Source organism: Dipteris shenzhenensis, chromosome 16, assembly GCF_047967505.1.
Source record: "Dipteris shenzhenensis isolate YYH24624 ecotype China chromosome 16, Dip_SZ_1.0, whole genome shotgun sequence".
Lineage (NCBI taxonomy): Eukaryota > Viridiplantae > Streptophyta > Polypodiopsida > Gleicheniales > Dipteridaceae > Dipteris > Dipteris shenzhenensis.
The window spans coordinates 704,705-776,793 of NC_141611.1; the positions used below are offsets into that span (position 1 = coordinate 704,705).

At 41.4% G+C, this 72,089-nt stretch overlaps 2 protein-coding genes and 1 pseudogene across 3 annotated transcripts; 2 read left to right on the top strand and 1 right to left on the bottom strand.

Annotated features, from left to right (window-relative positions):
* The first annotated feature begins 30,499 nt into the window (after positions 1 to 30,499).
* On the top strand, positions 30,500 to 31,283 carry LOC147892365 (uncharacterized; annotated as a pseudogene).
* Positions 31,284 to 43,685: 12,402 nt separating this feature from the next.
* LOC147892366 (pentatricopeptide repeat-containing protein At5g27110-like) lies at positions 43,686 to 49,017 on the bottom strand. Its single transcript, XM_087387261.1, has 3 exons — positions 48,911 to 49,017; positions 48,648 to 48,831; positions 43,686 to 48,468 (listed from the first exon to the last, which is right to left on the bottom strand). Exons 2-3 carry the CDS (start codon positions 48,779 to 48,781, stop codon positions 45,315 to 45,317), a joined length of 3,288 nt encoding a protein of 1,095 aa, XP_087243387.1. The 5' UTR covers positions 48,782 to 48,831; positions 48,911 to 49,017; the 3' UTR covers positions 43,686 to 45,314.
* A 16,308-nt stretch (positions 49,018 to 65,325) lies between these two features.
* Positions 65,326 to 71,167, top strand: LOC147892367 (inactive protein kinase SELMODRAFT_444075-like). Of its 2 annotated transcripts, XM_087386962.1 has the most exons (10): positions 65,326 to 66,527; positions 66,608 to 66,765; positions 66,858 to 66,952; positions 67,044 to 67,660; positions 67,768 to 68,619; positions 68,724 to 68,884; positions 69,067 to 69,143; positions 69,236 to 69,383; positions 69,644 to 69,793; positions 69,892 to 71,167. In XM_087386962.1, the coding sequence occupies exons 1-10, from the start codon at positions 66,269 to 66,271 to the stop codon at positions 70,228 to 70,230; spliced, it is 2,856 nt and encodes a 951-aa protein (XP_087243088.1). In that variant the 5' UTR covers positions 65,326 to 66,268; the 3' UTR covers positions 70,231 to 71,167. The 2 variants fall into 2 exon arrangements, with proteins under 2 accessions (XP_087243088.1, XP_087243089.1); XM_087386963.1 differs by lacking the exon at positions 69,892 to 71,167 and having other exon boundaries at positions 69,236 to 69,360; positions 69,644 to 69,788.
* The last annotated feature ends 922 nt before the right edge of the window (positions 71,168 to 72,089 follow it).

The following is a 72,089-nucleotide window of genomic DNA, read 5'->3' on the forward strand; positions in this document are numbered from 1 at the left end:
CCAACATTCTTTACAATTTTGAATTGTTTCTTTTGCACTTGCTTGCTATATGGCTCATAAACATGTCGAAGGTCATTTCATTTCATAATACATAGCATCAACCTAATAGTGTGACCTTTGGCCTATTTGTCTTTTGAAGCATTTTAGGCCACATTGCACTTGTTTGGGATATCCAATTATGTTGACGCGTATCATCGAAGGGGGAAAAGTAACGACTGAAAATTTTGCTACTCTCACAAATTTTAAAATTTCACACCTCCTACCCATTGAATCTTTACATATTAAGTACTTGCAACGTGCCCTTGCACTACAAATGCCTTGCAACTTGCACACACCTCAATGTGACCTAGTGTAGAATTTGGTTTGGCCTTGTCTTCTTTCCAGTAAGTTGTCTTCTATTATTTGGTCGCCTTACAAGATAGCTTCTCTAGATCTATTCTGGACTGTCGTGGCCATGGCATTAATGGCAACATCCAACTTGCCATGGCTTGCAAGAGAAGAAGATAGAGGCTATGAGACAGAAAAGCTGAAAAGCCTGGTCAAGACATAAGGAGAAGATTGTGGGTTGAGGAAAGAAATGGAACGATATCAAAATGGCAATGGAAGACACTTTTGCAACATTTTGCTGAAGGGAGAAATAACAAGAAGAAAGGAGACTATTCGAGTAGGAGCAAGAAGCAATTGTAGATGCACGCATTTGATCATTGCCATCGGAGTGAAGAACATGAGTTGTGGTGTCATGATTGGTGGGAGCATTCGAGGCACCAATATCAGGCCATTCAAGTGAATACCAGTCTTGAGTCTTCAAAAGCTTTAGTCTGCACCCTAAAGTTCGTAGAGGAACAATCCTACCAACACCTCAGGATATGCATGCCCAAAAGGCGACGCTCTCTAATTTGAGAAATGGCCTACACAAAGTGAAACAAATGCACACCTTAGATCAACTAGTTACAAAGAGGGTGATATTAGCTGTGTTGGTGTCCCCTAAAACAAAGGAGAAATGGCTTCAACACATAATGTCGAAGATGCTGTCAATCAAAAAGACAAATGTGGCTCTAGCGGTTGAACATAGAGCAGGAGCAATGCATGATCATCTTGATTCGAGAAGTCTATGGGCTTCAAAAGAACACAAGAAAAGGAGAGACAGCCTAAGTGCGGAAGTCAGAGGGAAGTCATTGCTAGAGTGAGCATTTTGACATGAAAATACGAGAGTTTCTCCAAATAGAAAGGACATCTATTAAAAGTAGACGGGATGCAAGGTGTTTGAGGAGCACATCATACACATGCTTGACATAACATAGGTCAGTGTTTCCTAAACCAGCTCGATGGTTGTTTGTGATTGAAATTTGGGATAGTTTACTTGTTTCATTTCTTTAACCAGGCTTAGACTAAATGTAATTTTTCTAAACCATCTCGGTGGTTGGAACATCATGCACCCATAGGGTGGTTCAACTCAAATACCAGTTATGTGATTATCTTGAACCAGTGTGATTGAATCGACATTAGTTGTCGACTTGCCTGGTGGTGTGGTCGAGCAAAAATTAACGACAATATATTTCACAAGAAAAAAGCAATATATTATTATTTTACTAAACCAGCTCAATGGTTGGAACATCATGAAACCATGGCTGCTTTAGCTCAATCACCAGTTATGTGATTGTCATGAACCAACATGGTTGAATAGACTTTGTTGTTGACCAGCCCAATGGAGTGGTTGAGTAGAAATTAACATCAATATATTTCACAACAGAAAAGCAATATATTGTTATTTTACTAAACTAGCCTGGTGGTTGGAACATCATGCAGTCATGGCTGCTACAACTCAATCACAAATTATGTGATTGTCACAGGCTGTTTAGGACAGTCAACCAACGGGCTAGCTTAGGAAACATTTAGGACAGTCACAATTTCAACTACCGAGCTAGTTTAGGATAGTCACAGTTTCAACCATTAGGATGGTTTAGGACACAGTCATAATTTTAACCACAGAGTTGGTTTAGCGTGACGGTCTTAACTTCACATATTAGACAATAACAAGTATATTGCTTTTCATTTCTAAATTTCATAGCTAGAAAATAACATTTCACAATTAGAAAACAATAATATATTGCTTTTCAATTACTAAACTACTGTTTGTCTTGAACCAGCACCGGGCTAGTTTAGTACAATCACATTAATTCCAAGCCATCTCGGTCTAGAAATTAAGTGGTATATGACCCGAATAGTATGAAATAAAATTTAACTAAATTAAGTACTAAGAAACGTAGTAATTTCAACCATCGAGACCATCAACAACTAATGTATGTTCAAGTGAAAGTGGATGAATTGCAAAGGAGAAGCCGGCATGATTGTGAAAAATTTAAAGGAGTTCGTGGTTTGCACAAAATATGGGGCTTTTCAAACAACTACTTAATTAAAACAAGAAAACTTTCTTGTTTCTGCAATGCGTGCATTATAGGGGATCATGACAATTGTGAAAACATTGCAACTCTGAAGACATGGGAGGGAGTACAAGTTTTCCCTAGACATTCAGATGGAGTGACAAACAATGGAGAGATAAACAATAACTTGCCATAGTTTGGGGAGAGTTTTAATGACCTCACTAGCTGTCTGGAAGAGGGGCATAACTTTGTAGTTGTGGTTGCCTCTGGGGAGAAGGAGCAAGATGACCCACACTTTGTGTTGCAATGCACAAAACCTAAGCACAAGGTTAAGGAAGCATTTAAGGATAATTGGGCAACAACTTGTGAGAAGTGGGATGTATTAGTTTGAGCTTTTTGGTATAAAAAGACATCCAAGAGAGGCCATAATTATGAACTGCTTTATAAGAGTCCACAAACATTTGTATACTTGTTTTTGTAAATCCCAAATGATAAATCCCACACTTATTTTTAGTGTATCCCAAACAACACCGCGATGATTTTATTAAATCCCTTAACAAATCCACAAATCCATAAGGGCCTAAATGAATGAATTGTATGCCATTCATCTTGTAATAATAGAATAAAACCACCACACTGGTGGCACTTAATATCCTAGTGCACTATGATGACAAGCACTTATCCTACACTAGTGCCATGCTATCCTAAAATTCATTGCAAAGTGCTATACTAAAACAATCTCCTTTAGGCTAGTTATGTTTAACTATCAAATTTTAGCAAAGTGCTAGGATACTTAAGACATTAGAGTAGTCCTATTTCATCGCTTCATCCACCTCATGTATTAAGTAGTCATGTATAAAATTGAGATCCATCCGACTTTACTTTGGTCAACTAAAATAAGATTGGTTAATAGTTTTCTCGAGCAGACCTGACTCAGAGATAACTCATATATGCTCATAAAATATTATGCTCACATATTATTGACACTAAGAATAAACCAACTATCTTTCCATAGATTTAAGTATTAAGATGGAAGTAGGTCAATGCAAATCAGGTATTTCGACCACCATAGATGATGGATGATGGCAGTCTGAGAAAGTCCACAAGTCCAAGAAATGCCTACAAGGTTTTTATTGTTTCAAAAATACGATGACATTTTGTGGCTCAAGGAAATTCCAACTCCCGATTATCTGGTCAGCCTCTTTATAGCAAGCATCTCCCAGATCTTTAGGCCAATCTGATGCACTATTGCAAACCTCAACACACACTCTTCTCACCAACTTCTTGCTACTCTCTACCTACTTGTATGCCCACAGTAACTCCTCCTTTCACTGGGGGTCCTCTTCATCCTACTCTCAATGCTCTATACATCACCGAGCCTCCGCCATGTCTTACCAAAAGAAACCTACATCATGAGTTTAACAAGTACCTTAAAGGAATATGAATATTCATCGTATCTGCCACCTCCATATAAAATAGCCAATTACAAAGCATGTCCTCCTTATAGCTATTTTCCTCCCTCGTCTCCGGATCTGTTTTTGCGAGGAGGTCATCCAACATTGTTCTCAAATAGAACATGAGCATTCCAAACTATTTTGGGTATGGCATAGATTTGCAGTAGGTGGATCAGTGTATAGAGTTTTGGGGCTGAACTTCATAATGGGCTCTTAGTTGTGTCTGTACTACACTTAAATAGGGAGAGGGTTCATTGAGCCGGGCCTTCTCATTCTTCTTTTATACAACTTGACATGTCCACCTTTCATCATTCGGCTGAGGTGGGTAGTCTTCTCTACCCCAGTGTGTTGGAAGTCTAGCAAAGATATGCAAAGATAATGTGCAAGTAATGACTTCCATACATGGAAGTCACAAAAGAACCACAAATACATGGGGTGATGTGACAAGAATCTATGTGAGGACTTGCAATTGCTCACCTTCCAATTACCATGACTAGGCTTGCATGATCAGTAGAGTGCAGCTAATTACCAATCACCGAGCTTGCATGATTAATAGAGTGCAGTCAATTACCAGTCTCATCAGGCTTGCATGCCCACTAGAGTGTAGGTAATTACCATAATTAATTACCAGTTAATTACCAAGATGGTGTCACAAGAATCTATGTGAGCTCCTAAGTGAGTGAATTGTAAACAAATCCTAAATCCTAAATGAATGAATTGTATGACATTCATGAAGTGTGCAGGAGAGTTCATTAAGCCTGGCCTTCTCATTCTTCTATCATATGACCTGACATGTCCACCTCTCATCATAAGGCTGAGGTGGATAGTCTTCTCTCTGTCAGTGTGTTGGAACTCTAGCAAAAATATGTAAAGATAATGTGAGTAGAATAATACTAGTAATAATAGAAGCAAACTACCAAGCTGATGGTAGTTAAGATCCTAGAGTGCAGTGAACCACCACATTGGTGACCACTTATCCTATTTTAGAGGGGTGGTTAGCCCATAAAAATACCCTAGTAATATATACCCAAGATTTAATCTTATACATTTTGAATTGGTTTCACTCAGAATGAAAAAGTGGTTCTGAGGTTGAAGTCCAAACAAAAAAAAAGACAGGTGAAAATAAAAAAATAGAGTAGCGAAAGCTTTAAGAGATCAAGTATGCCATATCTGAAGAACTTTATTTCATGCAAGGCTTTCAAGATAGTGGCACAACATAGAGCACAGTGGGAGCCTTTAGCAACATACTTCGCAAACTGTGGGTCCTTATAATATTGAAGGCCTTCCTGCAGTTACTCTTGTAATTGATCCATCTTCTGAATGACAGTCGATGTTGTGGAACACTAAGTACCTCCTCCAATCGATCAATCTCTTATACAATAACTCTGGGTGGCTGAGGGACCCATTGTGAAATGGCTTCATCTTTCGTTGGACAAAGGCTGAAGAAATGTCATTGTTGCTACCATGGCTTTCCATCTATGTTCCTTCAGTGGTTTGTATGGAAGAGCATGCAAATTTCAACGATCTTTCTATAGCATCGCTTTGATCACTTTGGAAATATTTATAATATTGGATATATATAGACATATCGATGTATATGGATATTCATTGCCCAAGTAAACTTTGTTAAGAGTTCACGCTCAACATCATGTGATCATATGTGCATAGCACCATCATGTGATCATATGTGCATAGCACTAACCCAATAGAGTGCTATAAAGGAAAGGGTTAGATGCCCTAACCCTAACCCTAAATGGGTTTGTATAAATTCTGCATTTTCAACTAAAACTAGTGTACAGTTAGTCATTTGTGGTGTGCTCTCTAGGTGTGCCCTCTCTCCTTATCTCCACTCTTCTCCTCTCCCCTCTTCATATTTTGTCATGGTATCAAAGCTCCCTTGCCTTCCACTGAGGCATTGAGATCCTTGAGAGTGTGAGAGAGTGATTGAGAGTTCTCGAGCGTTCTCTTCTGCTTAGAGAAATTCTGTTTTCTTTCAAAGAAATTTCCGTTCATGTGAGATTTTCGTCCATTTGAGAGTTTATGTTCATTTCTTTGTGTTCATTCTCTTCATTCATTCATCTCCGCTAAGAGATTCTTGTGAGAGAGAGAGTCCATTGAGTGTTCACTCAGTTCATTCAGAGAGATTTTGAGTGTGTTCCATTCTCTGTGTGAAAAAGAAAGGTTGTATGAAAGCGAGATAGGTCTTATTTCCTTCGAGAGATACTGCATATTCTGAGAGAGAGATGATCTGGGTTCTCTGGATTAAGAGAGAGAGAGACAAAAAGCTTCTAGAAGCCTCCGTGCATGCTCCTTGGCTCATAGCTATCAACGGGGGACTCCTACAATAGGCAAAGCTCCTCTGCAACAATTATCAACGGACCCTGCGAGCAGTTCACAGAGCTCACAGACTCTCCAACAGACGACTCACTTCATCGACTCCAGCCCTTTAGAGCTCCCTCGCTTCGTCAACAGCCCATGCAAAACGGCTCCCCCGATTCATACGACAGCTTCCAAGCGCAACGCCACGCTCCAAACGCCATCCACGAGCAACCTCTTCAACCGCGCTCCAAACGCCAATCACGGGCAATGCACAATAAGCTCCATCGACGAGCAGTCCAATACTGCAGCCTCATACAACGCCTGGCATAATGGCTCTTCTAAGGGGCGCAGTCAACCGGCTCACCCGCATCTCCACCAAACAGCCGGCACAGCGCTAACCAGCAACCACGAAGCTGACCTCTCCACCGACAGTGCCCTAAGTCACCATAGCTCTCAGCGCTATCCTCGACTCCTTCCAACCGGCCTCCCAAGGCTCCTTCCATCTACCGACAACAGCCAGCTTCCGCCTGGGACTCCTTCAGAGCGGACGACTCGTCCCAGCAGCAGCGACCAAGCCAACTCGCCCGCCTCTCGGTACCTATGCGAAAGGCGCCATCGACCTCTCGAATCTGACAGAACGCCTCTAGCGCTCTTCCTACACGGGACTGCAGCACAACGGGCTACAAGACTCCTTCAACTAAGACTCTATCGAACAACGACAGCCCACCGGACGCGTTTCAGCGAACAACCGACGGCGAAACAATCTCGTTCAACGTAGTTTCTTAGTCACCCTTGAACAGAATCTTGAAGATTCTGGAACTCACGATAGGGTAGACCTTATCTTCCTAGTGACACATGGCACAACGACAAGAAGACATGTCAGCACCTTTTGAGATTCTAGCCTCCAATCTTCTTACACGTGAGTCAAGTTAAAATAACCCCGGTTAGATTGACCATAGGTTAGAGAGCTTGGTCAACATTATGACATGTGGCAACCTTATCATGCCACATCAGCCTTTGGCACACTGGTGCCACATCATCACCTCATCTTGACACGTGTACATGCCATGTCATCACTGACACCACTTGACACGCCATTCTACCAGCTCATCAACCACATCATCAGCTAACATCACCATTTGCCATGTCATCACTTGACCTTGGTCAACTTGACCCTAGGTTAATCAACCTGACTTGGGTTAGTCACTATGACCATGGTTAGGTCAGCATGACCTTGGGTTAGGTCAGCCAGTGCCACATCAGCAGTTCTAGCATTGGCCTCTGCAGCCACAGTTATCACTCTCCAGGCACACACAGCACCTTGCATGTGCACACAACTGCCACATCACCATAGTGCTCCACAGGCACACCTCTTGCTAAGCACAATGCCACATCATCACTGCATGTGACTCACAGTGCCACATCATCATTGAGCACATTTGTACTCCTTTTGCCCCTCCACCTAGATGTCTTGATCCAAGAAGAATTTTAGGGCGCTCCAAAAAGGAAAATTGATCGATTTTTCATGCTCTACACCTTCGTCACATCACATGCACATTTCAACACAAGTTACACTCACTTTTGAGATTCGCCCGCCAAATCCACTTCCTACACACACATCCGCCTCTACATCGACGCATCTGACCCAACACTTAAAAAGAACAAAAGGAAAGAAATTATTTGCTGTTCTTTCATCGATTGTCTCACACACACAGACACTTATTTCTTTACACACACACACACACACACACATACGAATACTTCCCTAACTATGAATTATTCTTTTATGTATCCCGGTGAAATCTTCCCTTTATACATTCTTTTTAATTATCCCACATACCAAGCCCATTAATCGTCCCATACCTCCTCTAATCCCTTCCTAACCCATGCACTCATTCGCTCCTTACTCCACTTGAGACTTAAACTTCACTTGTGGCTAAATTATTTTTTTATTTATCTAAGAATCCATATGGTAGTCTATATTTCTAAGTAAAGCGATGACAAGTCGAGGAAAACAGGCATTACCTGTCTACCCAAACGTAACTATGATGTTCTAACACCTAGTTTCTTTGGATGGTGGTAGGTAAGTGGACCCAGACCTCGGAAGTTGGACTGCCTGAGGATTCGACATCTTATTTCAATATTATGTTTGTCAAACTCAATATTATTAAAAATTCATAATTTTGATCGAAATTTTTGCATTTTTCAACTTAGATGTCTCAAATATTTTTTCCTTATATGTTTCTCTTTTTTAACTTTTTATCCAATTGATGGAATTAATTGTATGGCTCAAATATTCATGAGACTTTTTAATCTAAACACACACTTTGATTTCCCAATTGGCCTTTGGTCGAGCTAGTGCCACACAAATTAATTCACATCATTCTTTAGCATGGATAATCCCTAGTCATGTTGTGATCCACCTTATTTTTTACTAACTTTTACATCTATTTTGTAGAAGTGGTTTATGCATTTACTATTGGCATTATTTTTTCATTTTGACACTTATCATTCAGATCCACTTTTATTAATAGGTGGGGAGTAAGTTTCACATAGTGGGCTTACTCCCCACCATGGGGTCTTACCCTCTAGGTTGGGGGTGGGCCACACACACACACACACACATACAAAATAAATTTGATTAGTAAATGACACACACAGACACTTATTTCTTTACACACGAACACACACACACACACACCCACACACACACACACACACATGAATACTTCCCTAACTATGAATGCTTCTTTTATGTATACCTGTGAAATCTTCCCTTTACACTTTTTTTTAAACCACCCCACATACCAAGCCCACTAATCGTCCCATACCTCCTCTAATCCCTTCTTAACCCAGGCACTTATTCACTCCTTACTCCAATTGTGACTTAAACTTCATTTCTGGCTAAATTATTTTTTTAATTATCTAAGAATCCATATGGTTGTCTATATTCCAAAGTAAAGCAATAGCGAGCCGAGGAAAACAGGCATTACCTGTTTACCTAAACATAACTATGATGTTCTAATGTTTGGATGGTAGGTAAGTGGACCCCGACCTCGAAACCTAGACTGCCTGAGGATTCAACATCTTTTTTCAATATTATGTTTGTCAAACTCAATATCATAAAAAATTCATAATTTTGATCAAAAATTTTGCATTTTTCAACTTAGATGTCTCAAACATTTTACCTTATATGTTTCTCTTTTTTAACTTTTTATCCAATTGATGGAATTAATTGTATGGCTCAATTATTGATGGGATTTTTCAATCTAAACACACTTTTTTTTTGTGAGAATATGAACAAATACATTATATTGAGAACATGTGGAACTTTACAATGTAATATTCATTGATTCTTACTTCAGAGGGAAAAAATTATAGGTTACATTTAGAGAACAATCATGTTTTTTGTCATGCAATGTTGCATGTGTAGGTTGCATCAAGATGATGTCAAGACATTACATAGCTCTATGTTAGAACTCAACATATGAAGCTCTACAATTTTTAAAATTATTCTACTATAGTGATAATTTTTCCTTTTCAGATGCAATTCATGTTTTTAATTAGCAACGAACATTCCTTAAATGGGATCAAAATAATGTGGAAAAGCTCATTTTAATAAATCCATATTGATGAAATATTTCTTGATTGTTTTATCAACAATACCTATGTGATTTTTTGCTTTTATTTTGATATTTTTTGTGTTTTATTTTAATAATTAGTAGTGTTTGTAATATTTGCACTCATCGTATGCATATTTGGAAGTTCATTCTAATACATTTTGATTAATGAAAAATTGCTTGATTGATTTATCAACAATATCCTTAATTAATGATCAATTGTGTAGTTTTGGTTTTTATTTTGCTAATTGTTATTGTTATTGTTGTGTAATTTTTATTTTTATTATACTACTTATTTGTCTTTATGCTAATTGCACTCATTATATGCGTAACTTTCCAAACTAGTGTACATAATAGTATAGAGGAGGTACAAATTGAGGGAAATGACCTAAATCTGATTGTGACAATCCCATTTAGGATTGTATCTGTTTGAAGTTTTAAAAAAGATAATATAATTATTACTAGATGTATAAGGCTCTTACTTGAACGTTTTATTGCTTGTGTGTTGTCCATATTTTAATTTCCTTTCCTTATTTGATGCCATATCCATGGATAATTATAGTGTAAAGTTTCCTAGAATAAGTTTCATTTTTTAATTGACTATAAGAGTTACAAAAGCTTGAATTAATTTCCTAAAGTCGACTATCCTTGCATGCCTTGAGACAAGTGCAAATTTGAGAAGGCTAAAAGAGTTATGAGAGCTTGAGTTAATTCACCTTAAGTCAACTATCCTTACATACCTTGGGACAAGTGAAAATTTGAGAAGGTATCAAGTCCTTGCATAGATCAAAGTGTGAAAGTATGTAGGTAACTATGAGTGGATGAAGGTGGGATGCGAGTTGTTTTTAATTAATAGTTGTCCTCAATATTACTCAACAATCAATGATCACAATATTACTCATTAATAGTCGTCCTCAATATTACTCAATAATCAATCATCACAATATTACTCATTAATAGTTGTCCTCAATATTACTCAACAATCAGTCAGCACACACTTTAAAAGGATCTTGGAGACCTATTTATGGTGAATTCTTACACATGTGTACTCCAAGAATTGACTTTGACGGAGCTCTTACTTGGTTCTCATCTTTCACATTTGTGCCATCAATACATAGTCTATCTTGATCCTGATCCTTGATTCATAGGTGGATTTCTATGTGAAAATGCCTTATATTAAATCAAGAGGCCATTTAATCATAATGCAGCCTTTTACTTTGATTGTCTTATTTTTCACAAAAAAATCATGATAACACTTATGAGTGTAAAATAGATGTGCAAAGCTAAACCAAAAAGAGTATTTCTATCAAAAACTCAAAGCATTTTTACATACATCTATGTGGTCCTCAAAGATCCTTGTGTTCAAATTTGTTACTTTTGCCAAATAGAGGGAACGTTTCACACCTCTTTGTGTAATTGGAAATGATTAAAACTAAAATGATGAATTTAACCTTTAGTAATGAGATTATAAATTCATGGAGATTTTCTTGATTTAATAGAGTACACTTTTAGGTACTCATGCATTTTTCTATCATCTTTTTACCAAGAATATATTTCTATCTTCCTCATGCCTTTATGCATGAAGAAAGAGAGGGAATTTGCTAAGAAGTAGGCTACTTTTATGGCACAAGCATGCTTACTAATTGCAACCTTTGAAGAGAAGGAGATGGACCTCGTCGACACAAAACATTTAGAGTCTTGGACCAAATAACTAATCAACTTCACTCATCGGCCGAAAGCTTCGTTCAGCAACAAAATTGCCCATGCATCCCCTCCCCCTCTTCAAAAGGACCATGACCTTCCTGAGCCACTCTTGACCTTGGCATCCCAGCCTCTAGTAGAGAAACCAAAAGTCTAATTAAAATCACCTGTCTCCTGGAACAACTTGGAAAGTGCAAGCTACAAAGTCCGGTACAAAAAAACTACTCTGAATTTTCATTCTATTCCTGTTGGTGATAGGCTTACTAGTTTTGCTACTTTGATTACCCCTACTGCTAAATACTGCTATTGATCCTCGCCTGACTCAAAATGCATTTTACCAACAAAGAATCCGAACTGGCCAAGGACATTTACTCCCTCCTACTTTCCCAAGTACAATCATTCTTGGAGTGGTCTGTGTAGAACTATTTTGGGGCCATGATGCGATGCACTCTTGGTCAGATTTTGAATTTTGTGTGGAGCTATGCTCTTGTCGAGAATTTTCCCAACATTATGATGTCACAGTGGTGTAATAATGAGACACAATCTATTTCTTCTAAACATTGCAGAGCTTGACACATGGTAGCTCAGCACTACATCATGCATCTCTGCACTACTTCACATAGCACAATCTTTGGCTTGACCGCCTATCATCAAATAGCCTTTCACCACAACTTTGCCACCTGACACTAGGCAGTGTGCCCATGCAGATCATGAAAATTCAAGGTTGGCTTGGAGAGACCATCGCGCTAGTTCTTAGCATAATAATGAGATGCAATCTATCATTTTGAAATCTGCCATAGTGTAATCTCTGGCCTAGCCACCTGTCATTGTGGAGCATTTCGCCGTAGCTTTGCCACTTGTTACTAGGCAGTGTGCCCATGAAAATCATGAAAATTCTAGGTTGGCTTGGAGAGATCACAGCCCGGGTTCTTGGCATAATAATGAGATGCAATCTATCATTTTGAACATCATTGCAGTGTAGTCTCTAGCCTATTGACCACCTATCATTGCCCAACCTTTTGCAACAGCTTTGCCAGTTGTCATCACCGAGTAGCATGCCCATGCAAATCAAGAAAATTCAAGGTTGTCTTGGAGCGACCACCGTGCTGGTTCTTGGAGTTATGGCTCCGTTATCTATTTTTACATATTACAGGAGGAGATCTATGATGACCACCACATTGGCAAATAGGAGGAGATATATGACAACCAATGCGCTGGTTCTTAGAGTTATATATTAGTGCACCAAGGAAAATATATTTCCTTGTGCAACCAAGGAAATTGCAATTGATGACATGGCCCTTGAGGAGTCCCCTTTAGGGGCAAAGGCCATATCGACATGCCATATCTGTCGAGTGGCATCTTGGATGTTGTACAATGCATGTCGATATGGCCCTTGACCCTAGAGGATGGGACCCCTAAATGGCCATATCATCAATTGCAATTTCTAAAAGTTTAATTGTTTTGTTCTAGATGTATCTCATGGAACCACAGCAGTGGGTTGTTGGAGCTGTTTTAGCTCTATTTTAGTCCTAAACCAAGAAATTGTAGTCCTACTTTACTGGTATTTTAGTCCTTATTGCAATAAATCCTAAATGAGGGCAAAAGTGTTCTGAGCCATCGCGGTTATTGGAGGATCGGTGGTGCCATCCAGATAATCAACTAAAATTCATCGAGAAAAAATTGAGCAAAAGAGATTACATCTACATTCAATAACACGTTATATAAAAATTAACAACAACTTATACTGAGCAAAGTTTGAACAAAAGATCTTACATTTATAAAAACTCAGCAATTGCTGTGACCCTTAAAGCCCAAAAGATTACATCTAGCGACCATAACCACTCAACAACAGCCATTGCTGAGTGGTTTATATAAAAATTAATAGCAATGTATACTGAGAGCCTCAAATTGAACAAAAGGGATTACATAAATGTAAAATCTCGGCAATTTCTAAGAGCCTTAAAGACCAAAATATTACATCGTATTAGCTATCAATGCTCCACTCTCGTGTAACTATGCGAGAACTACCTAACTCTACTTGTAAGCCCCCCATATGAGGAGAACGCATTTGAGTAGCTCGATTATCCGGTAGGTCCTGGTTTGGACACCAAATGGGGGCCATGTGTGTCCTGATGGATGGACGGCTTCAGATAGAGTTGGCACACCACCAACTAGGCTCATGCAAGTGCAGGAAGGCATTCCATGACTGACCGCACTGAGAGTAGATGGAGCATTTCCTGAGGCAGCCCACTCTCAAGTTGCGGGGCCCATTTGGAGCCCCAGATGATCCCAGATGGCTCTGGGCCGAATGGCAACCATAGGTTAGTTGCTCTATTTTATGTCATGGTTCTATCGTGTGGTCGATGGCCTATTTCGGGACCGACCCCTAGTCGACTGTTTTGGGCGGACTAGGTCAGTCACCTAATTGGGTCTAACGACTACGACTAGTGGCTATATAAGAGCAAGCCCGTGAAGCCCATTTCATCACTGGCTACAGCAACCCTGATTCCTTAGCATACAACCTTTCTCCTCTATTGTTTCCAGCACACCATCGAAGCTCCTTACACAGGAGTGCACGGCTGGGAGGTAATGCCATCTATTGTATCAGTTTTACAATAATCAAATTTTTGATTCTCCATACTATCTACTTTTCTCTCTTGCATACGAATCCTATTATCTATTGAGCACAGATGTTGTATTTTTTTCTTACATGGTATTAGAGCTTGGACTCTAGCATGAAGATTTAGTAGTGTGTTTTTGTTTGCGAGCAAATTGTGAGAGATGGCCCAGCCCACAAGACTGCGAATCCCACTGTTCGGCGAAAGCAAAAAGTTGGACGGCACTAACTATCCACTCTCGAAGTCCAAGATGAAGACCATCCTAAGCGCATACGAGCTTTGGGATACTGCTACTGTGGTGGACGTGAAGACGATTGCGGGACCAGATCCAGCCAATGCAGGACAACAAATAGTACCAACTACGAATGAGATTCTCACATGGACAAGAAGAAATACAGATGCGCTATGTTCTATTGTCTCCAGTGTAAGTGACTCCGTCATGGCATTAATTCAACATGTCACCATAGCGGAGGAGGCATGGATGGTCTTGAAAATCAGTATGAGACCACGAATCAGATGCGAATTCAGAATCTGGAGACAACTCATGAAGGAGAAATTGTCTGAGTCTGAAGCGGCAGAGAAGTTCATCACCAGGGTGAAGAATCTGCACGATCAGATGACTGCGATTGGCATCACCATCACCAGCGAGAATCTAGCATGAAGGTGCATACGGATTCTCCCACCAAAGTACGATGGTCTTGAAAAGACGAGGACTAGAGAAGATTCGGCTTTCTATGCTAGATCAAAGAAAGGTAAGGGTAAGGACTCTGGTAACCCATTTTCTTCTGATGATAAAAAGAGAAAGAAGAAGATCAAGTGCTTCTATTGCAACAAGGCAGGGCACAAGCAGAATGAGTGCCGAAAGAAGATTGCAGATGAGAAGAATGGAGTAAAGAAAGAGTCCAGCAACAGTGCACATGCAGTACTAGTAGAGCTATTTGTAGCAATTGAGGAGATTTGCAGGGAGGCAGTTCATGTACCTGCAGATGAACCTTGGATTATTCATCACGCCACATGACCAGTCGGAAGGATTGGTATATCTCTCTACAGCTGGTAGGGAATGACATCCTGGTAGCAATCGGCAATGATGCAAAATTGTAACAAAATAATACATCGTCTGTGCTCAACGGATAATAAGATCTCGTACGCAAGAGAGAAAACAAGATAGTAGGGAGAATCAAAAATTTGATTACTGTAGAACTGATACAATAGATGGCACTGCCTCCCAACCGTGCACTCCTATGAAAGAAGCTTCATCAAGGAGAGAGGCTACGCAAAAGGTGTCACAGTAGAATTTTAGTGGCAAAATTTCAACATCTCATCTCTTTTCTTAGAAATGGGTGCTTATCTTCTTTGACTTTTGGGGTGGAAGAAATGCATACTTGATACTCTATCAACTGTACTGACACCAGATTACACACTAGCTTGCAATTGCGGATTCACCCAGCACCTTGACTTGGCAAGTTCTTTAAAAGGTGATGGCCTGTGGAATATTCGGTCCAATAAGCTGGAAATAGTAGAAGACAGAGGCTGGATGCTAAGGAATCAGGGTTGCTATAGCCAATGATGAAATGGGCTTCACGGGCTTGCTCTTATATAGCCACCAGTCGTAGTCAGTTAGGCTCAATTGGGTGACCGACCCAGTTCGCCCAAAAAGGTCAACTAGGGGTCGGTCCCAAAATAGGCCACCGACCATACGATAGAACCAGTGCGCAAAACAGAGCAACTAACCTACGGTCTCCGTTCGGCCCAGAGCCATCCGAGATCATCTGAGGCTCCAAACGGGTGTGCCCCGCAACTCGAGAGTGGGTTGCCTCGGGAAATGCTCCATCTACCCTCAGTGCACTCAGTCAAGGGATGCCTTCCCGCACTTGCATGTAGCCTAGTTGGTAGTGTGCCAAGTCTATCTAAAGCTGTCCAGCCATTAGGCCACACATGGCCCCCATCTGGTGTCCAAACCAGGACCTACTAGATAACCGAGCTACTTAAATGCCTTCTCCTCATATGGGGGGCTTACAAGTAAAGTTAGCTGGTTCCCACGTAGTTACACGAGAGTGGAGCATTGATATCTAACACCCCCCTTCAATGTCCACCCGCAAGTGAACTTACTTTTTTGGCCCAATGCCAAGTCGATGAAGATGCCTCTCTAGCAAGTCTCTTCCAAGAGCCTTTGTGAAGATGTCTGCAGCATTGTCTGTAGTCAAACGGTACACCAAGTCGACCTCTCCATCCATGATGAGCTCACGTACAAAGTGATATTGAATCTCAATGTGTTTTGTGCGAGCGTGGAACACCGGGTTCTTTGCAATCACCATGCAACTCTAATTGTCACACGATAACTGCGTAGGCTTGCTCTGCACTGCACCCATGTCCCCCAAAATCCTCCTCAACCACACTGCCTTGCAAGAAGCAGAGCATGCAGATTTGTACTCGGCCTCGGTAGAAGAAAGAGCAACCGTGGGTTGCTTCTTGCTAACCCATGACACAACTCCAGATCCAAGTGAGAAATAGTACCCTGTCACTGATCTCCTGCTGTCCACGTTTCCTACCCAATCCGAGTCACAAAATTCGGTCAAGATGTTTCCCTTGGTATAGGTGATGCCATAATCAAGTGTGCCTTTGATATATTTCAGCACCTACATCCCTACCCTCTAATGGTTCTCCCGGGGCTTATTGGAAATCCTGCTTAGTACACCAGTCGCAAAACTGATGTCCGACCGTGTGTTGCACAGGTAAATCAAGCTGCCCATAAGCCTTCTGTACTTCGCTTCGTCCACCAGTGGTGATGAATCCTCATTTGAGAGCTTCGCGTCAACCTCCATAGGGGTACCAACTGTCTTGCACTCAGCCATGCCAAATGCCTTCAGTATCTCTCCAGCATACTTCAGCTATGAAATGAAGATCTGTTTCAGCTCGTGCCAAACTTCAATTCCCAAATAGAAATGCATCAGTCCGAGGTCTGTCATTTCAAACTCTCTTCCTAGCAAATCCTTCGTCTGCGAGATCTTCTCTTCATGGTTCCCTGTTATGACAAGGTCGTCCACATAAAGGACCACGATCATACAGCTGCCTCCTTCTCTAAAGATATACAAATTTGCATTAGATGGGCTCCTGCTAAACCCGTTTTGCAGAAAGTAGGCATCAATTCATTAGTACCATGCTCGTGGGGCCTAATTTAGCCTCTGTAAAGTGCCTTCTTAAGTTTGCAGACTTTACCTTTTGAACCGGGGATCTCAAAACCTAGTGGTTGTTCCACATATACCTCCTCCTTGAGATCTCCATTCAAAAAGGCGGATTTCACATCCATCTGAAACACGGGCCAACTACCCTGGTTGCTCCCAATAATCTCTTGGACCGGCGGTGTTCGGATGGTTCCTCCTCAATGGTTGGAGGTTCTCTACTGTCCAAAAGCTGCTTTACCCACTTCGGGAATGGCCGTTGCCATTGTGGTTCTGCAGGCTCTTCTTCATCTTCTTTGTCTTGAATCCTCCCAAGCACTGTTGGGGGAGTTCCGTCTGCTATTGGTGGCAGTACTGGATGGATATCCTGGTCCTGGTTGTCTAGGAAGGAAGCATCCTCCTCCAATTGATGCGGCTATTCTGAGAAGACCACATCGTGACTTACAATTACCTTCTTGGTAACACGGTTATAGAGATGGTAACCCTTCGCCTCTTCACTGTAGCCCAAGAAAATACACTTCTGGCTCTTCGATTCCCATTTGGTCCTAGGAGCATCAGGACATGCACAAAATAGTCACATCCAAAAACTCTGAAATGTGCAGCTGAAGGTTTCTTACCAGAAAAGGCTTGCAGTGAAGTAATCCGGTTCACAGCCTTCGTGTAGCTATGATTCAGGATGTAAACTGCACTGTTACATGCTTCAGCCCAGAAAGTCTTTGGCAAATCTTTCCCTTTCATCATACTCCAGCCCATTTCGTAGATGATGCACATCTTGCATTCTGCTACTCCATTTTGCTGTGATGTATGTGGCAGGGGTTTTTGCCTCTTGATTCCGTGACTTTTGCAGTAACTTTCAAATTTAGTTGATGTGAACTCCACCTCTGTCTGATCTCAACTTCTTCACCTTCCTCCTCGTTTCTTTCTCGACCATTACATGCCATTCCTTGAACCTACTAAAAGCCTCATCTTTAGTCTTCAGGAAGTATATCCATATCCTTCTACTATAGTCATCGATCAGCATCATGAAGTAGTAGGAACCACCCAAAGCTTCCGTCTCCATCTTTCCACAGAGGTCCGTGTGTACGAGCTCTAGAGGAGCCTTTGCCCTGCTGGCCTCTTTAGGAAAGGGATGCCGATGCTGCTTACCCATCATGCAAGCTTCACATACATCAGGCAGATCTGAAATTTCTGGTAGGTCTGCAATCATTCCACTTTTATGCATCTTCTTCAAAGAACTAAGGTTTAGATGACCAAACCTCTCATGCCACAGCTTAGTGTTCTTCACATCCGCTCGAGCACTAAAAGCTGAGAGTTCATAAATGTTGTTGTGCCGTGTACCTTTATCAATGACCTTCCCTTGAAGATCCAGGATCTATGCACCATTCTTATTGAATTGAACTTTGAGGTCCCGATCCGTGATCGCAAAATGAACAACATATTAAGAGGAACTTCTTGTCCGTTTCTGCGATCAAGTATCGGGACCTCAAAGTTCAATTTGATAAGAATGGTGCATAGATTTTAGATCTTCAAGGGAAGGTCGTTGGTAAAGTTACATAGCATAACAACATCTACGAACTCTCAGCTTTCAGTGCTCGAGCTGATGTGAGCAACACTAAGCTGTGGCATGAGAGGTTTGGTCATCTAAACCTTAGTTCTTTGAAGGGGATGCATAAAAGTGGAATGATTGCAGACCTACTAGAAATTATAGATCTGCTCGATGTATGTGAAGCGTGCATGATGGGCAAGCAGCATCGGTAGCCCTTTCCTAAAGAGGCCAGCATGGCAAAGGCTCGTGTAGAGCTCGTTCACATGGACCTCTATGAAAAGATGGAGATGGAAGCTTTGGGTGATTCCTACGACTTCATGACGCTGATCGATGACTACAGTAGAAGGATATGGATATACTTCTGAAGACTAAAGATGAGGCTTTAATGGCATGTAATGGTTGAGAAAGAAACGGGGAGAAAGGTGAAGAAGTTGAGATCAAATAGAGGTGGAGAGTTCACATCAAGTGAATTTGAAAGTTACTGCAAAAGTCATGGGATCAAGAGGCAAAAACCCCCACCACATACATCACAGCAAAATGGAATAGTAGAATGCAAGATGTGCATCATCTGCGAAATGGGTAGGAGTATCATGAAAGGCAAAGATTTGCCAAAGACTTTCTGGGCTGAAGCATGTAACACGGTAGTTTACATTCTAAATCATAGCTACATGAAGACTGTGAATGGGATGACTCCACTGTAGGCCTTTTCTGGTAAGAAACCTTCAGCTGCACATTTCAGAGTTTTTGGATGTGACTGTTTTGTGCATGTCCCTGATGCTAACAGGACCAAATGGGAACCGAAGAGCCAGAAGTGTATTTTCTTGGGCTACAGTGAAGAGGCGAAGGGTTACCATCTCTTTAAACCTGTTACCAAGAAGGTAATAGTAAGACACGATGTGGTCTTCTCAAAACAGCTGCATCAATTGGAGGAGGATGCTTCCTTCCCAGACAACCAGGACCAGGATATCCATCTAGTACCACCACCAACAGCAGACCGAACTCCCCCAACAGTGCTTGGGAGGATTCAAGATAAAGAAGAGGAAGAAGAGCCTGCAGAACCTCAATGGCAATGGCCATTCTCGAAGTGGGTAAAGCAGCTTTTGGACGGTAGAGAACCTCTAACCATTGAGGAGGAGCCATCCGAATACCGCCAGTCCAAGAGATTAGAGGAGCAAAGAAGGGTGTAGGAACACTTGGTCAACTATGCTTTGATGACAGAGGTGATCCGTGCTGATGAACCCAAGTGTCTTGAAGAGGCACAAGGTGATGATAGGTGGATGGAGGCTATGCAGTTAGAGTATGGCTCCATAATGAAGAACAACACTTGGGACCTTGTGGATCGACCACCAAAACGCAAGGTAATCGGCACCAAGTGGGTGTACAAGACCAAGTACAAGTCCGACGGCACGTTGGATAAGTACAAGGCTTGGCTCATGGCAAAAGGATTTGCACAGGTACATGGTTTTGATTATCAGGATACTTTTGCTCCCACAGCTCAACTAACCACAATTCACAGTGTCTTGGCTTTAGCTACCCAGGGAAGTTGGCCCGTGTTTCAGATGGATGTAAAATCCGCCTTTTTGAATGGAGATCTCAAGGAGGAGGTATACGTGGAACAACCACTAGGTTTTGAGATCCCCAATTCAGAAGGTAAAGTCTGTAAACTGAAGAAGGCACTTTATAGGCTGAAACAGGCCCCACGAGTGTGGTACCAGTAGATTGATGCCTACTTTCTACAAAACGGGTTCAGGAGGAGCCCATTTGATGCAAATTTGTATATCTTTAGAGAAGGAGGCAGGTGTATGATCATGGTCCTTTATGTGGATGACCTTGTCATAACAGGGAACCATGAAGAGAAAATCTCATAGACAAAGCATTTGCTAGGAAGAAAGTTTGAAATGATAGACCTCGGATTGATGCATTTGTGTTTGGGGATTGAAGTTTGGCAAGAGCCAAAATAGATGATCATCTCACAGCTGAAGTATGCTGGGAAGATACTGAAGGCATTTGGCATGGCTGAGTGCAAGACAGTTGGCACCCCTATGGAGGTTGATGTGAAGCTCTCAAATGAGGATTCATCACCACTGGTGGATGAAATGAAGTACAAAAGGCTTGTGGGCAGTTTGATTTACTTGTTCAACATGTGGCCGGACATTAGCTTTGCGACTAGTGTACTAAGCATGTTTTCCAATAAGCCTCAGGAGAACCATTGGACGGTAGGGATGCGGGTGCTAAAATACATCAAAGGCACGCTTGATTATGGCATCACCTATACCAAGGGCAACATCTTGATCAGATTTTATGACTCAGATTGGGCAGGAGACGTGGACAGTAGGAGATTAGTGACAGGTACTATTTCTCACTTGGATATAGAGCTGTGTCATGGATTAGCAAGAAGCAACCTACAGTTGCTCTTTCTTCTACCGAGGCTGAGTACAAATCAGCATGCTTTGCTTCTTGCGAGGCAGTGTGGTTGAGGAGGACTTTAGGGACATGGATGCAGTGCAGAACAAGCCTATGTAGTTATCATGTGACAATCAGAGTTGCATGGCGATTGCAAAGAACCCTGTGTTCCACGCTCGCACAAAACACATTGAGATTCAATATCACTTTGTACGTGAGCTCATCATGGATGGGGAGGTCGACTTGGTGTATTGTCTGACTATAGAGAATGCTGCGGACATCTTCATGAAGGCTCTTGGAAGAGACTTGCTAGAGAGGCATCTTCATCAACTTCGCATTGGGCCGAAAAAGTAAGTTCACTTGCGGCGGGTGGACATTGAGGGGTGGTGTTAGATATCAATGCTCCACTCTCATGTAACTACGCAGGAGCCAGCTAGCTCTACTTGTAAGCCCCCCATATGAGGAGAAGGCATTTGAGTAGCTCAGTTTTTGGACACCAGATGGGGGCCATGTGTGGCCTGATGGTTGGAGAGGGCTTTAGATAGAGTTGGCACACCGCCAACTAGGCTACATGCAAGTGCGTGAAGGCATCCCATGACTGACCGCACTGAGGGTAGAGAGAGCATTTCTCGGGGCAGCCCACTCTTAGGTTGCGGGGCCTGTTTGGAGCCCCAGATGATCTCGGATGGCTCTGGGCCAGACGACGACCATAGTTTAGTTGCTCTATTTTATGCCATGATTCTATCATGTGGTCAGTGGCCTATTTCAAGACCGACCCCCAGTCGACCATTTTGGGCGAACTGGTTCGGTCACCCAATTGGGTCTAACCGACTATGACTAGTGGCTATATAAGAGCGAGCCCGTGAAGCCCATTTCATCACTGGCTATAGCAACCCTGATTCCTTAGCATCCATCCTCCATCCTCTACTGTTTCTAGCATGCCATCGAAGCTCCTCACACAAGAGCACACGGCTGGGAGGTAGCGCCATCTATTGTATCAGTTTTATAGTAATCATATTTTTTATTCTCCATACTATCTGCCTTTCTCTCTTGCATACGAGATCTTGTTATCTATTGAGCACAGACGTTGTATTGTTTTCTTACACATCCATCGATCCAAAAGATCGCAGAGAGCCTTAGAGGCTAAAAGATTACATCTAGTCATTGCTGAGTGGTTATGAGCCTCGTTGAGTAAGAGAAAATTTGTACAACTCAGTATTGCCACTAGCCTAGCTTGCTACATTTAATTTTTTTCAGGAGCCAATGGAGGAGATGATGGAGTGGCCAAAGACCATGCACATTGCCAAGTTTCAAATTACAACCCCCCCAACAAGACAAGAGTACTCTATAATGAAAATCTTGAGTGCTTCATCACAACGTCTAGGGGGAGCCCATACTACATAGCCATATAGAGGCCCTCTGTGAGCATGTCATCCAATCTGGTGACATGCAGATGTGGGGAATCGACTGAGGGAACAAAGGGTGTCCAAAAGAGCCAACATTTCTAGTCCTATAGAGTGCAACACAATCATCTTGTATGAGAAGACAGATAACATGTTGCATCGAGGGGTGATAGTAGTTATAATAGGCATGTTGAAGATGAGTGGGTGAGCGGTGGAACAAATGAGCAGGAGAGCAAATGAGTGATGAGAGTTGGAGGAGGGAGTGTGGAGTAAAGTAGAATAGGGGTAGAAGAGAGCTAGAGGAGGAAGTGTTGAGCAAAGTAGCAAAGCATGTGGAGCAAAGTAGTAGAGCAGGGACAAACGAGAGCAACATATCAAAATGCCAAATGCCACTGTATACATTATAAAGTTTTAGCCACCCTGGTGGCTAGAGACTCGGAGGATCAGTGCTCCATCCATATTAATTGTAGGTCATCGCGGTGGCTGGTAATTAACTACCAACCTGATGGAATCTTAGGTGCCACCCTAGATGCCACCTCTGTTGAGATATCGAGCTCCACTTGTGATATGCCAGGGTGACCATTGTGCATTTATGTCACCGACTTGTTAGCTGCAGATGCAGTTGGTACACTGCCCATGAATAATAGCTAGATGATAGCTATCTTTATGTACTCTAGTTAGTGGCTCAGTTAGTATGCCACCTTAGTTAGCTGAGTTTGGTTTGAGACCCACATATAGGGTTCACCTATTTCTTTTGTACTTAGAGAGAGTTCTTTTGGCTTTCACAACTAAGAAGAGGAAAACTATTTTCAGCCTCCACCTTTGTGTATATTCCCCCATTGTGTATGTGAGAAAGCTGCAAGTGAGACTCCTTCCTTCTCTCCCACTCTCTTCACGTGGTATCAGAGCTCGATTCGTGGTAAGGAGCTCAAGAAAGCAAACCAAGTTCGTGGTGCCCTAGTAAGAGGATCAGTGTTGCTTTCCTTTTTTTCGAGTTTGGGTGCAAATCTCTGCAAGTAGCATAGCCAAAAAGTGCAAGAGTGCACTGTCTCAGATTGGGACGCCCTTCTCAGTATAGCGAGAGGGCAGTGTATGCTACGAGCAAGGGCGAGGCCCTTGGTGAAATTATTTTTTTGATTCAAGGCCATTTCGGGGCCCATTTTGGTGGCAGAAGTTTTTCGCAGGCACTTAGGAAAGTGCCGTATTTTTGTTGTGCAACCACTGTTCTACAAGTCGGTGAAAAGTTATCACAGAAATTACATTGTATGCCTATGTGCAGAGATATTGGGAGTGACAGAATCTTTCTTATTACCTGTTGATGCATAATCGTCACTAGGAAGTGACTGTGTGGACAAATACCACTCTCATTAGTTTTTCAGATTTGTCCTTGTGAGGCAGAAGTTGTGTTTTTTTGCAATGATAGAATATTTTGCAGTGTTTAGTAATGGCGTCTGATTCTCTTTCATAGATTGTCACTGAAAAGCTTGACAAGAACAACTTCCAAGCATGGAATTTTAGAATGATGAATTTCCTTAAGGGAAAAGGCTATTGGGAGTTCATTACTGGAGCTGAACAAGAACCAGTTATTCCTAATGTTCCCAATCAACAGGAGTTGCAGGCATAAGGCTGGCATGAGAGCCAAAAAAGTTATGTACTGGCTGTCTATCAGTATTTCAGATTCTATGATTGTGCATATTCAGGATGCAAGCACGCCGAAGGAGGCGTGGGATACTTTGACAAAAATGTATAACACAAATACACAAGCCAGGAAAATGCAACTCAAGTAGGAGTTGCATAATGTGTAGAGAGAAAATATGAGCATCAATGACTACCACATGAAGGTGAAGAAGATTGCAGATGCACTTGCTTCTATTGGGTCACCAGTGGAAGATGATGATTTAGTTTCTATGACCTTGAATGGTCTAGGAAAGGATTATGCACAATTCCAGACATCCATTGTCGTCCGTGAGAATTTTCTTGATTTTGAGGAGTCGATTGCTCTTCTAATTTCTGAAGAGCAGAGAAATGGTGGTGCTTCTTCATAAGGAACTTCAAAAGAAGCTATCTTCTACTCAAATACTGGAAGAGGTAGAGACAGAGGGAGAGCAGGCCGATTTGGAGGCCATGGCAAAAATCAGAATATGCAACAAATTCAAGAAAACTAGTCCTATGGAGGAGGACGTGGTAACTTTAGAGGCAGGGGGAGCCAAAGAGGTCATGGTGGATGGCAGAGGGGCCAAAATGCAAACAACAATGTTGAATGCTACTACTATGGTAAAATGATGAAAGAAATGAGCATCTATTTATGGTGCAACACATGACCAATTCTGTGACAAGTGCAGAAGAAAGCAATGATGTGTGGTATTAATGGTGGGAGCTTGTCTCAAATTTTCCTTCAATTACCATTTCATGAAGGGTCCTTCAGGCGTTACTTTGATACACATTTGAAGGGAGGAGTAGAGAAGAGATCACAGGTAGAAGGCAAGCTAGAGGATGCAATCAAAGGATTGGGAGATGTGGTGCAGAGAATTAACTTCTTTTGTGCCAATGTACACCATTTGATCCATGCCCTCCTAGTTGGAGTAGCACACTTGCGGCATGAGGCCCAATGGTTCCATACAGACTTGTACCCTGGCAACATCTTGCTTGATTTTACACCAAACGGTGCATGTTGCATTGGAATCATTGATTAGGGAATGGCACAAGACATTTCAGAGGATCATAGAAAGGCCTTTAAGAAAATGAAGAGGCTAAAGGATGAGAGTGATAAATATTGGGCGCAACGGGTTCTCTGTCATGAGCAAGACCATACCAAAAAACATTGCCTTGCACCAGAGTTATAGGTTTTTGCAAAACAAGGGAGATATAGTCCACAATCTGACATCTTTGCCCTTGGTTGGATTATCACCAAAATGGTAAGGTTTTTCTTTGATGCCAGTGATTGTTTCACTCTAAGTGTTCACATGCATGACAGTGCACTTTTGAGTGCCATTTTGACACACATCTGTCATCAAATGATGGCCAAAAACTCATCAGAGAGACTTAAACTTGATGATGCAATGCATCAAATCAAGATTTTTGGTTGTGATGGAAGGTTGGCTATGTGCCCCATTGAAGAGATGGACCTTGCTCTAAGCCTTAGGAAGTAGTAAATTGTAATACAAGGAAAATCTCTCAAGCCATGTTTTCTTTGCAATGTTATAATAAAATCATATTTAAAATCTCATTATCTTGAATCACAATATTTTGATAGCTCAATGAGATAAAAAGCAAGTCTTTCCAGGTCTAAAACATTATTTTTTGCACTTTTAACCTCTATTCAATATAACTATCCATTAGGATATATATTGTGGACTTGTTGGTTACATTTTGCACTCATTATTAAGATATGAAATTCAAAATTTTATTTTGCATGATATAATGCATGAGTAATTAGTTTTTAACTACTCAATGATGGTCCAAAAGATAATAGTTCAAAATAATGGTACGTTTGCACTGTCAATTTATACTTCTCAACTACTATTCTATCAAAGAACATCAAATATGAGCTGATGCTACTTTTATAGTACCTTCTTCTACCCTTTTGACCTTTGCATTCTACAGGTGATCCTAAATACTTGGGAATTCATTGTGCTCCTTATTGCAATTAACTATGTTTTTGTTGTTTATGCCAAAATAATAATATATTTTGTAATTTCTCTCAATACTTGATTTTCCCCTACATGTCTTTTCTAGATGTTTGTTCTTGGCAATATGCAAGAAGAGTCAAGAAAAGAATGGCTCAAAGTCATTAGAAAACATCTTTGTATAGGGATAATCAAGACGAGCAAGGAGCAGATAATGGATGCAACTAGCAATGCGATTAACATAGAGTGTTTCTAAAGTGAACTCATGGCAAACACAATTGGGAAAATGCCTCTTTCAAGTGAAATGAATGATAATGGAGTATGCCATATGATCAAATATCATCAAATGTTATAGGTAATATGACAAAATGTGCACAAGACTTGAGAGAAGAATTACCTACTACTACTGACATGAACAAATTAGATTTTTAAGATTTGAAGTGGAAACATGAGAAGGCTAAAAGCAAGAGGACAATTTCAAAGCGAGTGCGATATGAGCAGCTAAAACATACATGTGATCCATCTTCTAAGACATGGTTAGCCATGGGGGGAACTCACGGGGATGCTCCTCACAAAGCACATTCATTTAGAAATTTTGATTGTTCAATTGTATTAGGGGTCCCCCATGAGGCTATAGAAGAGGGCGAGAATCTTGGTGCTGGATCGTTTGGAGTGTTTTTCAAGTCACTTTTAATGGGATCACTTTCTTTCCTCGAAGTATCACTTATGCAGTGAAGCACTACAAAGGAGATGTTGCTCACACACTAAAGTCATTTGATAAGGAATACAAAATGCAAATATCACATCCAGGTATTATCAAATGCATAGGATTTACAAGAAGCTTACCTTAAATCAATATTTTTCCATACTTCAATGGAGGGAGTATTGGAGATATGATGATGCAGCTACCGTTTGAGAAAGGGACATTCAAAAAGCAAGTGTTATGTTTGAAAGGAAATGGAGTCACTAGGAGAGAACCAGATCCAGTAGTACTTGGTGATGCAGAGCTTATAGATTAAAGGCATTTGTGGAGGCTACCCCGGACATTATACATGCAATGGTTGATGCATTAGCAACTATACACCAAGCAGGCATTATACATTGCGATCTTCACCCTTTCAATGTGATTTTACCAAGGATCATTGTCCACGAGTTGGCATTATTGATTGGGGACTATTGCTTAGGTTTGGTGAATCAAGAGAAGCCTGAAGTGCACTCTAGATATGGATGATGCAACTTATAAGATTAAGAAGGGTGTGGCAATAAGACACAATAGACTTCATCCTTAGCAAGCTCTAGAAATAATAGACCCTGAGTTCAACAATGCATATAGTAAAGAGACAGATGTCTATGCCATGGGATATATGATTAAAGAGCTTATTACATTCTACAAGGAATGTAAACAATACTATTTCAAGGAGGATTACACAAAACAGTCGACATGGAGTGGCAAGTTGCGAGATGTCTATTTCAATGTGACAAACTATATGTTTGTAGAAAAACAAAATAGAATGACATTGTCCGAGATGAATACTCGTCTGACAAGATATAACACTCAACCCCATGCTTGTTTGCATCCTACTATTGAGATGATGCCTCAATTTTTTTGATCTGATTTCATTATGAAGCTACTACTTGGACAATTGTGTTTGTAAACTTCAATGTTATTTCTTTCTTGAGATTTGAATACTAATATGTGCCTTTATACTATTTGAATTTAATAAAGTGCTATAATATATTTTTTTTGATTGTCAAAAAACAAATTGTGTTGGAATTATTGATTGATTTGAGGAGAGTTTATGTATTTTTTAGTAAAATTAGAAATCACACGGCATGCACATAACTTCTATTTATAATGATTAAATTCAAACTCACATAACTTGCATAGAATTGGTGGTATCAATTTTTTAAGTCATGCATGCACAGGTTGAGAAGAGGTTCTAATTGAGGTTCTCTTTTTATTTTTAAGTAGACTTGCTCCTATCATGGCATCCTTTTTTAGGATTCAAGTGGTTGACAATGATAGCAAGGAGGAGCTAGTGTTAGGGCGATAAGAGACAAAGTTCATCCAACATTCTCTCATGCTTGTGAACAAATTAAAGGCAATGAGCTTCTATTGGGATCATTTGAGTTTGTTGAGGATGAGTATACAATAACCAAACGGCAAGAGGAATGATGGATAATTAATGATCAACTCATAGTTCACATAAAGAGGAGTTCATGTAGCATGGAAGAAGCTCTTCCTCCATGTAAGAGACATTGCACTCAACCAACTACTGAAGAAAATCTTGAAGCTCAAGTGAACATGTCTTCAAAGCTCTCTGGTAAGTTACTGGGCTCCAATATTCTTAAACTTTGGCAATGGCAATGTGACAGAGTTAGATCCAAAGCTGAGGGAAATGGTAGTGTCAAGAGATGATAGGTTTGAGTTGCATTCTGAGGACTTCAATGGTGTACCTCATGTACGGATTTGGTGTCATGAGTGTAATGAACTTTATGGAAAAGGATTGATTGAAGGCAAGCATGCGGCTTATAATTGCTTCTCTAACTTCATGAGATTTCACACCTTAGAGAGTAAAAATCATGAGCTCAAGTATATGGTTTTTCGAGGACTACAGAAAGAAGATATGTCCAAATTAGTGCATCAAGTAGCAAGGGATGACAAAAGAGAGATAGAGGATGCAATAGAGAAGTTGCATTCTTTTATGATGACAAATGAAGGTATCTTTCATTCCCTTATTCCTCAAGTATGATTTTTCATATTCTTACACTAAGTCTCTTACTCATCTCATATTGTATTAATAGGTTGGGATTTTGAGGTGATTGAGGCTATAATACATGATTTTAAGGACAAAAGCTTGGTGAAGATGCGATGCAAATATGATGATGTGTGGCTACATTTGTGTCCTCCAAATCTGATTTGTACATGGTTCTTATTGAGCACACAAAGTTAAACTCTCACATCAAGTCACTTATGAAAAAAGAAGAAAGTTTAAAGGTAGCAATCACAGGCTTGCAAGGGCATCCCCGAAAGGATAAGGAGCATGATCCAAAGCAAAGATCTCTTAGCACCTTTTTGGTCTCAACAAAATCAAGAAGCCCAAGTATGAGTGCTCAATCTCCTAATTCAAGTAATACTAGAGAGAATGAAAGCTCTTTTGTAAATTTTAGTTTGTTGTGTTGGGGTCTTTGGAGTCATGAGATCAAAGTAGGTAACAAATACATTAAGATAAAGCCTTTCTTAGATGATCAATGTGGTGGAAAGCATTGGTTTATAGAGCATCATGTTAAGGCAACATTACATGATGGTTGTAATGAAATTTATGTGGAGGGATCCTTTCGTCACATAAGTTGCATGCCAATTTCACAAGATGGGAAACTGTTTAAAGGCTTCACATGCCACCATTGGAAGGGGATAGTTAAACTTGCTAACTTTAGAATGAGATTGTATAGAGAAGAGAAGGTTGAGAACAAGAGTGGACAAAGGGGTATTGGTTGTGGAAGAAGACTAGATTATCTTACAAAAAGTGAGCTAAAAAATCCAACTCTTTCTGCTAAAAGGTGAGCAAGAGATCTTTCTATGCAACTATGGTGGGGCAAGGTCTCAGGTTGCCATTCTTTCAATAAGAGTCTCGACTTTAAGAGAAGCCAGCATAAAGTCTCTCAATCGAAAGGATGTAAAAAGATTTTACAATAACATAATTGAAGCCCATAGGTTGGACAAATTTTGTGGTAAAGCTGCCTTATGGGACTTTCTACAAGATGTCGCTACAAACATGAATAGGTCAAGATCAGGACAAAGATATAGTGAGAATACAAAGGCAATTTTTGAGGTTGCAAAAATGTGGGGAGGCCCAAGGTTACATGACTCCTTGAGTTCTAATCTCAACGGACCTTCTTTATCAACAACAAAGCGAGAGCAAAGACTTGCAACCCACTTTGTACCAGGCGTACATGAGTATATCTTTGATGCACTTGCTAAAATTTATAGAAAGGAGAAAGAAATGGGATCATGTCAAAGATTCCCTTCATCTTAGTGGAAGATGAAACTGCCATAAAGAAGAGAATAAGGTAATCATATCATGCTCTTTTTTATGACAATAATTTTATTAATCTAAAATTTTCTTTTATATTAAAGAGAAATTGCAAATGAACTTACTAACTCATGCTCATTACTACTTGTAGGTGGAATCCAAAAGATGACATGCTTGTGGGTTTTGATGGATATAAATCAGATGATCATGAGTCTATGACTACATGCATGATCAAAGTGGCAAAAGGACAAAAAGGATATGAGAATATTATTGATGCCTTTCAAAATTGTGCAATTGGTGGACTTGCCAGAGTTTTCCTTGCTAACCCATTGCATAATGCCCTCCCACGCTTGGTTGTTGCACTTCATTGCACTTGCAGTCGATTCGATGCAAGCTTTGTTCGTAAGCAATGGGATGCCATTGGCAACTTATGGAATGAGAAGCTGAAGCCCACGCTTCGTCCAATATTGGGCATGCATCTGATGGTGATAGTCGACGAAGGACATTAATGATGTCTGACTATGTAGACAAAAAAGATAGTAGATTTAGGATCAAATGAGATGGATGGCCACTCTCAAAAGTTATAGAAAATGAAGTTTGTGGGCTACATGATCAAGACTTTGTACATAATTTTAAAAAATTAGTCAATATTCTTGATAAGCCTAAGCGTTAGTTGGCTATTGGCAATGTTTGGATCACCTTAAATCATGTTCTTATTGTGTATGATGCTTTTTCCATCGACAAGTATATGCTAAGGGAGGGAGATATTAGACAAGATGACCACCAAAATTGGGTTGGAGCTCAAAGGATATGTAGTAGACAAGTGCAATGGTGTTTGGGGAACTGGCAAACAATGGAATGCATAGAAAAGAGAGGAGCATGTTGGGAACACAAGCTTACCTTGAAATTGCCGGAGGCTACATTGACATCTTTTTGTATCCCCACTTAAGCCTTGTGGACCGAGTCCATCTTGCAGGCAAAGTTTCCTTTTTCTTCTAGATTTGGAGGTCTTGGATTATTCATCGTACACACTAAACATGGAATAGAAACTTCATAACTAAGGAGGCTTTCTTAGATGTACAGATATCATGCCATTTTGTGGTCTTATTAATAAAGTACTTTAGAGAATTTTGCCCAAGCCTTAGGTGCCCTTTACATCTTACAGGTCAGATGCAGTTGAAATCTTCTTTAGTAAGATTGGAAGCATGGTGGGACATGAAGGTGCTTATGACTTGATGGACATCCTACATAGTGCTGGTAGTCTGAACAGGCTTGCACACTTTGAATGTAAAGAGGGTAGTCCCTTATGTACAAGGGCACATAAGAAGCAAGAACTGGATCTCAAAGAGAATATGCCAGAAGCTAATCGAGGGGACTATAATTGTGTCTCAACTGGTGACAAAATCATTGAAGCTTTTAAGAAAGGGCTGAAAGGTGCTCATGAAATGTGTGAACGTTTGCATATGAAGCCAAAGGGTGAGGACTTAAAGTGGTGGCTACAACCTTGGTCAGCTAGATTTGCAGATGCATATGCACAAGAGTGTGATTCCAAAGAAGAAGACCAACAAGCAGATCATGTGTCAAATATAGAGGAAAATGACAATGATGCCTCCATAAGTGAAATTAGACATTTGGTAGATTCTCTCCTAGATGAGCAACAAGCAATGAACCCAATTGTTAGCATTGATGGTAAGACTCTATTCAAGTCTACATTGGTAAGCCAACTTAATGGAAATCCCACACTCTCTAAAGATAGACTTACAAGGGTTCGACAAGGAGTATACTAACTATAAGGAAGAGATAAAGTCTATTTTTTAAAAAAAAGAAAGGCATTTCCAATGTAACGTTGGACTCTCTCTCATTGGAGGATCTCTATTTTTTATCTAACCTAAAAGTCCCCAAAGTGAGCTCCATCTTTTCCTAATAAGTTAGTGAAAGATATTGGAAATGGTTCGGGAATAGTTTGTGCATTCAACTTTTGATAATCCATGCATACTTGGAGTTTACCATTTTTCTTTGGCACTACCACAATGGGAAATAACCAATCACTGTGGTCAATTGCATAAATAAAGCTAGCACACAAAATTTGATCTAACTTTGGGTAGAAGACAACTTCTTTTGAAGTTCCTCCTGAAGAAGAGGCACCACCATTTCTCTGCTCTTTAGAAATTAGAAGAGCAATCAACTCCTCAAAATCAGGAAAATTCTCACGAACGGCAATGGATGTCCGGAATTGTGCATAATCCTTTCCTAGACCATTCAAGGTCACAGAAACTAAATCATCATCTTCCACTGCTGACCCAATAGAAGCAAGTGCATCTGTAATCTTCTTCACCTTCATGTGGTAGTCATTGATGCTCATATTTTCTCTCTGCACATTATGCAATTCTAGCTTGAGCTGCATTTTCTTGGCTTGCGTATTTGTGCTATACATTTTTGTCAAAGTATCCCACGCCTCCTTCGGTGTGCTTCCATCTTGAATATGCACAATCATAGAATCTGAAATACTGATAGATAACCAGTACATAACTTTTATGGCTCTCTCATGCTAGCCTTTAAATGCCTACAATTCCTATTGATTGGAATATTAGGAATAACTGGTTCTTGTTCAGCTCCAATAATGAACTCCCAATAGCCTTTTCCCTTAAGGAAATTCGTCATTCTAAACTTCCATGCTTGGAAGTTGTTCTTGTCAAGCTTTTCAGTGACAATCTGTGAAAGAGCATCAGATGCCATTATAGAACATTGCAAAATATTCTGTCACTGCAAAAAAAACACAACTTTTGCCTCACAAGGGCAAATCTGCAAAACTGACAAAAGTGGTATTTGACCACACAATCACTTCCTAGTGACGATTATGCATCAACAAGCAATAAGAATGATTTTGTCACTCCTAATATCTCTACGCACAGGCATACAATGTAATTTTTGTGATAACTTTTCACCGTGCCTGCGGAAAACTTTCGCGACACAAACGGGCCCCGAAATGGCCTTAAATCAAAAAAATAATTTCACCAAGGGCATCGCCCTTACTCGTAGCATATACTACCCTCTTGCCACACTACGAAGGGTGTCCCAATTTGAGACAGTGCACTCTTGCACTTTTCGGCTATGCTACCTACAGAGATTTGCAACCAAACTCGAAAAAAAAGAAAAGCAACAGTGATCCTCTTACTAGGACACCGTGAACTTGGTTTGCTTTCTTGAGCTCCTTACCACAAACCGAGCTCTAATACCATGTGAAGAGAGTGGGAGAGAAGGAAGGAGTCTCACTTGCAGCTTTCTCACATACACAATGGGGGAATATGCACAAAGGTGGAGGCTGAAAATAGTTTTCCTCTTCTTAGTTGTGAAAGCCAAAAGAACTCTAAGTACAAAAGAATAGGTGAACCCTACATGTGGGTCTCAAACCAAACTCAGCTAACTAAGGTGGCATACTAACTGAGCCACTAACTAGAGTACATAAAGATAGCTGTCATCCAGCTATTATTCATGGGCGGTGTACCAATCGCATCTACAGCTAACAAGTCAGTGACATAAATGCACAACAGTCACCCTGGCATATCACGAGTGGAGCTCGATATCTCATTAATGTAGGCTCCAAGGAAACCGCATTTGGATGCAGCTAGATGGATACTGAGGTATGTGAAGTCCACATTACAGTATGGACTATTTTATGAGACTGGGGTTCATATACAGTTGCATGGATACACTGATGCTGATTGGGCTGGTAGTATTTTTGATAGACGATTTACAAGTGGATATATGTTCTCTTTTGGGAGTGTTGCAGCCACTTGGAGCAACCTATGACCCGTAGACCAGCATCTATCTTCTACTATGCCACCAAGACTATCTCAACTGTGAGAAGACTCTCATCAAATCAGATGGACAAAGAGAGGGAACCTAGTTGCACTCTATCGATCTTTGTAGGAGAGACCGAAATCCTATGTTACCATGCAACATATAGCCATGTGTTTCCCTACTTCACATTCATTGGTCTGAGTCTTAGTTATAATTAGTTATAATCTGATTGGACATACAAACACTGCCATGCTTTAGCTATATGCTTCTTGTCTTTAACCTCCTCTCCAACAAGAGACCTCCAAGGACCATGTTCCCAATAGGGAATAGCTTGTAAAATATCCATTAGTACATGGAGAGCTAAGGGCAAAATCTCCATGGTAAAGGGTGTAGTGGCTTAGCAATAGCTAGGAGGTGAGGTTGGGGAGAAGTCTACATGGCTATGTCAACCCACACTCTTGGAGAGGAAGAACCCAAAGGGCAGGATAGAGGACCAAACAAAAATTGGGGGGGAAGGGCCGAGCATCAAATTCTAGCAATAAAAGTGCTGGAACTATAGACCCATCATTAGAGATGGGAGTTATATCAACACTAAATGTTGTTTTCTCGCTTGCTTGAAGCCTTTTGTCTTGGTGCTTTATGAGGTTACCGTCTTGGATCCAATCATCTTAGTAGCTGATGTGTAGGACTTGGAGGGGGATCTAATCGATAGCCACCTTGTCTAGTTTGGTCATTTTGAATATTTAGGCCACCTTGACGTGGCTGCTTGTGGGGTGCTCATCTAGCACCAAACAATGCTTGCATCAAGGGTTAAATTTTCTCTAGGGTGTTGACCTCTACCTCAAGAGATTCATTTTTTGCCCATGGTGAACTTGTTAGTAGGTAAGGTCTTTATAGACATGTGGTTTGTGCTGAGATATAGTCACGGATCATGCTTTGTGGCAACTTGATGCACTTTCACATCTCTATGAGCTTTGCCTCTATAGTCTCTAAGGTAGTTTGGTTCTCCTAGAGCTTTAAGATGAGGGTTGTGTGTTTGAACTATAGCTTCTCATGGGACTTGGTCAGGGCTACAAAGGCCAACCTTGAGCGCATCCTACAATTTGTTGATCTGAGCCTGGTTGGTAGTGTTTGAGTCGGGTGGTGAGCAACAATCACCTTCTACTCATGATTCTAATGCTACTCATGATCCTAATTCTTTTTATGATTATAATGCAAAATTTGTGGAGGTACCCAATGTTTGACACTATTATGAAGTGTGCATAGGGCCATCCCACCATCCCTAAGCATCTATCAATTTTCATGGATTTATTTCGATGGGATTCCTACTTCATTTAAAAGAGCACAATACATACATCCCATTATGGACTGGAACATCTCGGGGTGGAGGAGGCTATCTAGCTTTATAAGGGGTTCTTGAGGCTGAGGCTGTGGTTGGGGGCATGAATGACTTCCTTAAGATGAGAGGGCTCTTCCTACCCTATTTGATCCTTGGGGTACTATGGGGATTGTATGCCTACTCTTGTATTGCTAGGAGGCTCCCTAGTCTCCATAACCTTACTTAGAGGTGCTCTTCTCTTAATCACCCTTCTTCTTAGAGGCGTACTTCTCCTCATCACCCTACTACTTAGAGGCATCCCTCTCTTCATTGGCATGCTTTGCATCACCCTATTCTTCATCATGGAAGGATTTTGAGGCTATGTGCAAATGTTTAGATTGGGCCAGTGGAGGATTGCTTGCAAGCTTTGTAGTGTATGATCTAGTTCCAACTTCTTCATACTTTTTGCTCTCCAAAATTTATTAGGGGAGGAAGTAATGCATGTTAGATAGCGTGCTCAGAACGAGGCATAAGAGTAACGAAAGAACCAGGTCAAAAAATCCAAGCATTGACTAGAGCAAGTGAGGCTACCTGTCTAGTGCCTAATCATTACTTGAGTATATATAAGTGGGATTGGATTTGGTAGTGTGCTTAGCCCTTGCATAGCTTCCGCAGTTGTGAATCAAATCTATTGATAAAAATGCCAAGACAATCGACTGCTTGCTTCTCCTTAAAGCCTACTATGTCCTTAGCTACCAAAATCCTCGGGACATTGCTCGCACCTTTATTTGAACCAATATACTCAAAAAAAAACCAAAAGAAGGGCCAAACACCTTCATCCACTATTTTATTGATTGAATACCCTTGAGAGGATGAGCTTCCCTCTTGGAAATATATTCCAGTGCTCATTCCTAGAAATTGGTAGAGCTTTTAACGCTATAGAAAGTAGAAAAGTTTGTTGCAATAACTTCTTGATGAAGAGCATATGCTAATTTTTTATGATAAGACTATGGTCGATTGTTGTATACATCATCAAAAAGCCTTTTGTGATTGTGGAAATTGCAACCATCATAGCTTAGCAAGCCATTGGAGATGATTGCATATAAGTCGCAGCCCTTTCATCTATTCAATCACATCCATTGGATCATGGATGATCTAATGGATATGGATATGAGCACATTAGTGACATTAGATCATTGCTTGATCCAATGGCATGGAGGACTATTGTGGCAACAGACTAGCCCTTAGCTTAAGGAGAGCCCTTGGATGGGGCCTTAGATCCAACCATCCACAAGTGGGAAATGATACGCATGCCCTTGGATGGGAGGACATTGATGGGATTTTTTTATGCAACTGATATCTTTTTGTATCGAATGAAAATGCTGTGTAGATCATAGATAAGCACACTCATGTGTAGGAGATACTAGCACTGATAGGCTCACATGTAGCTATCATGGATAGGCTAGAAGATAATAGCTAGTGAATAGCTCATGACAATGGCTTCCTCTATCTTTTGGGATGATTTTTGTATTGAATATATATTTTGGAACTAACAATGTGCTTGTATAGAGAACCTTGATTATAGGAAATGATGAGGAATACCTTATCACCAATGAGATGATTGGATGACCCATTGGAGCTTGGATGTGTGCCTTGGATCTTGCACCAGCACATGGAATGGATGGTAAACTGAGTGAGGGCTATGCAGTTTCAAAGGAACTCGTAGTGAAGGGAGTGGGCCACAAGGAAAGGAAAAAAGGGATGGTCCCTATTGATGATGGGAAAAGCACCAATCTAGAACTAGATAATGTATCTAATGATCCATAAAAGTTGCTAGCAATAGCGAGCCCTTGGATCATATCTCAATCTACGGTGCATACTCAAGGCCCATAGTAAGTAGATGGTGAGTCTTTGGATTAAAAATAGATCAATGTTCCAAAAAAGGTGTGCCATGCAAGTCATTAGATTAGGATCCCAATCAATGATGGAGAAACAATATCTTCAACATGTGGGCCCTCATTTCGATAAATCAAATTCCCCGTGGCCAATACAGTTTGGAATCGGATCATGGCCTTGTTTGTTTTTAGCTCCTTTTTGCTTTTCACTTTGGTCCACAACCTTTTCCCCTAGAGATTAAGCAATTAAACTTTTTCTTTATCTATGCCTTATGAGGGCCTTTTTGAGTCCATATTTCCCCTAATGGGTTGCCACTTCATGTATGACCATGAACTCAGTTGTCAAAGACGTGAAAACTTCATTCATAAAATGGGTTCAATGGTCACTAACAAATTTGATTGGACAATGCTATGGTGGCAATAAGAAACTTGTGACATACATCACATTCCAAGCATTGAGCATTTGTCCAAAGAAATAGCTTGGATTAGAAGTTTTGGTTTGGCTTACAACCTCGAGATATCACAAATTCATTTGTGAGTCTATAATCAAGCAAGCGTGGATCGATTTATCATATGATGGTGATGTGCTCAATTGACCATGAGGACTCGTATCCTTAGAACAAAATCCTAGATAGGCTCTTTCTTTTTCTGCTTGAAGTCGCTCAACTTTTTCGGGACGTTGTCTTCATTATTGATATGTTGTTTGAACCTTCTAAGAAATGCCTCAAACATTTGCTTGAAGTAGCTAACCTTGGTCTAGACATCGTCTTCATCATCACTGATATTTCACCTAAACCGTTTGAGAAATGCTTCGAATATGTGCCACTAATTCTTGAAGTAACCAATCAAAAATTTGTCAAACCACCTTTGAGCCATCTTTATCCAACACATACACGAAATAATTCATGTATTTTTCTTCGGACGTTGCTCCTAATATGACAAAACCATAAGAAGATCTACAAATGATTATAAGGTCTTCTGCCTCAGCCCCTAAAAAATCCTAGAATTTCACTTTGATGAGTTGCATGGAATTTGGTTTAGATGTTGCAGCCTCAAGGCTCCATGGTCTTGATCACTCCACTTAAACTCATTCTAGCTCTGAATTGTGATTCTAGTATTCTTGTGACCATATAGCCTATGCTCTAAGCTTCACCTAGTCCATGGTCATGCATGTTAGGAATCATCATTGTGGACATGCTATGGGGTTGGCCTTTGTCTTCTTGCATCTAGTTTGCCACCCCATCCTTGGGTTGACATTTGTGGCAACTCGGGAGAGTTGATCTTTTTTTGTCTAATGCATCGTTTACCACATCAAATGCCCATATCAACTCAATGTATTATTCCTTGAGTCAATTGTGCCTTTCATTGTCAAACACCCACCTAGACTCGAGATATCTTAGCTCCCCTTACACGTATCCTACTCGGCCAAAACCCCTATTGTGACTCAGGGCTTGAAGCTTGGTAAGAACCTAAGCACTATGGTCATGGCGACTCAGCTCCTACACTGCATCTCTTTCTTATGTAGTCCTTTGTCTTTATTTTAGGATTCACCAACAATGGACTAGGCTTGCTTGTGGCTCACTTTTTGCTATGACCTTTCCAATATGACACATACCTCACCTTTGTACTTGATGCACGCTCAATTGGTCAAAGTCCATGTTCTAAATCTTGTATTTTTTTGGATGAATGCTCAGAGTCTTCATGCAACCTCCTCAAGGATCCTTCCATAGCTAGCTCCTTGGCATATGTGTTGGATGCGGGGAGCAATGGGTCATTGTTTGCTTGGGTGTAGCCATTTTTGGTGAGGTTCAAGCCCTTTCTGTATATATATAGGTATCTTGCATGACCCATAACTTATGCATTACTCAATGGAATTCGACAAACTTTGTCTTCAAGTTGTAGTACACATTCCAATCTTGAACATGAAAGAAAAAAACTATGGAATAAGGATTTGGAATAAGACCTTTAAAGCATTACAAGTGCTATGTTGCATGTAAAGCATGCATCGTGAAGACTATAGGATATAGCAATTTATTCAAAAGCATCAAAATTTTATTCTATACATACATGCAACCAAGTAATCATTTCGAATTACACTACATGAGCTCCTCCTCAACCCAAGGACACACCTAACATTAGGCATGGGTTAATGTGCCTCCAATGTTGTGATAAAGTGATGTAAACCCATTCGAGGACACGCTCCATAACTTCTTTTGATTTGTTGAAAACCAAAACGAATTAAAAATTTGGAATCCAAACTAGTGGGACTACTACATGGTGGTTTTAAAACATTGATAGTTATTGGCATTGGTATCTAGATTCACCCTAAAATGGAAGAAGTTGAAAAAGTGCAATTTGTAAATGTGCATAGAACTTTTAATAAATTTTAACACTATTTACAATTTTGAATTGTTTCTTTTTCCATGCACTTGCTTACTATATGGCTCATAATTATGCCAAAGGGGAATTCCCATCCTCAGAGGCGAAATGGAAGCCAAGCTCTAATGGAATAGAGACCAGCTTACAATCCTCAAATTGGAAGCGTTGCAAAAGCTATCCAATATATTTGGATTGACTCATCATTATGCCCCCCTCAACAATAGCAAATTGGATGCCCAAATAGTAGTGCAACTTTCCCAAATCTGACATTGCAAATGATTTTTGCATATCTTCCTTGAAACCTATAGTTTTCTACATGTCAAGTCCCATGATCTCTCACCCTCAGCCTAGTAGATGAAAGGAACAATGAAATCACCCAGAAGGGATGTAGAGCAGCAAGAAGATAGGCTAGAGTAGCACCAGCTAGGTGGATGAAGAGTAAAAAGGCTAGGAGTTAGATGTCTGAGCAATCAAAAGGAAAGCCACAAGGGTAGACAACTTAGTGAAGGTAGAGTGCTAGGGCACTGAAGGTGCAGCAAGAGAGAGAATATGGCAGTGAACTGGAGCAGTAGCGGTAGCTTGGAAGACTATGGCGGCAAGGTGGAAGTTGTGCGTAGCAAGAGAGAGAAGATGGCCTAATGAATTTGAGTGGGTAGGCTAGGCCACTATTTTAAAGGAGAGATAGGGCTGAAAAAAGAGTAGCTTTTTCAAAAATAAGAAAGCTAAAAGCTGAAAGCTTTTAAAAAAACTAAAAGTAGAAAAGCTAAATTAACTTTTTGGAAAAGTAAAAAGCAGAAAAGCTAAACTAGCTTTTTGGAAAAGCAAAAAGCGGACAAGCTAAACTAGCTTTTTAGAAAGCATCAACTCTTAATAATTTAATACTTCAATGACTTTATGAATATGGTTATTATTATTATTAATTTACCCATTCACCAATATTAATTAATGCAAAGGCCTAAGACTCAATTAACCCTAGAACTTAGACAACTTGTATCTAACTCTAGACAACTCAGAATTCTACCAAAATGAGTCCATCTTTTAGCTCTCAAAATACTAGATACTCAAGGACTAGGTTTTGAGATTGCTCCCAACTCACTAAGCTATGCGATCTAGATCCATCCTCATTGACTAAGTATCATAGCCTAACACACCAAGGCTCACCCCCAAGGCCATTGAAGGTGTTTAAGAAGAATGGTCAAGTATAGAGAACCCTTGTGGATGTGTGAAGCGTCATCAGTCTCGTATGCCATGCTGGTAATTTAATACTAGGTGGAGGGTAGGTCGTCAATCTACTCATAACTTCACTGGTCTGAAGTCCACCCCATGCACTAGCTTCCGACATCCTATCCTAAATGTGACTGATGAATACTGAAGATCCAAGGCCATGATGTGAAGATGGTAGAAAAAGACCATACTGAAGATGGTACATCACACTGAAGGTGATGGAATCACACTGAAGGTGATTGGTCGCGCTGAAGGTGACAGATCGCACTGAATGCAATACGAGCTCTGAAGTTCGAAAAAAGGTCACAGTGCAAGTGATAAGTGCTATATTGAAGATAGCATGCATGGTGATCGGCCATGAAAAGAGAGTACTCTAAGCGATAGGAGAGTATGTGCACATGGTAGCAGAAGATGCCTAGCTAGGACGTGAATCTTACAATCAGAACTCAAATAGAAGAACACACGTGTGATCAATAAGATGAGGTCTCAATAATGGAATATAAAAATATGGCCAGAAGAAAGAACATGGTTACAATTTTGAAAGCCAAGACATGGCCAAAAATAATTTGTCTTGGCATACCATGCCCACGGTGCCTGCTTCAAACTATAGAGAGCCATTTCAACCTCAAATCCTGGAGGTTGGTGGGTGACATGGACCTCTTCCTGTAAATCCTGATTAAGGAAGAAATATAAATGTCCAGTTGGTATACCTATTGAGGATAGTGTAAATTGCACTATCTAGATAGGGTTCATAGGACAAACCCTAATCCTAACCCTAACCCTAAGGGGTTCTCATGTATATATTCATATTTATGTTCAATACAACATTGTTATATCGTGTGCACTCCTCTCTCTCTCTCTCTCTCTCTCTCTCTCTCACACACACACGCACACTCACACGCACACGCACATGCACACGCGCACTCTCTCTCTCTCTCTCTCTCTCTCTCTCTCTCTCTCTCTCTCCACTTTATCATGGTATGAGAACCGATGGTGCTCCTACCCCCTTCGTGAGTGATAAGACCTCCTTGCCGATGAATCCTCCATCTCCACGCAAGAGATTTGCAAGATACATTTCAATATTCTTGTTTGAGAGAGTTTTTCATCATGAGAGAGTTGTAAGCCCTTGCTTCAGTCAAGGTGTAATCCCTCCTTCTAAGGCATCTTCTTCATTTTACTAGCTCTCCTTGTAGAACCCCTTCTCCTCTCCGATTGGTTAATGAAGCCCGCTCCTCTTGAACTGCCTGATTTATTCCAAGTGCATCATGTGGCTGCAAATCAGGCTGAGCATGTGGAACCTATGGAGGCTGAGAGCTTCTAGAAGCATGTGGAGTTTAACCCTGCAAAAGCTGATCTAAATCTACAATAGACTGAAAGAGGGTAGCAAGGTATCAAACATATATGAGGCATCCACATTAGGCTATCTTTTGCAATCCAGTTAGGATAAGCTACATGATCAGAAAAAATAATGCCCCTGTTGACAATAACCTTCCCTGTAGTGGGCTGAAACAATTTGTATCATTTCTTTGTGAGCTATGCCAGATCTTAAACGGAATATGAGCAAATGCCAAAGATTCAAACACCCTAATGTGAGAAAGCACCGGCTTATGACCTATCTATGCCTCATAAGGTGTAATTGTCTTCAATGCCCAAGTAGGTGCCCGATTCAGCACATAGATTACACACATGAGAGCATCTACCCAACTTTTATTAGGCAAAGACTTGCCCTTAAGCATACACCTTGCGATTTCCATTAAGGACCTGTTTTTTCCCCGAGCTGCCAAAAAAACATCAAGCTCTCGAGACACATACTCCCCCTCCCTATCTGTACAGAGGATCGAGAGTTTACATCCACTCTCATCTTTAACCATGGCTAAAGGGTTCTTGAAGTACGCATCAGACTTGGCCTTGAGAGGATAGACCCATGTGTGTCCAGTATAGTCATCCACAAAAGTGACAATATAATAAAAACCCCCAAGAGAAGTTGTCTGCATCAAACCATAGACATAATTGTGCACTACGTGCAGCTTCCTGGGTGCACCAAGTGTTCCATCTTTTGGGAAAGAGGACCGAAACATTTATCCCAACAAGCAGCCCTTACAAATGTGCTATTCAAGTGCATGCATCATTGGAAGATCCAAAACCATGTCCTGTGCATGCATTTTGACCAGACTTTTGCAATTAATGTTCCAACCTCCCATGCGATAAGCGGGTGTCTGAAATGACAAATTCAGCAGCATAGGCAAAAGTGCATTAGCTTCAAGAGGTGGTTGTTTGTCATATGCATCTAGATGGTACAACCCTCTAGAAAGTGTCCTAGTAAGCACAATGTAGTTATTATGGCGCTTGTCATAAACGGCACAACGATAACCATCAAAGACAACCCTGAAGCCATTGGTAGAAATGGCTGAAATGGAAATCAGATTATTCTTGATGCCTAGAACAAATAAGACTTGTAGAAGAGTGATGTCTCCCTTAACACAAAAATAACCTCAATTTGTCCAATGCCTTTGAAAGGTTAAGAGGCATTGTTTGCACAAGTGACAATGCCCCCCTTGGCAATAAAGTATCCCAAGCTAGACCCTCTAGTAGAAAAAAACAACAAATGGTCAAGGAAGAAGAAAAAGGATGTCACAACAAACGCCCACTCATCATGAAGCAAAATGTACTGCCTCATGGGGGGTGCTCGTGGGCAACTGTTCCATTTATGACTGCAAGTCCTTACTGTTACTTCTTTTCTTAGAAGCAATGCACTTTCAAAACTTAGATATGTCATCGGTGCTAGATGAAAATTTGGGCTTGCTATAATTTTCCCCCCCTTTGCCTTTGCCAATGTGATTGATGGCAAAGGCCTAATATGCAAGAATAGAAGCAGATCAATTTTGATGGCTCTGCTCCTCCTACAATAGTAGGGAAACAAGCTGATCGAGGAATAGTGGCTCGGTATGAGTCAGGGAGCCCATCAAGTGTCATGGAAACGACCTGTGCATCTGAGACAATCTCACCCACATTAGTAAGCTGCTCACGAATGTCCTTGACTTTGGTGAGATAAGCATCTATGATGTCCCCTTCTTGCATGTGTACATCGTCAAGCTGTCTCCTGGAAAAGGCAACTCTGGCCTCATTACAAACCTTATACAAACAGGCCAAATTATCACATGCATCCTTGGCTGTCTTGCAAGATCTGATAATGAATCTCTTGCATGCAAATGCAATAACAACATGGGCCTGGTGTAGAAGGATCTGGTGCAGCAACGGTGGTAGAGTCAGAAGTGGCTGTAGTAGCAATAGCACCACCTGTATTGGTTGAGGTGGCAGCAGATGCCTATGGGTCTAGTCTCTGATCCAGACACAATGCCAGGGAAAATTCTTGGATACCAAGAAGTGGCGCACCAATGGAGTGATAGGTACCATCAAGTTTGTCTTCAGATGAAATCATTCCAAACAAATCCATGTCGGCCATTGCAACTGAAAATCCCCAAAAAGAAACTGCATGCAAATGTCAAAGCCTCAACACTATCGCTGCAATGAGCAAGCTACTCAAAAGCTGACACAATATCTGCAAATGTGAACCTATAAAATAGCAAAAGCTCCGCAAATGTGAATGCCCAATGAATAGCTCAAACATTGAGCAAATTGCAAAGGGCTGTCCTGCAATATATGACGGCAATAATCTGCAAATATCAATGCATCAAAAGCATAAGGCTGCCCTACAAAAGCTTATCCAACCCTCAAATCTGCTGAAAAGTCAGCTCAAATTGAACCCCAAGGCGAAGAAGATGACTGCAAGTGTCAATCTTGCAAAAGCCCATATTTTCCCAAAAAGAAAAGTACGCCAGAAAAGAGGGCAAATTGAAATGTCTGCTCAATTTCACTGTACTAGCATGCAATCTCTGCAATAAACTATCACTGACCTCAATAAGGCCCAAAATCTGCCAAATCACTGCTAAAAATAGTAAATGTCTGCAAATCTCACTCACACTAAGTGGAAAGATGCCTGAAAAGCTGTCAAATCTCTTTTCCTGTGCGAATTGCAGCCCAATGTCAAAAGCCCCAATTTTCACTGCAATGTTCAAGAAAACCAACCAATGTGAGCCAAAACCAATTCAGCTGCTAAGTTGATTGGAATATGTGCGAATCTGCTGGCAGAAGATCCATACAGCTGCATGGATAGTATGACACCTGTACAGACAAAGAGCTGATAGGCGATGTATGGGCTGTGTTTTGGAGCTATACGGACAGAGGTGACATCGACTGTATGGATCCATACAGCTGTATGACTGTACAGACAGGAATTACTATCTCCTACCTAAAGATTTTGGGAGCAACCTGCATTTTGGTTGTCAGTATGCACTCATAACTTTGTATAGTCACCTGTATCCACACAGCCATGGATTCCCAATGGCTAGCATCTCATACTGCACACACAAGGACTGCTTCCGTATCCTCGCCTAACAATGGCTCCATTACTAAGCCCAACTGTGGCATATGGCCATCATCCTTGAACAGCTGGCACAGCCTTTTCACCTTCACATAGATCTCTCCACTTTCCAGCTGGTTGCTGCCACCCACAATGAACTCATGCACCTTATCTTTGACTTCAATCCAAGCCCTTCCAGGCTTTTTCTGTGCACGAGCACGTTTTCTCAATTTTTGCAATTCATCTGCATTCTCCGAGTTATGAACCTCCGTGTAAACGTTTGACATAAGCACATACCCGGAAGCATCATGTGGCTGTGATTGCGCAACTATTTCGAAGCATCGTCTTCCTAACTCCACACTACAATATGTTCTGCAGCTCGTCAGCAAAGACGTCCACGCAGTACTATTTGGAGCTCTGGGCATGGTAAGAAGTAAGTCTTCACCTTCATTCAAGCATCCTGCACGGCCAAAAAGGTCAACCATGCAGCTATAGTGCTCGATACATGGTGTGATGCCATAGTCATCTATCATTGACATAAAGAATTTACGACCTTCCTCAAGTTGGCCAGCATGACTGCAAATAGCAAGAACACTTGTAAATAGCACATCATTTGGCTTGAAGCCTCGTTGTTGCATATCCTCAAAACACTGCTTAGCTAGGTTCCAGTTGCCATGCTGAGCATACCCTGCAATCATTGCACCCCACAATACTGCATCTTGATTGTGGAGGTCATTAAACATCCTGTGACCCTCCTCTATGTTACCACATTTGACATACATGTCAACAAGAGCGCTCACAGCAACTACATCAGACATGAGCCCAATTTTGATGATCTGGTCATGTATTAGCCTACCCTGTCTTATTGCTCCTATGCTGCCACAAGCTTTAAGAATGCACAAGAAAGTGATTTTGTCTGCCATTAAGCCCTCCTGCTGCATGCCCTCAAAAAGTTCAAGAGCAAGAAAACCATGCCCATGTTCAACATAAGCTGAGATCATTGCAGAATATACTACGTCGTCTCGATTGGGTAAGTCAATAAAAACTTTGCTAGCCTCCTCTAAGCTTTGACATTCAGAATACATTACAATAAGGGTGCTCCCTACAATCACATCACAGTCAAATCCAGCTTCAATGATTTGTTGATGTATCACCCTACCCCCAGTGACGGTCCGTATATTGCCACATGCTTTCAAGGCACCCAAAAAGGTGACTTTGTCTGGCTTTGTGCCTTCCTGCTGCATTTCCTTGAAAAGTTCAAGAGCAAGATGGTCATGCCTATGCTGAAGACATTTTGCAACCATTATACCCCATGACACCACATCTCGACTAGGCAATTCACAGAAAAGATACCAGGCCTCTTGTAAGCTCCCACAATGTGCATACATGTCAATTAGAGTGTTTCCAAGGACCAGGTCGGACCCCAATCCCCACTCGACTACCTGCTGATGTATCTGCCTGCCTTGCTCTATGGCTCCAATGCTGCTACATACTTTCATGATACCCAAAAGTGTGGCCTTATCCGGTTCTATACCCTCCTGCTGCATTTCTGCAAAAAGTTCAAGAGCAAAAGGGTCATGCCCATGCTCTGCATATCCTGTTATCATTGTACCCCATGAGACCGCATCTCTGCTCCCCAATTTGTCAAAGACTCTGCGAGCCTCTCTCAAGCTCTGGCATTTGGCATACATGTCAATAACCAAGCTCCCTACAACATCATCTGACAAAAGATCACTTCTATTGATCTGGTCATGTACTATTTTTCCTTGTTCTATAGCGCCCATTTTGCCACATGCTTTCAAAACGCATAAATAGATGACTTTGTTAGGCTTTATGCCCTCCACCTGCATTTTTTCAAATAATTGAAGAGCAAGATGACAGTCTGTGCATTGGGTGTAACCTGCAATCATTGCACCCCATGCCACCACATTTCGTTCTGGAAGATTATCAAACACATTGCGCGCCTCATCTAAGCTACTACATTTAGAGTACATGTCAACAAGAGCGCTCCCCACAACCATATCTAATTGCACTGTACTTTGGATGAACTGGTCATGTATCATCCTTCCAAGCTCTATGGAATGTGCGATGCCACATGCCTTCAATAAAGACAAAAATATGACTTTGTTTGGCTTTGTGCCCTGACGTTGCATGTTTTCAAAAAGATCCATTGCATCAAAGGCATGCCCATGCCGTGCATACTGTTCTATCATTGCACCCCATGACACCACATCTAGAGTCTGCAATTGGCTGAACAGTTTCTTTGCCTCCCCCAGGCTCCGGCACTTGCCATACATGTCAATAAGGGAGTTTCTAATGGCCAAATCTGACTCATGTCCACTCTGAATAATCTGGTCATGTGTAAGCCTACCCTGTCTTATAGCACCTATGATGCTACATGCTTTTAGAACTCCCAAAAATATGACTTCATTTGGCCTGATCCCTTCCTGCTGCATTCTGCCAAAAAGCTCCAGAGCATGATAACCATGTCCATGCTGTGCATATCCTGATATGATTGCAGCCCACGACACCACATCTCGGGTTGGCTGTCTGTCAAAGATTTTTTGTGCTTCATCCAAGCTCCCACATTTTGCATATATGTCAACAAGCGTGTTAATGACTAAATTAGATTCAACTCCACTTTTAACCATCAGGTCGTGGATTAGCCTGCCCTTTCCCAAGGCTCCTAGACTGCCACATGTTTTCAAGATGCACAAAAATGTGCACTTGTCCGGCTTAATGCCCTCGTCTTGCATCCTTTGAAACAGTTCAAGAGTCCTCTCCCCTCCTCCAAGCTTGCTGTGTGCTGACATGATCGCATTCCATGTGTATACAGTTGGTTTGGAAAGATTGTTAAATATATTATTTCCTTCGGCCAAGCTCCCACATGATGTAAAAAGACGAATAAGGTGATCACCCAAAAATGTGTCTGAATCAAGTCCATGCCTGACCATGAGGGCATGAAATCTCCTAGCAGTTCCCAGGTCTTTCCTTTTATTGCATTCCTGCAGGAGGCAGTAAATAATATCCCTAGACACTGGAACTCCCTCCAGGTCCATACGTCCAACAGCCTGAATTGCCTCATCCAGCCGCTCCTCCTTGCACAATTTCTCCAGGTATTCCAAAGATCCAGCAGAGCCTGCCACCCTTTGTAAACAATACAGCAAGCAACCAATATCAAAGCCCTTTCTGCAGACGGAAGGAAAAACACGAAAGATGCCCTACCGCTGTAGGGTTATCGTAAGGCTTAAGACGACAACAAATTTACTCCATACAAGTATCAATGGCAATCTTCAGAGACATGATCAAAGGCCACGATCCCATACCTGCCAGTTTTTCCTGTATGATCTCTACTCTCTACAACGGTATCCAAATGATAATGTGCATCTACAACCCCACCAGACGGTACTTTATATCGCCTCCATGTGAGTTCTGCCCACAAGGATGTTGGACGATACATAAAATCCACAGGGCCGCTTTTGCCCTAGTGTGCACCATATCTACAGCATTCTGTGGCACCACTGATCCTTAAGATTTAGTGGGCTTAGAATCTCAAATAGGGACAACATCTAATAAATCTCAGACTCACCTTTTGCATCAATCGCTTGAAGTGCCGATGCCGTTCCGGCATCGCAAAGGTAGAACATACCCAAATGGAGGAGTAGGGTGAAGTTGGCACGTTTTTGTTTTTGGCCTAGCGTTAGCAACCCTTCAAATTTGGCAAAGCAGAAATTAAGCATTTTAGAATTTGTGGAAGTGCATTTTTCCTATTGGACAATATGGTGACTCTTCTTCATTGGACTTGAATGCAGACTTTAAAGTCGCTCTCTCTCTCTCTCTCCTCAAGTCTTCTTACAAACCATCTCCACCTTTTCTCCCTCCCCCCCAAACCTCGCCCCCCCGCTCTCCCCTTTATCTCCTGGAGTCTTCCTCCACACCATTCCTTTTTATTTGCTTTTTTAATCTTGGGCAGGCCTTATGAATGATTAAATATCATTCACCTTGTTTCAAAAAACAATCAGCATGTTTAGACGACAACGAACATGATCATGTTTTTGAATCGTGATGCTTTAATATATCCAAGCCTATGAGTAGAGGGAATCGTTGTTGCTCTAGAATGCACTTTTGGCCCTTGTTGCCACAAGGTTAACAACTCCCCATGACTGATTTGATTACCTGTCCTCGTGTTATGGTTGAGTCTATAGACGATGTTGTGCTATGATAGTTTTTACCCAATGAGTATGGTAAAGATGGCGTCGGTGATAGATGGATCAAGTTCGATATAGTATGTATTGAAACTTCACGGAAAATCCCTTTCATTTCCTTGTAGGGCCAAGCCATGTAATCTCTATATTCCATCAGCAATGCCTTTAATTCTTTTTCTTCCTCTAGAGTGAGCTGTTCATTGATGTATACATGCTTTTCTTCTTCTCCATCCAAGGCAAGATTTAATTTTCTTATCTTGGTTGGTCCTTCATACATTGGGGTATCCTTAATATTCTCTATTTCTATGAGCTCTGATTCCCTAATAGGCCTGGGCATTGCTATTGCTGCTTCTCCCCGGGTGTAGTTTTTGAAGTAATCGGGAACTTCCCTTAGGCCATCATGGCACTTTGAGGTGCTTGCTTGGCTGCTAGCTCTAGTAGATGTTGTGGAAGATGTTTGGTTCAGTTCAGCTGTGTTCACTTACTCTTCTTTTTATGGGTATTCACCATTTCACTTTTCATTCTAACATTTGGTTTGAACTTGCAAAGTTTTTTACTTTAGAGGCTAGTGATACGTTTTCAATAGGAGTCTCAATCCTGAGGAGTGGTTCTTTGGCCATACATGCACCTTCAAGTCCTTTAGGATCCCATTCAAAATTTGGGGGGCTTAGGTGCTTTTGTGGGCTTTGTCAAATACAACTCCACCACTCTAGTCTGCATTCTTTCAAATTCATTAAAGTACTCTACCTTGGCCTTTTGGCATTGCACACCCTCCTTCTTTTTCCTTGACCAACTATACTATTGGCTAGTGTTGGAGGGTCTATCTTGGGGTATTCTATGGCCATGAGTGCCTGTAGGATAGCTAAGTCATTGTCAAATACTTGACTTTCCAATGTGGCATTATTGGCTTCTGTTTCTAAGTACCAATCAAAGTCAACACTGTAACCTTCAATTATGGCCTCTTCAAGGTCACTTTCCCATTTGACACTTGCCACCAAGAATTGCACTTCTTACTCTTCATCCCAGATTGGTGCTTCTAGTTGGATCATTTGTGCATCCACATTTGGCAACATTGGATGTGTTGTTTGACAGTTATCTATTGTGACCAATGCATGTATCCAATTGTTGATGTCACTTTGTATTTCCCCTTCTATGGTTTTTAGTACATTTGTAGGTAAAGCGGATGCATGACTAGTGGCTGTAGTGAAAGAAGTGTCTTCAATATTTATGGGAATAGTGGGTTTGATTTCTCATGTTCCCAAAGTGATCTTGATAATGGTTTCTCTGTTTTGGACTGTGATTCGATCAGTGCCCCAATCATGAAGTACCAAAGCTTCCCAAAGCCATGATCTTCCTAACAATATCTAGTATGATGTGGCTCCCTTGGATAGTAAACTGGAGAGTGAATTTGACTCCATTTTTTGTTAGCACATTGTCAGTGAGACGATGCCCAGTGGCTTCATTTTAGTGTGGTCGACTAGGCATATGTTCAATGTAGCCTTTTGCATTGGAGGTAGGCCCCATTCTTCATAAATATCTCTTGCTAAAATGATTACACCAGCTCCGCCGTCTACTTTTGCAGGGTATTGGCCAAAGGCTTTATGCTCCAGTGGGATGGTTACATTTTTTATATCATCCCTAGCACTGAATTTTACTAAAATAGCCTTTCCCACTTATTCAGGTGGCAGGAAGCATTGTGAAGATTCTATCTGTCCCTTGAAAATATCCCACATTGTAGGGCAATTCCTCGATAAGGTTCCAATTGGCATTGTGATGGGCAGCTTATCAAGCTGGCTAGTGTAGTACCATCCAATTGGGGATGTATTGCATGTTGCTCGATTACCCTTTGTATGGTGTTGGGATCAATCATTGTGTCAACACTAGGTGATGAGAGCACTCTAACCTCTACTGATGCTTTCTTGTCTGCCTCAAATTTCTCTTGCTCTTGTTGTAACCATTGCTTTAAGGCTTGATAACGAGCTCTTTCAATTTTAGCATTGGGGTAGGATTCCATTGCATCTTGGGTGGTACTATCCATAGATGTGCTAGGAATGGTCTCACTGAGTTGTGGGATTGGTGAGGCTTGTTTTGCTAGAGGGCTCTTTTCTTTTTTAGTCAAAAGGAGCTTCTTTTTGCTGCCTTGTTATGAATAAGGCTGACTATAATACCACACTTTATATAGCCACACTATGATTTTCCACTCTAATTATCCCTAGGGTTACATCAAGTCTTCCTTCATGGTTGGGTGAGGCTTTTCTCGAAGTGGGTGACTATGCATGCATGCCCAACTCCACATTCTCTGCACACAGGTTGAAATGTATTGGGGTTACCCTTGTGTGAGCATTTTGCTATGCGGTGGCTTTCCCCACAACCAAAACACTTGATGGGTGCCCAATATGTGATTGGCCTTACTTGATTTGCATATACAGAAATGAGTCCTTTGGCACCATCCAAGTAATTTCATACTCATAGCAAGGTTCCAACTCTTGAGGTTGGAGTTGTTGCACTAGAACTATAGTATAATATAGAGGATTGGGATTTCTCAATAGTTGAGGCACTTGTGTCCTCATCGAGAGGGGGTGGAGCCGTGGCACTTATGCATTAGGTGCTAGTCCTGAGCCGTGGCACTTATGCATTAGGTGCTAGTCCTAGCTACCTATATACTAGGATTGACGATTGTTGGTACTATTAGGGTCGGGGTTACGCTACCCTCATATTGTGGAAATAGGTATTTACATCATGGCTTGTAACATTGTAAATGGCACACCATAACCATGGGTGTTGAGCCACTTCTGGTGGGTTGAGTCTATTCCTCAGGATTGGGCACCCATTCACTGTGTGGTTGGCCATATAGTGTGGTTAACCATACAATGTGGGCACCAGACATCTCTAGTGAGTACTGTGGTGGCCGAGAGATGCACAACTTCTGCTCTATCACCTACATCATTTTGTCCTTTACCCTTAAGGCCATGGCTTCCACTCTATCCTCAATGGCACGGCCCTTGGTGGACAAGCTTCCCTTCGAAGATTTCTTGTCGCAATGACTTGATTTATAGTCATCACTATCGCTGTCAAAATCGGTCATGCTATCCTCAATGTCAATTGCAGCTTCATGAGCATTGTTGAAATGCACAGTTGTTGACTTTTTCCATGTCCTTGTGAATGGATTTTTTCAATCCAGAGATGAAGCATGCTATGAGGTACTTGTCATCCAGATGGGGAACACACTTTGCTATTAATCTTCCTGATAGAGAAAGTGAGAGAGAGAGAGAGAGAGAAGTGCACATGATATAGCTACCTGTACACTAAGTTGTATTGAACATGAACATGAATATATACATGTGAATCCCTTAAGGTTAGGGTTAGGATTAGGGTAAGGGTTAGGGTTAGAATTAGGGTTAGGGTTTGCCCCTAAATCCCTAGAGGTATGGTGTAATTTACACCATCCTCAACACCTCCTCTTAAATTGCACTAAGTAAGTAGAGGGTGCATGTATAAGACCTTTTTTTGTTTCATTTGGTGCATATGATAGCATCCAAAACTAAAAAGAAATTAGGGTAGTATGTGTGTATGTGAGCATAGTGACTATGTAGTGGAAGCATGTACAATGAGTACAACTTATGATCTTGTACATAAATGTGCATTTCCCCCTCCTAAGTTTTGGGTCATCCTTTGCCTTTGGGAATAAAACCCAGAAGATAGGCCGAAAGGAAGAGGAAGGAAATATGCAGAAGGTAAAGTCCACCCGGATCAAAGATTAGTCGATCAAAAGATGACCGTGTATGATTGTATGTTGAACATGTCATATGTCGATGAGGACTGTGCAACTACTATATAAAAGAGGCATCTGGATGTGAGGCTAGTCGATGTGGCTGTGAAGAAAGAGTCCGGTAGGTTGTGACATACGAGGGTGTCACCAACCCAAAAGAACTGATAGCAATGTGTGAGGTATGCTGCAATAGAGGTATAATCTCTATCAAATGATGTGAGGTCGATGAAGACAACATAGTCTATGTGGACAAAGTGATCCAAGGGTTGAAAATATGGGGCCAAAGGTGCAAGTGTGATACACTGCTCTACTGATGAAGAGGCTTGTATAAATGACAAGGTATGGCAACCTGTCAAACCTCTATGCTCAACTACCATGAGCTGAAGGTCATCTGATGTGTGCATAGCTAAACATCCATCGGCATGGTATGTAGCATCTATCATTGGCTCATCAAGAAGGAGCTGATGGCATAAAGTCCTAGAAGCCTAAAATAAAATTGAGAATGCATAAGATGTCCCGATGCCGACTTTGCTGAGAGAGCTCGTAGGCAAGAGGAAGAGCATGGGTAGAAAAAGTGGGTTGCACTCGAGCTACAAGAAGTAGCCTTAAGAGGCAAATATACATGCACGTATACCTATGCATTGGGATGGATTATTGTTGATATGATTCAATTTTTTGAAGATGCATGGGGTTACCTTGAGAATAATCAAAAAATTCCTCCCTCTCGTGTCATTAATGCCATTGTCATTCGCAGGATCAAATGATGCATCGCATTGCTGATAAGAGAAAGCCACCTGCAGAGACCAGTGATTTTTTAAAGAGAGTAGAATGTGAGGGAGAATTGGCTATGAGGCCTATGGAAGAGATGAGTCTTGCCCTTAGGCTTGCAACATAAGCCACATTTTTTGCCTTGTAATATTTTTGGGACACCATGTGTGTGTCAAACTTATCGTAATAAACTTCTTGTTCAAAAACAAAATTATCGAGCTTGAAAGCATTTATAATTTGAAAAGATGCCATTTATGTTGTGGATGTACGGCCATTTATATTATGCTGAAACTATGACCTACACTACAACTGTGGGGGTTAAAGGCCAATGTACCTTAACCTCGGTTATGTACAATACTCAAACACATATATATATGGATGAAATAGAAGATTAGGGTGTTCTGCACCCACCAAAACTTGTGTCTCTCAAGCTCCCTCTCACCGTCTCAGCTTTCATTGTGTCCTCACAACTGGTATCAGAGCTTGGCAGTAGCGTGAGCAACCTGGTGCACCCTCTACCCCGGAGAGAGTGGTGCATCCCAAAGATCCTTGTTCAATAGGAGGAGCTGCAAATTTTGGAGCTGCTATAGCAGCTGGAGAGAAAGGGGCAAAATCCTCTTGGGCATTTGTTGTGCTGGGTTGAAAAGTTGAAGGCACAGAATATAAGCAAATCTTCTCAGACACACATATGTAGTGGCACAAATATCCTGAGTTAGACATAGAATTTTGACTTGGAGTCTTCAAGGAAGTTGTAGATTAGATTGAGAGCTACATTTTTACTTTTATCATCTTTATCATCCGAGTTTTCAGTGAAAAGTCACAACTCCTGCAAAAAGTGATGAAATTCATTTCCTTCAAGGATTTCGTGTGTTGGATCTCCATATCCAAGCCACCATTTGCAGTTCTGACACTTCCAGTGGATCTAAAGTGGTCCAAAACTTCTACTTGAGAAGTTGCTTCCAGTTTTGTGAACTTTTGAAGCTATGGTGAATCTCTGTATACTCTGACATCTTCACCATTTCCAGTGTGAGTGGGATCTCAATATCCGGGCCTCCATTTGTAGAGCTGTCTATCCCATTGGATCCGGGACTGCCTGAAACATATGTTTACAAAGCAACTTGCCATTCCATGAAGAATCGAGGGAGTTGCAATTCTCTATGTTTTTCCGTCTTGTCTTTGAAGGAAATTTCTCAAAGTTTCCAAGACCTTCTCATTGATTGCCATGTGGGATTTTGGCTAAGGTTAAGTTTCCTAAGGTTCATTTTTGCAAGTAAATGCAAGGGTTGACTGGCTCTTACTCCATCCTTGGATGAGATTTTGGAGTTGTGGCAGAAGAGAGATATTTGCAGATTGTCTTGTTGAGTTCGATTATGCAGTGATGCCCATGTTTTGAGACATCCCAAGTTCTACTTTCACTAGCGGTCATTGTCGTAAGGCCGTGATTTCTTGGATATGCGCAGATCACTGTGGTTGTAGTCTGAGCTGAGTGCGCTCATTTGTGGTTTGCATTGGGTTGCAGTGGATGCTTTACAAGCCATTTAGATGCATTGCGATCCTGGTTGGATGCGTTGTTAGGCCCAGATTGCCTTGTGGGATGCTTTATTGATGGACGTTTAGCACACAAATGCTATTTTATGATGAGGGACAACTTTGACATATTGCAGTAGATGCACAGGTTGTGTTATGATCTTTTGGATAAGACATTATTGATACTTATGCCCATGGACGGTGTTTATGCTTGAGGCATTTGGCTCTTATTGGCATTATATTTGCCATTGCTTTGTCATTGTGGGTTGACATTTTCTTTTGGGCCAGATTTGCTCATATGGATGCATAGTATATGCACATGAGCCAGAAGCCTTGAGTTTTGGTGACACTATCCTTCATTAAAGCAGACATATTGGATGCACCTGGTATTTGGTATGATTACTCTCTTGCAGGTACTAGCATTTGGGATTTTGTTTCATTTGCATCATGGCATCCTCTTCCATGTCTGAAAAGGAGTTTTTTAGCATTAAAAAGTTTGATGGGACAAACTTTTCTTTGTGGAAAGAACAGATAAGGGATGTGCTTATTCAGAAGAAGCAGATTAAACCCTTGGCAGGGATTGAAGCTAAGCCTACAGATATGTCTGATGATGATTGGAATGAGCTGGATGCATTAGCAAAGTCTACTATTAGACTTCATCTTGCAGAGTCAGTTTATTTCATAGTAGTAAATGAGCAAACTACGGAAGATTTGTGGAAGAAATTGTGTGTCACTTATGAGAAGGAAACTACCTCTTATAAAGTTTACCTCATGAAGAGGTTGTTTGAGTCAGATGAAGGAAGGGGTCTCCATTGCTTCTCACTTGAATGAATTCAACATTATTTTCAGCCAGCTTCATGCTTAGAAGATGAATTTTGATGCGGAGACTAAGGCAATATTTCTCTTATGTTCATTGCCATCCTCATGGGATACCTTCCATACAGCTGTCAGTAACTCTACATTTGTTGGAGTACTGAAGTTTGATGATGTTGTGGGTAGCTTGTTGGCCAAGGAGATTAGAAGTCTATGGATGGCATCAAGCAGGATGCAACCTTAAATGTGCAAAGGGGCATATCACAGTTCAGGGGGAAGTCCCAAGAAAGAGGGAAATCCAGGGCATGGAACCTCCGTCTATGTTTTAGAACAGAGGTAATGCATCTAACACCTCACGTTTTTTGGAGGGGATACATGCAAAGAAGTAAGATCCGAGCCAATCACTAAAGCTAATCAAATCAAATGCATTTTAGTTTTAAAAGACAAAGCAAGTTAAAACAAAGTAACATACCACTGTGGCAAGAAGGGCCATATGAAAAAGGATTGCTACAAGCTAAAAAGAGAGAAAATGTATAAGAAAAAGAATGCAAATTGGGGTGCAAATAAGAAGGAAGAGAGTCCAAGGGAGGACAAAGGAAAAATGAAGATCAAGGAGATTAATTCAGTCATTGATGATAGTGACAATGACATTCTCTTCGTGTCTAGTCTACCTCCAGACTTGCTCACCACTTCAAATGATGCATATTCCCAGGATTGGATTTTGGATTCTAGTGCTTTATTCCATGTTACTCCCTGTAGGGAATGGTTCTCCACTTATGACAATGGAAAGACAGGTTGTGTGCATCTTGGAAATAACTATGCATGTGACATAGTATACTTTTGGAAGGTAGGTGGAGCATTCCTCAATCCAAAAGGCATAACTTTTAGTTGCATAAGCACCCCATTTTGTGATAAAAGCAGTCTTGTATTAGTCTTCTGGAACCACTAATATTTGGTTATGGCCACTGTAACCATCCATAAATGAGTACATCTCATGTCCTACAACTTGATCCAAGATTCCATTAGTAAAAATAGCCAATCACTATACGGTCAATGGCATAAATGAGCCCAGCATGCAGGATTTGATCCAACTTAACTTGTACCTATTTGGCATAATTAGGATTCATTATGTACCTCTATTGGCAAATTGGCTTAGCATCTAGACCAAAGGTATCTTGTGTTAACACAACTCAGGAGGAACTCCCCAATAAGTCTATGTAACTCCATGCAAATACATCCTTGTATCTAACAAATAAATCTTTTATCACTGCTAGTTGCTTGGAAGAAAGGTTGGTACGTACTATTACCATAGCAGAATGATTTTGTGTTCCAAGGTTTAGTTCTTTTGTTGGCTCTAGAACCATCTGGTTGGTATCAGAAAGAGATACTTGAACTCAATATTTCCCTGATCTTGGGAGTTTCTTTGGGGTGGTTGATCTTGTTCAGCTTGATCTTTGGGATAGTACTAGCCTTGGCCTTGCTGTTGGCACTATAGGCATTCCTTGACCCCTGGTCAATATTGGTCTTATGGCACTAATTGGTGTCAATAGATAATTTCTTGTGGTACCAACAGTTAGTGCTATTGTCTCTGCTATTTGGATTTTTTGTTGCAATAATTGGTGCAACACTCAGCTTCTATGTGCCTACCTTAGGTGAATTTACTACACCATTTCTCATTGGCTCCGAGTCTACCGTGGACATCTAGATCTTATAGAGCTTTCTTTAGCTGAGCCATAAAAGTATCCTTACTTTTTGGGGTTGAGCTTCTTTATTCTTCCTTGTCGCATAAGAAAGTCCCCCTTCATTTGTTCCTAATATTGAAAATATTCAATAGGGAATTTACACCGCTGAGCCATCTTGCTCAAAGTGCACAGGAAATAGTTCATGTAGTCTTCCTCAATGTTGCACTTGTTAATGGTGCATACATGGAGGAAGCCTTGCAAGTGGCTATCAGGATGTTCATCCTCATTCCCTTTGAAGTTCTAAAATCTCACTTTGATGTGGGATGGTGACACCATCCTCTTGCCCATGTTTCTTGAGGTGTAGATTGGCTTCCTGAGTCTGGGCATAGATAGAAACTTCCATGAGATGTGTCTTGTAATGCCTTTAAAAAATGCACTTAAATTTTGATATATGAATAGTTTGTTATGAAGATCATTTAACCTAACAATACACACTTCTTATAGAACAAGATATGAGAACTAGAATAAATTCTAAGTTTCATTGGATGAGTCCCCAAGGCTTGAGGTGTTTTAGTCCCATGGACAGGCATTCACAAGTTGAGTGTTGCATGAGTACAAATTGACATTCAATCACAAGTTGAGCATTGCGTGATCTCAAAACTTGGACACTCATTGCCTAATATTTTGTATGGTGTTTGGTAGGTTCAATTCCTACTATTTCAAAAAGCATGCGTTGGGTGGATGCCTGGGCATTGAAAAGGAAGGAGGATTTCAAAGGCTAAAGGACATGGGGAGATATTGCCTGTGATCCATGGATCTCCAATCAAGAAACATATCTAAGATTGCCAGGAATTCCGTGATGCGGCTCCACCTAGGACTTGAAAAACTATGCAAATCAAAGCATCATTATAGCTAAAGGAAAGGAAACGAAGTGAGATTAAGTAGTAGGGAGTAGTAGTATATTAGGCAAAAAAAAGGGAAAAGGACCCACAGGGGATCCTAGCTTTCCCCAAGCCTCATGTGTGGGGGAACTTGAAAAGGGGGAATGAAACCCCCATTAACGACTTTTGAAAAGGTTAAAGATCTAGCCAAAGAAGGTGATAGCCCCGTAGATTTATCCTAGAAGGTTTGACTACCATTGCAAAATGTGGATACCATATTTGGATCATGATCTCTTTTACATGATTATGGGGACCACCCTCGCAACCTAGGCATTTCTAAATGAATGATAGGATACTATAAGTACCATGAGGGAAAGGTGAATAGACCCTGCCATATGCCAAGAGTTCATTAGAAAACCTAAAATCTGATGCTTAGATAATTGCAAGTGTAGTGGGGAGACATCTCTGATCTATAGATTAACAAGAAGGAGAAGAGTAGGGTGCTAGTTGGGGAAGGAGAGTGGAATTCCTAAGGAATGCCCACGTAGTCTTGTTTAAAGGCATTATTTAAGCTACCACTTTTGCGGAAACTTTATTCTCACGATACCTCCTTATTCAAGCCAATATGCTTCTTTTTTTTGGCCAATCCATATTGTTTCTTGACCTTGCATGTCTCCATTGCTAGCCTCCTTCTATGTGGGTCCCCTTCTTGTTATCACATTATTTCTCCATGATTATAGAAACTATTGTTTTAAAGATTGGCAATAGTCACGCTGAAGAATAAGAGCCACCTATAAAGCATGAAGAATCATCACTATGCAAGAGCCTAGAGTTATATTGCTTGGTCGACGTATGTAACATGGATATATTGGAGTACTAACTTGAGTGTGTGCAATGAGAGAACGTGTGAATTCGTAGGGGTGTACCATGTGGTGCTTCTAAGTGCTGATGAAATGAAGGCTCACATGTGTGCCAAATTAGTTGCACTCTTTGACATGCCTAGCATAGATGGAATCTCTGATGACCTCTTCATGTTTTGATTAGCTTGGCAAATAATCTATGTATTCTTATACCTATATCTTGATGAGCTTGGGGAAAGCTCTTTTTAATCACATTAGTGAGGTTATTGATAAGAATTTTGAGGGTATATTGGAGCTTTTGCATAACTATGGTAAGCTTTATGACTGTGTTTCCAAGATTTGTTTTGGAGATATCTGGTTTACTATGGGTTGGCATTATGAATGTTCCACAATATAATATGCCCACTTTACATATTCTTTTAGGGATGAAAATTGACACTAGGGGAGGAATTACTCATTCCAATCCAATCATGTCCATCACAAGATGGCCCAATAAAACTATATCAAGAATTCAATTATCCTAAGAATTCTTGCCATATGCATGCATATGATATTACAAAACTTATTGTGTACATGTACTCTAGCTGAACAATATTTAATTATAAAATTTTATAAATATATATGTGTGATGTGGATCTCAAAAAGACCTTTCTTTTAAAGGGTTGTGCATGTCTTGAATTGACCCATTGAGGGGTTATACCTTTCACAACTTGCCTCTTTAAGGTATTGAGGGTAGAACATATCACCCTTCCTCGACTTGGGTATCCCCATATCAAGGAGCCTAGGTATGGATGTAGCGTGGGCTTCAATGCTATGTGGGAAACATGCATGCTCATGTTTGTGAGTTTGAATGATATGCAATACCAACCATCATGCAAATACCATATGTATCATCCCCATGATATTTTGTCTTTAAGGACAAGGAGTTCACAAGGATGTAATGTAATGATGGGTCACTCATTGATGCCCCTCCCAAAGGGGGAGGACTTGCATAGTAAGATGAGTACATGTTGATCTAAGAAATATTGCAGATGATGTTATGGATGTTGTGATCTATTGATCTTGATGTGAATCTCATGTGAATGTGTAGCTTCTTGTGAGGTGTCCTATGAGAGAGTCAAGGATAGATGATGTGCTTAATAATGATAGTGAGGCCGTTATACTTCAAGATCCCACACAAACGAGTAGAAGTTTTCTTTTACGCCATGTGATGTATGCTTTTGCACTCGTGATTCCTAAATTATATGTGAATTAAAGATCACCTTGGAGTTGGTTTTTTCGAAGGTTTTCTAGTAAACCAAATGATTTTTTTCTCATGTCTTTATTCATCTATATGTGTTTTGGTGAATCAAAGAAAATGTGAAATTTTGCACCATAAAATCCTACATGGACATTCTTTATCAACACATTTATTGTAAAAAATATTACAAGGCTAATATAGGTCACAATATGCATATCTATTTTTTTGAAACATGTAGCTCTCTCCCTATTTGGTTGTAAGAATCAACTTTTAATAAATTGATTGTAAGATTAAGGCTTTATGAGACATAAAAAAATATGGGTGTTTCCCCTAAGAAGCATGTAGAGTTGTCCCACTTTGAGCACTAGTGTGGGCAAATTAAAAGCTGAGTCCCTTTCTTTGGTTGGCTGTGACAGTTACTTATCTCATGCATGATGATTGTGTGACCTTATCAATGATCTTGCAATTGATAGTTAGAAGAGGAAAGGGACCAATAAAAAAGTTCAACATTAAGTCACGAGGTCTCTTTAGTTAATCAATCTAAGGGAGTATAAAGTTTTAGAGAAAAATTCTTTTCTAAAAAAAAAAGTTTGAGAAAAAGTTAACATGATGGAGAGGGAGATGCACATGTGTGTGAATGAGAGAAACACCAATGCGTACACACTGCTTAGATTAAGGATGAAAATTACTAAATTTGGATGATTTAGTTATGGAATAAAAAATTGAGGCTTCTTACAAAATTTTGATAGATTAAGCTATCTAAACAATGGAGACACAAGTTGCTTTATATTATTATACCTCTACACATGAATAAAGGTCATGCAACATTTTTTTGTGAAGAACTTAATGTATATAAAGTGTTCACATGAATGATCTCTGCCTTTTCAACTACTTTAGTGTCCAATACCAAATTTTATGATTGCAAGATGTATGTCCTTTTTCCATATATATTCAAAAGAGCTAGAAGTCAATTGCATTAAATCTTTGAAAATGTGAGTCTTAATTAAAGAACATACATCGAGGACCATCAAGTAATACATATAGCTTTAAAGTTAACTCATGAATCTTGAACTTCATTATCTTGTCTATTGCTTGTGCATGTTGCCCATGTTTTTAACAATTTTGGAGATTCAATGATCTTTGGAGCTATTGCAATTTCCCACTTTGTTAAGCCTTTATTAGCATACTAGATCTACCATTATGATTAAGGGAGAAAATATGACTAATACCAAACGTGGAGCTTTGCCTCCAAAAGAAATGTAGGAGGTCATTAAAACCTTATCAAAAGAAACATTATTAGATATTACCCATGTGATGAGTACTTTGCTTTTGTCTATGGGTTGGTAAATTCTATGCCAAATGCCCCCAAGCTGCAACGTATATAGTGAAAATGCCATATAGATAGCATGGGACGTTGGCATAAAGAGATGCAACCTAATCCACTGGTTTATCCGTTGTTGATAAGTTTTATGCTCACCTCTTTGAAGATGTCACTACCATTGCCTACTAGATAGCAAAATGTGTCGATAGCATGGGATTTTGTTTGCGAACACGAGTTAATATTTGCTCTCATAACATGCTTGCATTTTGTCACTCCAAAGATTTTACCTTTTGCAACGTTTTGAGCCACTGAAATGACTATTGTATGTGCTCGCATGTCTAGACCACCCTTCAAACTCTGCATAATTTAGGGGGTGCTAACGTTTTAGTACTCCCCAAATATGACCACAACATGGTAGCAGGATGGTAGCATTGGAGTAGGTCTTAGCAATTGTTATGTTGTACTAAAAAGTTTGGTGTGCCATAGAAAAGTATATGTCATGCTTCTACTCTTAATGGTATGCTAGTTACTTTGAGTGGTTTGGTTGGAATGCACAAGCATAGTTTGCACGCTAAAACCAAAAAGTGGAAGTTGGGGGGAACTCACACATTGGTAATGATATACAACCATGGACTTAGGCTTGCACCACCACTTGGTTGAGATGTCTTACCCAAGCTTACGTGCGATGGGTCTTGTGGGGACAGGAATCGCATAACTATAAAGGCCAAGGCTTTTGCTAAATGGTGATAGCACTGTGTTTGGAATATGTGAATGGACCTTCTGGAAGCCTCATTGTGTGAATATAGGTGGAAAGGTCGTTGCTCATGGTTGCCCAAATGGCATGGGACGATGACACTAGTCTTACTACTATGCACTCCATCACACTCCTTGTGCTAGGTCGATGCTAGGGCAATGGTTGGGTATTGTGGGGGGCATTTTAGCTTTAAGAAGGATGAGCGGGGGAAGTTACTCAAGGGCACATTTTCAAATGTTGAATCATACCCTTTTCTAAATTTACCTTGGGAGGTGACATGCTCTTCTTATTATTAATAACCTAGGGGGTGAGATATGAACTTAAAAGAATAGTAAGTGGCTCCACGAGGAAAGTAAAATGCCTTGGCTCTTCTTTTTTAGATCGACGAGGCACTCTTGGTTTTTCAAAAATTGTAACTTTGGTTCCTAATGTCCAAATGGGTTGCACTCCTAACTTTGTTAAAGAATTTCACCCCCTTCTTACCAACACAACAAACCTAACCATAACACATAACATTCTCCCTCTCTCTCTCTCTCTCTCTCTCTCTAAACTAGACCTAACCTAACCTAACCTAACCTAGACTAGCCTAACCTAACCTAATAGCATACTTTAGCATAGTCTAGCCAATCCTAGCCTACCAATCACCCCACGGCTCGTTACCCACACAACATACTCTAACCCTCAATGCCTAGCCTACTAACCTAAGACAAAATGATAGCCAATGCTCACATGTGTGCACACACACAACATACAAACACAAGCTACAAGAATTGACGACATAATGACCAATGTATATGGACATGTGACACACATATTGTAGGGTGTGAAGGGGCCCAAAACAAGGAGAGGAAGAGGAAGAATGGAGGGAGAGTTGAGCAAAAGAGAGAGGGAGCCGAGTAGGTTGTGGAGGAGGGCTCAAGAGAAGCTGACGAGGAGCTGAGTTGAAAGGGGGGCAGCTAAGTGGGAGAGGAGAGGAGGAAGGGGAGGGTGTTAAGTGTAAGATGAGGATGAGGGAGAGGGAGAGGATGAGGTTATGAAGGGCCTACAACGAGGAGGGCCAAGAGCAAGAGGGCGAGGTTGAGCATGAAGGGGATCGTAGCTTCCTCCCCTCTCGTAATTATTCAACCTTTAATATTTCCTTCCTTCTCCCACTTAATCCTTTATATTTCACCCTTTATGCACCCGCCCTCCTCGCCAATTCACATGGACTAATATAATACTATTGGTTTTTTGAATTTTTGTTCGATGGGGGGACATTAATGCCTTGGAACCTTAGCAATGTGCCCCTCATATTTGGCCATGGGTGTGTGAGTGGGTGGGTGAATGTGGAAAGAATAAAAAAATCACAAAGCCTACAAATTTTTTTGGAAGTTCTGTATAGTAGCTTTTAAGCATATTTTGGGGTGTGTAGGTTGAGTTTGCATTTTAAAGCAATGTGAGATGTAATTGTAACACTTTCACTTGAATTGGAATTAGTTCTTCATATTGTGGCATTTTTATATTTCTCCTCCCAAGTTACACTATTGCATTGTCATTGCCTTTGACATATAGAGGAGTTGTGAGTTTGGGATGAATTGTGTCTTTTCTTGAATGGCCACAAACTTCGTGTCGTGTGTAGGTGCAAGTCCAGCACACTAGCTAAGAAGTGTATCTTCAGTTACATCAAGGAGCACTTCCTCCATCTTCAACACGCTAGTTGAGAAGTCCATCCTCTTTTACATGGAGCATTTCCTCCATCTCCGGCACTGGAGGGATGTGTTCATGTCTCATTTGGTGAATGCAAAACAGAGATAGCAAACCTTGCACACCACTAGGAGGTATAGGAGAGTGTCTAGGTTTGCAATAAATGCTAGAGATGGAGATGAATGGATCAAGATTCAAACAAGAATGGGAAGTAAATGGAAGTAAATGGGGGAAACTTTCCTTAAAGGGGGGTATAAATCTAATGCTGAGTTGAGACTGAGAGCAGATTATAAGGGAGTGCGGACATGCCGCATTAGAATTTAGATCGACCCTAAATTCTAATCATTTCCAAAACTCTGGCGGTTTGTCGAAGGTTTCGGGCTACCGGCAGAGCCGGTCGGATTCACCGGGCCGACCGGTTGGCTCTGTACGTCTTTTCCCTTGAACAGCTCCACGCCTGTTTGCCCAGCGTGGCCCTCAGCATTTCACTGAGCTCAACAACAGCGTCAAGCTTTTGGCTGTGAGCTCAGAGCGAGGGAGTTAATAAGCTTTTTGAGCTCAAGATGCAGTGAGGACTCAACCAGTAGATTCAACAAAGTGGAGGAGCTTCGGCAATGGCAGAGGTCTGCACCTTGTTCACGCTTTGCTATGCGGGAGGGAGGATGAGGACAGGCCCCTGCATGAGTGCTGCTGCTTGCTTCCTCCCCCCAAGTTCTTGGCGAAGCTACTTCGATTGAGCGAAGGCGGCTCTCTAGCCCTTCCCACAGCCTCAACTCCTGATCATCCGTCACGTTTCCCGCCCAGAAGACCCGATTTGGCCTCGATCGCCGAGTTTCCAGCATTTGACTCGGGGCCGGGGCCGGGACCGGGGACCAGGAGGCGTTGCTTGCAGTTGCAGCCAGAAGCGCCCCGCTCCGAAGCCAAAAGGGCTGGCTGGAGCAGCGCGCCCCCTTTCATCATTCAGTGGATGCAGTATCCGCCGCCTAAGAATTTGGCCTAGCTTTCCGCGCAGAGGAGTGTGGTGGCTGCTGCAATGCGCACGGACTCGCAGCTGCGCTTCGAGTTCGAGTATACGCGTTCGAGACTTTGACCTGGGGGGAAATTGCGCGACGGACACGAACGGGCACGGGCACAACCAAGAGTTTCGCGCGGGCTGTTGAAGTCTATTTCTATTGCAACGGAGACAGATCGCGACCTCGCACCGTCTGCCTGAAGTACCTCACGCGGAGCTCATTGCTGTCCTTGCTATCGCTGGGAGACGTCGGGACTCAAGAAGTCGATCACCCCCTCATATGCTTCCGCGAAATGCAGGCACCCTGGGATTGGCAAGGTGCAGCTCCAGTTTCTCCCATGCCCGTGAACAAGCTTCAGTTGTGCAGACTATTCAGTTGTGCGTAAAATCTCCAACCTTGCTACCTATCCTTCATCGAGGTTGGGCGTGGTCATGAATTCCGCTTTGCCATCGAGCGGAAGCAACAGCAGCCGGAAGAAAATGAAGGATGTATCCAGATCCTTCAGCTCGCTTGATCACAGGCGCGGCAGAGACCGTCCACCGCCAATGCCTCAGCCCTCCGAGAGTGTAGTTGTGGCAGTCAATGCAGGGAAGGAGATTACCAAGTACGCGTTGGAGTGGACTCTCACAAATGTTGTTCAAGCCGGGGATCGCATCACGCTTGTGGCTCTGCTCCAAGGTGCACGAAACGGTATGCATCGCTCGTCTAAGCTCTTGCTTCGCAGTACAGAGGCGTGGCTTTTAACTGCGTCGCTCTTTTCCATCCCACAGGAAGAAAGTTGTGGGGTTTGCCCAAGTTCGCGGGAGATTGCGCGAATCGGTCTAACAAAGGCTCCAAAGGTGGGAATCCGCGAGAGGTGGAAGAGGAAATCACGGACTCTTGTTCCCATATGATGCAACAGCTACACAAGCTGTGCGATTCGAAGAAGGTAATTCGGTGCTGAGAGCTATGATCGAAGGCGGACTATGTATTTCTAAATTGTTGCTCAATGGTGCGTCTATGGTTGCTGTCTTTGCACAGGTTAAAGTGAGCGTGAGGGTGGTACCAGCTGCTGGCAGAGGGTCGACAGCCATGGAAGCTGAAAGAGTGCGCGCGACGTGGGTTGTGTTGGACAGGCAAGGGAACAAGACACACATACGCAGGAGCAGAGATTGGAAACGTTTTACTAGGAAGCTCATCAATCTCACCTTGCCCTTGGTTTTGCAGTCAGCTGAAGAAGGAGGGCAAGTGCTGCATGGAGCAGCTCCATTGCAACGTCGTAATTGTAAAGCGCTTGAATCCGAAGATACTCCGCCTCAATCTGATGAGGGGTGCTTCCGAAAATGGAAGGAAACTATCGGTGGAGGCAGTTGGTCCCAGGGGGTTGGAGCCAACTCCGCGAACGCAAACTGTCAACGGCAATGGCAAGGCGACGACGACGAATCGGATCTTAGAAGAAGGCATTTCGTCGAGCAGTCCGGATATGGGAACTCCCTTCACAGCAACTGAGCAGGGAACATCCTGCACATCCAGCTCCGAACCTGGGACATCCCCTCAGACCAGTGCCGGGGCGGATGGTTCACTCAAATCTGGCCAAAACTGTACAGATTCAGCAACGGCCAGAGATGGGTTTCAACATGAGGAGGCAGTTTCGGAGACAGACTCGGCATCCGATTTTGGCCTCGCTGATGCACCTTCCGGGTCCAGTAGCGATGATGATTCTCTCCCTGTGTGCAGGACTGCTATAGCCAGTCCCGAACAGAGGTCCAAACCCGGCGCTGTGAGGTACTTCAGGCCGTCCGATCTCATGCCACAACCTTGGCTGGATTACAGTTTGACAGGCGGTAAGGCCTTCTTCCGGATTCTTGTTTTGCCTTTCCGCCAGTTTGATGTTTATTCACATGCACTACTAAGCAGGCAGCTTCTCATTTTGCAAATGTCTTGGAAGCAGCCCAAAGAGAGCGCTACTCAGTCGACCCTTGGAAACCATTAGCAAAGACGAGGCCTAACTCAGCTAATGCTACCCCCAAGTTGAACGCCAAGCAGGGCAGAGCTTCTACTCCGGCTTCCCCTCTCGGTTCCTCCAAAAGATTTTCAGGGAATGCGAGGTTGTCTATCAGCATGAGGGAAGGTGGTTCTAGTAGAAATTTGGGAGCAAGCTCGCACGACGAGAACTCGCCAGTTGTAGGATTGAAGAACAGCGTTTCATCCCAAAGGCATCTACATCCGGAGCTGAAGTCTTCCATTCAAACTCTAGATCTGGACAAAGGAAATTGGTCGAAAAGGGTGTTGACTACCAAGGATCTTCTGGAGAAATTCTCCCAATGGGACCATGAATCAGGCCGAGCTGAGCTCGGAGATAACGGGCTTAAGCAGGGGGAGCTTGAGCGCACTTCCAGTGTCAGAAAAGCAATGTCATTATCAAGGCACGTGCCTCCAGGACCCCCACCTTTGTGTTCCATCTGTCAGCACAAGGCTCCAGTTTTTGGCAAGCCTCCAAGGAGGTTCACCTTTGCGGAGTTAGAACTTGCTACCGGAGGATTCTCTCAGGCTAATTTTCTCGCAGAGGGTGGTTTTGGGTCTGTGCATAGGGGAGTTCTACCTGATGGCCAAGCTGTGGCTGTAAAGCAGCACAAACTTGCCAGCTCTCAAGGGGACATTGAGTTTTGCTCTGAAGTGGAGGTCTTGAGCTGTGCACAGCACCGTAATGTGGTGATGCTCATTGGCTACTGCATTGAAGACAAAAGACGGTTGCTAGTTTATGAATTCATCTGCAACGGATCTTTAGATTCACACCTCTATGGTATCATCTCTTTCTAGAATGTTAGCTTTTTAAAGTAAAAATTCACGATTCTGCAAAAAGGATGGTACCCTTTGGCTTAAGCCGTGCTTTTGGTGCTGTTAAAGGCAGAGACAAGGATTGTTTAGAGTGGCCAGCACGCCAGAAGATCGCAGTTGGTGCAGCTCGTGGTCTGAGATACTTGCATGAAGAGTGCCGCGTCGGCTGCATTGTTCATCGTGACATGCGTCCAAATAACATCCTACTCACTCACGATTTTGAGCCCATGGTGAGCAATCACACCTCACCTGGAGGCAATTTCGTTTCAGATGAGAATTGAGACTTTGTTTGACTTGTCAGAAGTCCTTGCAAATGTCTATTACATACAGGAACGGAGGACATTTTTTCGCAAACGATTTTACTTTTGAAATGGGTTTGCCAACGGTTCTCAGCTCAGTACATGTCATGCAGGTAGGAGACTTTGGTTTGGCAAGATGGCAACCTGATGGTGATCTTGGTGTCCAAACGCGGGTTATTGGAACATTTGGGTAAGGTTGAAGCTTTTGACTTATTACAGCAGCTGGAATTATTGCAACAGAGTACCAATTCTAAGTACTTGGATTTGTATGTGCTTCACCAGCTATTTGGCACCTGAATATGCACAAAGTGGTCAAATCACGGAGAAAGCTGATGTATATTCATTTGGTGTGGTCCTCTTGGAGCTTGTGACTGGCCGTAAAGCAGTTGACCTAAATCGTCCAAAGGGTCAGCAATGTCTAACTGAGTGGGTCAGTATTATATGGACTGCTGAGTATGAAATACTCTGGTAGTCTCGTTTTTCTCATATTAATGTAATTATTCGATCATGGAACATACATATACCCTAACCAAATGCTGTCTGCAGTAGGTCAATAAAAAAGTATGTAATAGAAATCATGGACATGTCAAATATTTCCAAATGACACTACGGCATGATGCGTTCTCTAATAGGGTAATCGTGCTACTGGTTGCGTACACAGAGGCATCTCTCATCTGTATTGTATTGCAGGCACGCCCTCTACTGGATGAGCATCGGACTCGCGAAATAATTGATCCTCTTCTGGAAGGACGTTATTCGGATTATGAGGTCTATTGCATGCTGCATGCATCTTCCCTCTGCATTCGGAAAGATCCTCATCTAAGGCCACGGATGTCTCAGGTGAACCAATGGCTAATGACTGTCGCTAAAGTTAGTGGGCACGTTTGATCTTGGCTCTTGTATCTCTCTGATTTGGTACATTTTTTAACTGGATGAAGGTACTTCGGATATTGGAAGGCGATGTGGTGATAGATACAAGTGGTTCTTCAACACCATGTTATGGCAGTAAACTCGCCTATGATACAGCTGTATATGGTAGTCGCAGTAGTCGCATATCCAGTGAATATGTAGTCAACCGTCTAGCATCCCTTAGCCCTCCTTTGGTCAGTTACAGTGGTTCATTTGGTGCTGAATCACTGATTGGACAAGTTGGGAAACTATCAGTTCTAGGGGAACCCCTCGTAAGTCACAGTACTAAGCTATCCTATGAAGCATTAAAAGCAGCCTACAAGGACAGGGGCAATTTTCGAAGGCTCTCATACGAGGACATGATTTGAGTAAATCAAATTCATCTATACCGTGTTCAAATTGCACGAGTCCTGTGTTGCGTTACAAATTGTACCTGCTAGCTTAGCATGCATTTTTTGTAGCAGTAGGTTGCTTAAGAGCAGTCTTACCAAAGGGGAAGTGGATCTTGCTCTTGGAGCTTCTCTTGTATACTAATGACAAGATTTGCCACACTTTTGTTCAGATGATGGAATGAGGTGATAGCTCTAATCAAGAGCGTTTGTAAAATAGTGCGAGTTCTCTTGAATGGCATGGCTGAGTATTTGGGCTGCGCACATATTGTCCCGTCTTTGTGATATGATGTGAGTCAATTTGACGTTGAGAGGCCAACCTCAGCTGCTGGGTTTCGAGGGGCTCTTCATTCATAACCGTGAATATCTGGGGTCTGAGTACTCCATCTTTCTGTGCTGAACGCTGCTTTGTGAAAACTCAGTTTTGTCCGCATAGAGGGTGACATTATGGTAGGCATGCAGCAGTGGAGCAAGATATGCGAATGGAAGTTGTAATTCAAGGCCAGAAATAATCAGGGACTTCAGAGAAAGGCAGGCAGCAAACTGATCTAACAAGGGTGACAATCATTCTAAGTTTTACTTTCCAGCATCATCTGACATGCAAATCAAAGAGTGTATATGGAAGAGCACCATTTAAGATTTGAGTATCGTCTTGATGAAGCTTGAAGTGACTGTCAGTGACTGGGCAGATTAGACCTGGCTTTTGTACATTTAGTGTCATAGAAACTATGGGATCTTTTGATGGTTAGATCCATTTTCCAGAGCGAGAAATGCTTCATGCTTGTAGGTATTCTTCTGAGGTTTTTGATGTGACTTGACTGTTTGCAAGAGTTGAGAAGAGAGGCTTTAATGTGGCACGGCTATTATGATTGAAGGTGGTGATTTTTCCTGTTTATGGCAGCTTTTCTTTTGATGATCTTGAGCTCGGGCTGAGCCAATTTTTCTCTGGTTTTCTGCATATTGACTCATATGATCGTCTATTGTATGCTAATCAGCACATGCATTTGTAAAGTGGAAGGCTCTGAGGGTAATAGTGTGCATGTGATCTTCAAATAGCAATTATACATGAACGTTATAAGATTAGTGCTGGCTATTGGATAGATTGATTGTGTTTACATGCCGTATCATTAGCATTTGAATTATTGGTCTTCTTCCTATCGACAATTGTAGCTCATCATGCAGGTTGTGTCAGATAAGAATAGCTTTGATATGGAGATCTAGGGACTATTATCAGGTAGAACGTCTTGGAGATGGAGAACTAGGGCTTTCCAAGGTAATCACTACTTTGATAATCATGCTGCAACGAACACTGAGAATCACCTTCTTTGAGAAGGAATATGGGGGGGGGGGGGGAGCAATAGACCATGAGTCAGAGAGTGATCTTTCTAACTAGCTCAAGATATTTTGTACATGCTCATTGAAGAAACATTTATCTGTAGATACAATGATTCAGATTTATAATGCATTAAATAAGGTTAAGCAGAGAATTACTGAAATTGGTTTAGAGATCTTGACATCTCAGACCTTATGGAACTAGTACAAGACATTATGCATGCTCCATTTTAAGTGCTTTTTATATGTAAACATGATCAGATACTATAATTGGAATATAGATTTTTTATTTCAAAATTCTTAGGTTTGGGGCTGAGCTTCCCCTTATGTTTTCCAAATATTGTATATTTTATTATATTTTGTGGTCTCCTAGATTTGAACGGGGAATTACAAATATAGTATTTCTAACATCTCTAATTCCCCTTGAAACATTGTTACATTGAGGTCACAATGATGTCTAGCTATAGAACTAAAAAGCTAAGCCTAGAAGGGTTACAAGAAGGACA

Coding starts and splice junctions, on each gene's coding strand:
- LOC147892366 (XM_087387261.1), bottom strand. CDS start 48,781: ATGTATCGTCCAACATCCTTGTGGGCAGAACTCACATGGAGGCGATAT. Junction 48,469..48,647: donor CATACAGGAAAAACTGGCAG/GTATGGGATCGT, acceptor TTGTTTACAAAG/GGTGGCAGGCTCTGCTGGAT.
- LOC147892367 (XM_087386962.1), top strand. CDS start 66,269: ATGAATTCCGCTTTGCCATCGAGCGGAAGCAACAGCAGCCGGAAGAAA. Junction 66,766..66,857: donor AGCTGTGCGATTCGAAGAAG/GTAATTCGGTGC, acceptor GTCTTTGCACAG/GTTAAAGTGAGCGTGAGGGT. Junction 68,885..69,066: donor CTCACGATTTTGAGCCCATG/GTGAGCAATCAC, acceptor CATGTCATGCAG/GTAGGAGACTTTGGTTTGGC.